This window comes from Xenopus laevis, chromosome 1L (assembly GCF_017654675.1).
Source record: "Xenopus laevis strain J_2021 chromosome 1L, Xenopus_laevis_v10.1, whole genome shotgun sequence".
Taxonomy (NCBI): Eukaryota; Metazoa; Chordata; class Amphibia; order Anura; family Pipidae; genus Xenopus; species Xenopus laevis.
In genome coordinates, this window is record NC_054371.1 from 72,174,133 (window position 1) to 72,236,892 (window position 62,760).

At 38.6% G+C, this 62,760-nt stretch overlaps 1 protein-coding gene across 1 annotated transcript; it reads right to left on the minus strand.

The window, feature by feature from the left end:
• Positions 1-20,036: 20,036 nt before the first annotated feature.
• On the minus strand, positions 20,037-55,029 carry enpep.L (glutamyl aminopeptidase L homeolog). Its single transcript, XM_018251315.2, has 20 exons — positions 54,228-55,029; positions 52,445-52,586; positions 49,379-49,510; positions 47,742-47,862; positions 47,218-47,372; positions 45,814-45,927; positions 44,810-44,944; positions 44,021-44,086; positions 43,508-43,573; positions 43,277-43,428; positions 40,294-40,382; positions 38,642-38,784; positions 34,451-34,506; positions 30,784-30,934; positions 27,822-27,895; positions 26,471-26,572; positions 24,141-24,311; positions 23,664-23,807; positions 22,179-22,260; positions 20,037-20,492 (listed from the first exon to the last, which is right to left on the minus strand). Exons 1-20 carry the CDS (start codon positions 54,911-54,913, stop codon positions 20,352-20,354), a joined length of 2,922 nt encoding a protein of 973 aa, XP_018106804.1. The 5' UTR covers positions 54,914-55,029; the 3' UTR covers positions 20,037-20,351.
• Between the last annotated feature and the right edge of the window lie 7,731 nt (positions 55,030-62,760).

The following is a 62,760-nucleotide window of genomic DNA, read 5'->3' on the forward strand; positions in this document are numbered from 1 at the left end:
GAAGTTGCATACCCAGAGAGAAATAATGGGTTGTGATGTATGGGAATAAGTAAACTATGGCACAGAGTCAATTGGAAGTTCTTGAGAATGTTATGACATGTGTGTATAGTACTGTATGAGCTAGTACTGTATGAGCTAGCACAGAGTTAGTGGCAGATAGTTGCATCTTATCCATCCACAGATAGGCTGTAAAATCCATAGGATGTGCTAGAAGAGTTTCGAAATGGACCAGGCGGGTTACTGTATAAGGCAGATGCCATTGAGTGGTTTTGGAGAGTCGTGCTGCCTTATAATAAGTATTTAAGCCACCATTGATTTGGGTCTGTGCATAGTAAGTTTATTGATGAGAGGAGGCTTATTAGACCAAACAAATTTGTTCAGTTTGTTTTGGAGATATGTAATTACTTTAACACTAACTGTAACTGGTAGAGTGCGGAATTTGTATAGTAGCCTTGGTAGTAATGTCATTTTAGTGGCGTTGATTCTTTCAACCACAGTGCTCCTCTTTCCCCCTCCTCTCCTGTTAAAATTGCCATTTTAAAAAATAAGGGCTGCCCCTTGGGATCCTACGATTCATAGGTGCACACAAACAAACCATACATGTTAGGTCACATGAGCCAATTAACAGACAGAGTTCTGTCTTTTGCTTCCACACTTCTTCCTGTTACAGTTGTAGTTGCAGTATTTCTGGTCAGGTGATCTCTGAGGCAGCACAGAGATCATCATGAAATGGTGGTTCAAGGCAAGAGATGTAAAAGACCAAGATTTACTTAAATATATAGACAAGTTTGGTAAAATTCTTTAATATACCACTTAATATGATATAAACTATCTGTTGCTTAAGTGTTCATTTTGGGGGTATAGTTTTCCTTTAAGTTTGCCCGGTGCTGTTTGGTATTTTTCCTGAAAACAAGTCAATTCTTCCAAACCATGAGATGGAGTATCTTGACGATTCTTTTAAGTCCTTTGTTAATTTTCTAATAAGTGTAGCATAATTGGCCTTATAGATTGTAGAATAGGAGGGTGTTACATTAACCCAACAAATATTCCACGGAAGAATGTCTCCAAAGAAATGGAAAGTTAAGTTGGAGGAGTAAACAAAACAAAAAACCTGTGGCACAACTGATGCGATTGAATCAGTCATCAGTGTTTATTTAGCTCACAAACAAAGTGGCAATGTTTCGGGCCTCTACAGGGCCCTTTGTCAAGCCTTGCCAAGGGACCAGTAGAGGCCCAAAACTTGCCACTTTGAGATTTTGGAATATTTAGCTCTAGACCAGAAACATAAGAACAAACAAGTTGAGTAATGAGGTTTGAAGTCTAGTGAGAGTTAAGCAAATGTTGTCAGCATAAAATCTGACTTTAAATTCAGTGCCTTTAAGTTTCCCCCCCAGAAATATTATGGTCCTGTCTGAATAGTTGAGTGAGGAGTTCCACTGCCAGCGCTTTCTATTGATATTTGATTTATGGTGATGTTATTACAGGGACAGAAGGAAGATAAGAGATGTGTGAGATCAAAATGGCAGCTCTCCAGAAAGTAAAGCATTCATTCGATTACTATTAACAGAGTACAGGAGCATGCCCTGTATGGTATACTGCTTTCACATATACGGCCAGTGGTAACAATAAGTATAGAAATCATGCAGAAAAAACAAGCCAGAAGCAATTTAAATGGACAGTGACAAAGACAGAATTTGCTATTATCTGAAAGATTATATTGGAACATATTAAAAAAGAGTTAGAGCAGAAGGCACTCCAACAATACAGGAAGCCTGGGGCCACTATAGGAAGTGGAAGAAATACATAAACCTATGATATCCAACTTGTGGCCCTTCACCTGATGCTGAACTCTGCATTCATCAACAGCTTCCAATACAAAGCAAAGGTAGTTGTGTGATGAGTACAGTTTGTACACATAGTGTTGCCACCTGGCCGGTATTTTACCATCCTGGCCGGTAAAAATGATGGTTGATCCCAATGTCATTAATACAGAAAAAAGTTAAATATATAGGAAGGCCAGTATTTTTTTCTGGAAAAAGTGGAAACCCTAGCTGCACATGCAAGTGAAGGTGGTCAAACATGGGCAGGTTTGCTACAATAAACCGTTTCCTTGAGGACCCCATCATACTCTGCTTCTCTTCCTCATTCCCAAAGTTCAGCTTATTTCTTTCAACATAAGCATGAATGTATTTCTAAAGGTATTAGAGGCGACCGTTTTACTGAAATAGGTTGCACAAACTCTTCCAGATTATATTTGAAGAGAAGCAGGATATTCAACGTTTAAATTAATGTTTAGGCTGGAGAAATATGTATCCCCAGTGGAATATTTCCATTCACTAATGTTTTCCATCAGTCCTGCCATTTACTAATCTTTGCACCCAACAGAAAACTGTTTTCCCTGCCTAATAAGCTATTAGAAGATATACAGTGACCTTGGGCACAAGTGTATTAAAGATGCACTTGCATCTGAGGTCTCGCTGTGCTCTGCATCACAATGTTGATGGTGCAACTTAGCCTTTAATGATGTGCAAGGTAAGAAATGGGTAGGGGCAAGAAGAGGTTTGCCTACATGGCTCCTCCCACGCACCCTGTATAAATGCAATGCTGCCTGTATTTATGGGGCACACACAGGGGGAAGAGTGGAAACACACATGTCTGTCTAGTGATGGAGCAGAAAGGGCAGGTCCCCTAAAAATCTGAAGCCCCCCATTTCCAAATAATGGCATTTAATCACATCTGGTTCACCAGTGAAAGGCTGATGTGGTCATTTACTGAACAGAGTCATTCAACTCAATAATTACCACTTATTTCATTTTTTAAATTAACCTCATGTCCATTCTTTATTCTAATACAGTAAATCCTGACAACAACACACACACCTCTCCCCTATAGAGAACATTACCGTGAAACTTGAAATACTGCTTTAATCTGTCATGTTGAAATCATTCTCCATAGAGATTTCCGACACATAGCTTGTTTGGCTTTTTGTTTCTAAAGAGGCACATACACAAATATGGATTTTCAGCAGAACTTCCCCTTGCATTTGAAATGTTAATGTACTTAACTCTTTGGAACAAATACTTAGGATAAGCTAACCATTTGACCAGACAAGGATTATACTGATTTAGGGGAAGGTGACATTTTTATCGTCAGATTATATATTTATGACCATATTTTTACAAACTGTATTCAACATGTGCACTAAACAACTAAAATCGACTCTCCCAATGAATATATCAATTAGACAGCAGCACTTTGGCAATCTATTCTGCTTTGCTTAGCCCTAAAAGGTTTCTATGAGTTACACTGCATTACATCCAAATATTTCATAGCTGTCTCCTTTTCAACTAGAAATGCAATTTAAATCATCCTGACCAAAGCATACTTTTCCAATCAGTATTATGTCACCAAGTGCACCAACAACACAGTAACAATCATATAATCCTATAATTATTTTTTCAGCAGGATGAAGATTCCTGTCATAACAATTGTGGGCTCTGATGATCCAGTTTAGGTAACATGAAAAGAATTTTGGGAATTAACTAGATATAATTGCAAGCTTAGCCAGATCAATTGCAAGCTTAGCCAGATCCTGATATGTCCCTGTAATTAAACTGAGACAATGGGGTAAATTTGCTAACCTACGAAAACTCGCCAGTGATGGCTTTACACCCATTCACTCAGATAACACTAGTTTACTAATATGCAAAGTTGCATCCAGGGCGCGGAACGTTGGCGAATTTTCACTAGAGTTTCTTCGGCAATCAAAGCGAAGATGCGCTAGCGTTCAATTATGCCTAGCGCAACTTCGTTAGAGGTCTTCGCTCAGGCTAATTTGCATACGTCAGGAAATTATAAAGTTGAATGGACGTATATGTTGCAGCAAATACATTACATTACACAAGTCCAGGGAACCTTAATAAAGAAAATATAGTTGTTATAATGCCCTACACATGAGCCCAGTGTATAGTTTATGTTCCATATGTTAGAAAATGTATGGGGGAACCCAGTTACCTAAAAAAAACTTTGAAGGACTTTTGCAGACTATCTCTCTGAAAAAATGAAAAGACACCAGCGTTTTTTGGGACTTAAAAAACGTTTCCATTAAAAATATGATGTAAGTAACAGAAGAATGAGGAAGATCTATGCACTCCAATGCACTACGCCTGGTCTGAGCTGGCGAAGGCAAGCCTGGCAAAAGAGGTAATGTTCAGTAAAATCCGCATCTTAGTGAATTTGGGTAACGTCCATTCGCCAGAGAGAAAATTTACCTGGCGATAGAGTGCGAATGACCGCTAGCGTCTGTCTCTTTCACTAGCGAAGTTACACCTGCGCCCGTTAGTAAATCATATAAGTGCCTGAAAGCCGTAGCACTGGCGAATCGTCGTCAGCGTTACTCACTTCACCCTTTAGTAAATCTGCCCCAATATCTACTTGAGATCTCATGCTGCATTACTGTATGTGTTACATCTATATACTGTTACTTAACCAAGCATGAGTAGACACGATCTTTCTCTTAACCAAATCCAAAGCTGATTGTCCAGGGCAGGGCGTAATGATATCATTTTAATGGAATCCAGTCCTAAAACCTGCTGCATGACAAAATAATCAGATTTATACATTTAAACGGTTAGAGATCAAATGCAAGACATGACAAGAACCCCTGAGATGGATGTGGTTTGGGATCAACCATTCTGTACAAGCTGATCATGTATGTACACAGTTTTCATAGTTATACTTCTCCCATTAACCTTGTGGCAATTTTCTGTCAGATTCTATCCAATGTTGTCAGGTTTTCCTCTGGGGAACACAGACTATTTTTGGGGTTATGCACAGTTTAAAGGGGTAGTTCACATGTAATTTTTTTTCAACCCAAAGTACTTATGTGGCTATATAGTGGTATGAACAAATGCTGAAAGGGCCAGCATCAATCACTTCTGGTGTCTTTGCAGCAATGTCATTCTGCAAGGATAGAAGTAAAGATTAGTCTCTGCTGATGGGTTTTTCTGCATGCACCATCTAGTGGCAGAATGGCAGTATTAAATTATATTTATAATTCATGATTTGGATTAAAATGTATAAATACAAATCGCGCTAGAAGAAACTAGAGTCAAAATGACTCAAAAGAGATTGCTGTATGCTTCCCAAAGAACATTTGATAAAGGGGAGAAGAATGGGAAAATTCTAGCATATCTCTCTAAATCCCAAACTCCATCCAACACTATCCCCAAAATCATCTCCCCTTCAGGCAACATAGTAACAAACCCCTCTCAGATAGCTGATGCTTTTGAAACTTACTACCAAACTTTGTATGCCACCAAAGTCAACTACTCATCAGAACAATTAACAAACTATCTTGATGATATCCGATTCCCCCAACTGTCACCACATGCAAATGCCCTCCTTAATGCCCCTATTACCTTAGTAGAAGTGCAAGATGCAATAGCCTCCCTTCAATCCAACAAAACACCCGGTCCTGATGGCCTTCCATCGGACTGGTACAAATCCTCCAGTGAAATCCTCTCCCCCTGGTTACACAAGACTATAATACATGCCACTGAGGAAGACAACCTCCCTCCCTCCTTCAATGAGGCAGTGATCGTGGTCATCCCGAAAGAAGGGAAGGACCCTCTTAAATGCGAGTCCTATCGACCTATCTCCCTGCTGAACACAGATGCCAAGGTGTTTGCTAAAGTCCTGGCCAACAGACTAAAGCAAACTATAGAGGAAATAGTGGAACCAGACCAAACTGGATTTATGCCCAATAGATCTACCAATGTAAATATCCGAAGGCTATTTACAAATTTGCATGCAACTCATGGTAATCATGGCTCACGTGTAGTAGTGTCACTGGATGCGGCTAAGGCGTTTGACTCTATAGAATGGCCATAGCTTTGGGAAATCTTGAGGAGATTTGGCTTGGGGGACCAATTCATTAAATGGGTGAAACTATTATACCAACAACCGGTAGCGAGATCTTTAAGGTTGAAAAAGCGAACACTTGAAAAAGAGCCACTAGCTCGAAACATGTTGTGAATAAAAAAACCTTGCAGCACAGTTTCTGCGGTTTTATGTTCCTGTTTGTCCACAACCTTAAAGATTTGGCATTTGCATTGCTTCTTATTTGGGACAGAAGCTGTGGCGCAGGAGCTTTATCGTGACACTGGTACAAAATTTTTCTTCTTTCAACCGGTAGCGAGAGTCAGCGCCAATGGCTACCTGGTCCGCCAGGCAAACAACATCACAGGACTCCGCCTGGGGAGAGTGGAAGAACGAATCTCTCTCTATGCGGACGACATACTGTTGTATCTGGATAACCCAGGTGACTCCCTTCAGGCGGTCCTGAGTATGGTGGATCACTTTGGACAATTTTCAGGGCTAAAAATCAATTGGGAAAAATCAAGCATACTCCCTATCGATGCCAACATCGACCCTGACTTATTCCCTCCCACGCCTCTGGTCTGGGTGGACTCGTTCAAATACCTTGGCATTGTGGTACATAGGAAGTTAGACGCCTTTATACCTTCTAATCTTGAGCCAATCCTCTCCACTATGAAAGACAAACTGAAAGTATGGGCTAATCTACCCATTTCCATCTGGGGCAGGATCAATCTTCTAAAAATGATATTTCCAAGTTCCTTTACATATTCCACAATTCCCCTGTTCCCATCCCCCGTTCCTTCTTTACCTCTATTGATATGGCCCAAACAGCGTTTCTCTAGGCTAACAAGCCTCCCAGGTTTGCTAGAGCCAAACTGCGGGCTCCTGTTAGCGAAGGGGGATTGGGCCTCCCACATTGGTACTTTTACTCACTGGCAGCCCAGATTTACTATATACATTGGTGGCTTAATCCGGATCCATATAATCCGAACTTCCCACTACAGGCCACTTTGGCAAGCTCAATAGAGTCACTCTCTTATATCCCATTTCGCAAATCCTCCGATTTTTACACAACCCACCCAGTTATACTCACTCCATACAAAGCGTGGGTGGCAGCGCTTAAAGTTTGTGATCTAGCACTACCCCTCCTGTCGCCTCATCTACCCCTATGGGGAAATTCCTTCTTCCCACATCTGCAACATATAGCAGAGTACAAAATATGGCCACAATGGGGCCTACGTACACTAGGGGACTTGGTTAAGGATGGAATGATATGCCCCAGGACCGAAATTAAACATGTCCAAACCCAGGAATCTCTCCCCTGGTTCTCCGATTTCCAGCTTAGACAGGCCACCAATGCTCAATTTCAAGGGAACGCTATGAACCTTACAACATCCAAGATAGAATCAGCCCTGAGAGCCCCTACCACCAAGAAACTTGTTACCAGGCTGTACTCGCTTCTCCTAGCTACTATTAAGCCTCCATTTAACGCAGCGGGTGCAGCCTGAAGCAGAGACATCCCAGGGTTGGAGGATGGGGACTGGGAGGAGGCAACTGATAGGGCCTATGACTATCTCGTCTCGACCAGAGATAGATTGATTCAGTTCAAGATCCTACATAGACTCCACTTAACTCCAAATAGGCTGTTTCGTATGAACAGACTCGACTCACCACAGTGTCCTAAGTGTAGGGCCTCAGAGGCGTCTTACCTACACCTCATCTGGTCATGCCCCCGAATCCAAGCCTTCTGGTCTCAGGTTCTCAACTATATTCAGGATAAAACGTCACTACCCAACCTGATAACTCCTCAGGTGTGTATTCTTGGTGTAGTAGAGAGGTAACCCCAAGGGCGGCCATGAGAATTCTTTTTCGTACATTACTGTTCTATGCCAGGAAATGTATTCTCCTGAATTGGATGTCCCCCCAACCACCCACATTTAATGGCTGGTTGAACTTGCTAAAAACAACACTCCCCCTAATACAACTCACTTATACTGCAAGAGGATGCCCTCAGAAATATGATCTAGTGTGGCGGGACTGGCTGGAGGCCACTGAGGAGCCTTAATGTTAGAGATGGCAAGATGTCAATGGCATTTATATCTATATCACCTACTTAAGTGCCCTAGGGGCAATAAATCCAGAATTATTCCCGAATTAAAGTATATACAAATGTACAGGATTCAAATATTTCAAATGCTGATATACTGTGTGATATGTTTACAATAAGATGGAACCATGCATAATACAATATTTGTTTGTTTGTTTACTGTTTGAAAATGCAAAATAAAAACCTTTTAAAATGTATAAATAAATAAATATAAAAAAAGAAAAAGGAAGTATAAGAAGTAAAACGGAGGGTGTGGTGGGAGTTGCCTGGGAAAGTTGATGTAACATCTTTTAAAATAATAAAATCATTTGTAAACTAGCACTCTGCCTTGCAAAATATTTGAGCTGTTGAATTCTCCAATGCTGTGGATTGTCATTGGTCAGACAGGTTGGAGGGCTGTACCTAGCATCATAGCTGTTCCCAGACACAATGTGCTGCTGAGTAGTTCTACAATAAAATGGAATAGCGCAATAAGATTAATGGCTGGAAGATTAAGGTCAGCACCATTGCATTTGGTTGCGCCCTATGGAATGCCAACATCTCATAGGTCATATAGATTGGTCGGCTGTTCTGGAAGGGGGTGACAGAACATTTGCAAGCAAAAAGTAGCCCCGAAACCAAAGGGGAGGGATCCCTCCTGCACCTTAGCTGGGTACCCAGGTGGGTCGCCCATGGACTACCCACGTGGCCATGGACCCGACCTCAGGTATTCCACAGGTACCCAATCTGGTGCAGGACTCCAATCTGCAAAGCCTTTGCCCTGCATCAGGGTTCAAGAAACATTTTTAACCAAAAGTACTTATTGATATCCTAGTGGATGAGTAAATAGTCCCTGATAGGTTGCAATATTGATCTCATTTAGAGACAATTGTCATTTAGTGAGAAATAGGTGCCATGACATGCTATGGACCAGACATCAGCCCCTATCAGCTGTTGAACAGGTCTGCTACACAAAGGCTGAAAGGGGACCTTCATCCCTCAATGATTTTGCCGTGGAGCCCTGTAACATTTAGTCACACCACTGTCCCTTCATAGAGCGAGTGACACAGAAATCCCATTGTATAATACATTTAAATATCAAGGATGTGCAGCCTGAGAACTTGATTCCTCCAGCTGTTATTAAACCTTTCATTATAGTAAAAGAGGAAAGAGGGAATGCTCCAGTAAATACCTGACTGACAGCAGGCTGCCCTTGTACTAAGCTTCGTGTTAGGCCTGGCGCGTGCATACTTTACATTAATTAATCAACCCTACTGACACACAAGAAGCACTTGAAAATGAGAGAACGCGTTTATTCCAGCAAATTACGTGGCCCATATGTGTGTGGAGGCTGAAGTGAATTAGGTGAATTACTGTAACGTTTGTTTCTTAAGCAATAAAGTGACATCCTGATCCTTCACCCACGCGCCGTGAGCAATGCAATGAGGTACTTCACATCAGGGGAATGAAAAGAGAAATTAGCTGCTTGACATTACATACAAACTGCTGATGCTTATATTCTTGTGGAACAAAAAGGTTTCCATGATATCCATTTCAAAGGGCAATGCTCACAAATCCAATAACACAAAAGCAATAATACTGGTTGAAAAATCAGAATACAATTTGTAAAGTCCCAGTACAGTAAATCTTAAGGCCTATGGCACATGCAGTGATCTGACCACCATAGCAAGCATTCCCATATGAACACCACCTAGTGGTGCTGCTACAGGCACAGTTTTTTTAAGAGCAGTGACCATAACAGCTAGGGATGGACCGAATCCACTGTTTTGGGAATTGCCTGAATCCTGAACCAAACCCGAACCTTAGTTTGCATATGCTAAAATAACCTGAAAATAACCATAGCATGCAGGAAAAAAACACAATCCCCTTGTTCATGTGACAATCTCCTTGATTCGGATTTGGATTGGTCTAGCATTTAAGATTTGTTTCAATCCTGCAGAAAAAGGCCAACTCTTGTATGAATCACAACTAAACCCTAAATTTAGTGCATGCCTAACAAAAACCACATATGTTTTAAAATTACAAACATGCAGAGTGCACCATAGAAAGATTACAAGAATAAATAAATAAATACAATATATTTTAGAATTCCTTTGTCTATAATAATGGCTAATCTTCACAGTGGGCAATTTATGTGTTGTTGAAACTTTTGACCCAGAATGCTTTGCCGAAAATCTACTTAAGTGGTCCCCAAACTATGGGGCTGGGTTCCCACCTGCAGGACATGAGGCAATGCTGGGGTAGGGGATCATCCTGAAGGCCAGTAGGATGCACATTGGGGAGAATGGGCGTTTGCTCTCCTAGATACACCTGAAAGCCCAGGTTAGATACACATTCGCTGTCCTAGATCGTTTCCAAGAAAGATCATAATTGTTACGTCTATGGCCACTTTTAGAACTATGGCTGAATGGCTGATACAGCAATATTTTCCTATATCTCTATAACACTAGGGTTGCCATCTCTCCAGTTAACTATCATAACTAGATATGCCCTGTAATGGCATAATCCTGCCCCCTCCATGTCAACCTCCTGCTCCCCAACATCCTCTACCCACACCCTTTGTCTGCTTTCACTGTGGGGAAAGGTGGCAACCCAAATAGAGGAACAGACCAGTGTGGCTTGAACTGGAAAGGTTTGACAACCAATGTATACATTGTTATGTATATAACAATAACTAATGTGTATACAGTATATATACACACATATATATATATACACACACATATATATTATCCAGAAGGCTCTAAATAATTGGAAGCCAATTAAATAATTTACATTTTTAAAATGATTTCCTTTTTCTCTTTAATAATAAAACAGTAGCTTGTACTTGATCAACCAAGATATAGTTAATCTTTATTTAAAGCAAAACAATCTTATTGGGTTTATTTAATGTTTAAATAATTTTGTGGAAGACATTAAGTATATGGAAAAGACCCCTTATCCAGTAAACCCAGGTCGTGAGCATCATCCAGAAACAGGGCAGCCATTGTATGGAGCCCCAGAGAAAAGATATTCAGTCCAGAAAGGGTCTGTCTGCACAATCCTTTACCCTGTATGTATGAAGGAATGCAAGTAGATCTTTATTTATATTACTATACACAGCGCTGTACATTAAACTTTGCAATAAATATGTACAGTAGGACCTTGCTTCTACATTTTCCCAGGGGCAAGAAAAAAAACGACATAAAACCCCTATAAAATGTAAAATCGCCAAACAAAAGAATGTGGCCTTACCAGAACCAAACCATCACTTCGGGGAATACACACAATGCGGGTACATGAAAGATGGGTGCTACTGTAATGAATATAAACATGTACAGTTGACAACACTAAGTGCTTTATTATATAGACGTAAATGCTTCCTACTGCAAGAGCTTACCATCAAAATAGGCTGGTAATAAGTGCTGTCATTTAAAATGATTGTGGATTTTGGCCCATAAATGCCATGGCTGAATTAGATGCACGAGAGCTAGGAGTGTTTATGTTTTAATGTTTTTAGTTGTCTAAAAATGGTGCTCCACATTACAAAAATACCCCTAAACTGACAAATTCAAGGTCTCATACATTCAGGATAATAGATCCTATATCTTCTTTGGGTTATTGCATTTTGTTTTGTTCATTACTGGGAGTCTTTTGTTTCTCATGTCTGAATAAATTCCCTTTGCTTATTTTCTCTAAAGGGGGAATGTAATAAAAATCGCAAGTGTTATTTAAAATAGCGTTTTTGCTAATGTTCAGCGCTGCTCCTTAGTGTAAAATAATTTGCTCGTGAATATTACATTGCACATTATTGCTAAGCAAAGGTTTAGTGCTAACACCAGCTCAGGAATTTCGTTAAATATTTTGTTGCAAAAAATGGTTTTGTAAAGTTTTTATTATTTCGCGCTAACAAAATATATTACATTCCCCCATAATTTTGATACACAAAGTGCAGAGTAACCATACCACCAGCAGAGGGCTCATCATGCTCATTTTTCACTGTGTGATTCACTGTAACACTGTAAATATTCTGTATGTAGTGAAGATACAAGTTTGGATCAAAGATTGCATTTTGGGCAAATTTAAATATATATACATTCCAACTTTTTTGGTATAACCATTGCTGTGAATTCAGGTGACATATGCATTGGAGGAAGTTGCCAACATGTGTCCACTCATAAAAGAAAAAACAAATCTGGTCTACAGGCATCTAGCACTCAATTTACCAATGCAGTTTTTTGTGCATGCATTGATAAAGTGTGATTGCTGCTATTTTTGCTATTATGCTGTTGTTCTGCATTGTGGATTAATATAATGGTATTATTGGCAGATATTTTGCTCTTGAAACTCCTTTCGTAAAAACATTTTTCATGTAGAAATAATAAGCTTGTTTGGGATGCCCTATAATAACATGGTATGTCCAGCAGGTGGCAGTACAGAACAATACTTCTGCAGCTCTAATAAAGCAACAGGCATTAGATTACTGACTGTATCTTTCACTAGTTCCAGGTATTTTCACCATTAATTTATAACTGTGTTTGTTGGTTTATTTATTTTCCTAATTTTCATCAGATGCATGAAAGTCATTATCAGCGTAATACACAAAAGGAGAAACACAAAAATATTTCTATTGATTTCTCAGTAATGTTAGTAAATGTTTGGTGGATTTTCTGACAGTTGTGTATATAATCTTATTTCTACCTATTATATGCAATTCAACTCCTCAAGATGCACATACTCCATACCTGGACCAGACTGAGTATGTACTGTATATATAAACTGGATCCTACTATTTATAAATGTAAACATTAATATAAACAAGAACACTTCTGACTGCTGAGAGAAAGAAATGTAAATGCACAATAAAATATTGTTTCTAAAGAAACACATGGATAATGCTGTAAAGGACTGCTTTTGGGTTAATAACCGATAACTTGTGCACTGCTAGGTCCGATTAACCACTTATAGTGTTCCTAGAATTCAGTGTCATTGTCAGGCCCGGATTTGTGGAGAGGCCACCAAGGCTCGGGCCTAGGGTGGCAGGATTTTAGGGGGCAGCATGCTGCCCAACCACACCCACATTGGTTCAGAAACACTGGGGATTCGCAGGAGATGCGGCAGTTTTTTAAATTTACCATACACCAATCCCCATTGCTTCAGTCCCTATGAAGAAAATAAAAGGGAGGGGATGGGGGCAACGAACGGCAGTGGGCCTAAGGGCACCCGCTAAGTAAATCCAGCCCTGGTCATTGTGCTTGACACAATTGTGCCGATGCATCAGAATTAACTGAATTGGACTCACCTTGTATATCAGACATGCATGGAAGCCTTTTTTCCTATGAAGAATTGTTGTAGCAAAGTGGTAAACAGCTTCCCAAATAATGTAGAGAAAGTATATATGTATTTGTATAATTTTGTCCGCCCGTTGACTCATTTTGGCTGTTTTCGTTTTGCGAAACGTTTTGCGAAACTTTCCACATTTTTGCAAGACTTTCAGCAATTTCCCCAAATTTTCAGCAAAGCAAAATGTCACAAGTTTGCTAATGACTATTTATTGGCCTTCCAATTCTGGCTTCCTCCAACCTGCAACTGAATATTCTATCTTTATGTTAGGATTCATGTTAGGATTCACAGACCCCACAAATTGACTGTCAGACTTAATTTATTGATATTTTTTATTTAGTTATTGTTTATTATATCAGTTCTTCCTATCGTCATCTTTCTTTCGGACTTCCTAGCTGCATACAGGTTGATATGGTAGTAACTACATCAGTCTGATTTCCAGCCTTGAGAGCTGCAGAACGAAAAATTTAAATGACTCAAAAAAACACAATAAAATGAAGACAAACTGTTTTGGAGTACTATTGACATTATATCCATTTTAAGGGGAACTAAGCCTGTAAAGTTCAATAATTGCAGGCAGGACTTGATGATGGATGTACTGGTAAATACATGAGTGTGCAAATGCTTCTTACATTTCAGCTATAAACTGAGCTCTATAAACCAACAGATAAGGCAAAGTTGCCGCAGAGAGGAAAAGCTGTATCTGGAATCTGGTACATCATTAACTTTCTTGTACTGGGATAAACAAGGGAAAGGAGGAAGCACGGGCACGTGTTTTACTAAATATCAGTTATCCATAAGATGACTATGTACATTCATGGAGTTAAAGGATTAAACAAATGCATTGGAATGAAGTAAATCTCAGCAGACTAGATAAACGAATGGCTAAACAAAGCATTATGTTCCTTTTTTTCCTTATCTGCTGCTTTATGGAGTTTGTTTTAATGGCTGAAATTGTCAGAAGCCTTTTGCAGACAATGGTTTCATTGGTGATTGGCCCAAGGTCTGTGTGAATGACTTGGAGTTTGAAAGTTTCATAGTAAAGTGCTTATCCTATCTGCTGGGTTCACTGCCCACTAAACCAGTGTTTCAAAGAGCACTGTGACGACAAGTTCAGCCATTAAACCAAACTCCGTGAACCTGTAGATAAGGAAAAGTTACCAAGGACAAAAGAACCTGTATCCTATGTACAGTACCTCATTACTTAAGGATCAGCTGACCCTAAGGGGCAGGGCACACAGGCTGATTCAGGGAGATTAGTTGCCCGATGATAAATCTCCTCTTCTTCTGGGAGACTAATCTCCCCGAACTGCCTTCCCGTTGGCTAGAATCGAAATCACACTCAGAGTGCTTCGTTTCCGAAGTCGCCCGAGTGCCATCCCGCCGGTGATTTAGATTCTAGCTGGCAGGAAGGCAGTTCGGGGAGAATAGTCACCCGAAGAAGAGGCGATTTTTTTTCGACGGGCGACTAAATCTCCCCGAATCTCCACGTGTGTCTCTGCCCTCTGCAACTTCGCATTTTAGTGAATTAGCAAAGTGGTAACGAATTTGCACCTGATGAAGTGGTACAAAGTGTGACGCTTTAGTGAATTTGCCCCATGGTTTTTACTTTGCATACTGTGGCGTCAAAGTGGTGATCTTTACTGTAGTAAAATCATTTTTTTACACACTTTTATAAACATGCCACTTTGCTGATGCACTCAAGCATTTCTCAGTACGGAAGCTCTGAGCCAAGTAATTTAAATGATAATATACAGAGCCTTCTAAACTTTTCACACCTTTGATCAATTCTCTCAGCTCCTGGAATAACAAATCCTACACTGACATTTTATTGTATGCGATAAATTCTTATAAAGCAGTGACACCTAAAATCCATTTTTTATGTGAAACAAAACCTTAAGGAAACAAAGAACACACTGTTTGCATAAGAATTCATCCAAACTGTATTTTGCAGAGCCAACTATTGCATTAATTACAGCTTTAAATCTTATGGGGTTATATGTAGCAGTAGCAGTGTGTGCACTAGTAAGGTGTCACTGGCTTACTATTCCAGACCAATTTTCTCCATATTATTCAGGTTAGTAAGATAAAGCATAAGTGCCACAGACTTTCTCTTTGCAAGTAGCTCCTACGACAGGGGTCGTTCACCTTTGAGGTAAACTTTAGTATGTTATAGAATGGCCAATTCGAAGCAACTTTTCAATTGGATTTCATTGTTTTTTTTTTATATTTTTATAATTATTTGCCTTTTTCTTCTGACTCTTTGCAACTTACAAATGGGTGTCGCTGACCCCTTCTAATAAGAACATGCTCTGTAAGGCTTCAAATGTATTGTTATTGCTATTTTTTATTCCACATCTTTCAATTCAGACCCTCTCCTATTCATATTCCAGTCTCTTATTCAGAACACTGCATGGTTGCTAGGTTAACTTGGACCCTAGCAACCCTAGCAATCAGATGGAGAGCGAGGAAAGAGGTGAGAGCGACTGAAGGGAGGGGATGCAGGGGAGGAGAGCGATGGAGGGTTGGAGAGCGATGGAGGGGAAGGGGGAAAGCAACAGAGGGGAGGGGGGAAACCAAACAGGGCTGTAAAAATTGATTAGGGGTAGGCAGAATACAATTTAATAGAAACCTGCTATCATTGTGTCCTAGGCAGGTGCCTCTTCTGCCTACCCTTATTTCCGGCCCTGTGCACAGGTATGGGATTTGTTATCCAGAATGCTTATGACCTGGGGTTTTCCAGATAAGGAACCTTTCCTTAATTTGGGTTACCATACCTTAAATCTACTGAAAAATATCTAAAACATTAAATAAAACCAGTAAGATTGTTTTGCCCCCAATAAGGATAAATTATAACTTTGTTGGGATCAAGTAAAAGTTACTGTTTATTATTACAGGGAAAAAGGAAATCATTTTTAAAAATGTAAATGATTTACTTAAAATGAAATCTGTGGATGATGGCCTTTCCGTAATTCAGAGCTTTCTGGATCACGGGTTTCTGGATAACGGATCCCATATCTGTATATGTTTTTCCAGTATGAGAGGTTAATAGGCAAATACTGTCAGTTATACAGTCTCAACATATTATGCATAGGTACGATCTTTTGAATCTATATTGATAACATAATAAGGTTACATTAAAGTAAATAACAGCTGATAAAGAACATTAGTGATTATATATGTGTTGCCCCATTTTATACAAAATGTTACTGATTATCATTAACTGTGTGCCTAATTTTGGCCCCAGGGCCCCTGACATGCTAATCCATTCTATTAGTTTTCCTCTGCCCACAGCACTCAACACAAGACACATGTGGAGTATTATCTGCTGGAAGAATCCCACTGAAAAGTGTGTAAGTGGGTGAGAAAGGTATAAAAGGGGGCATTGGGTGCAATTTGCAGGGCCGGATTTACATAGTGGGCACCCCTTGGCCCACTGCTGTTCGTCGCCCCTGTCCCCTCCCCTTTATCCATGCACATGGGAAATTTAAAAAATTATTGTATCCAGCGCATCCCCAGTGTTTTTGAACCAATGTGGGTGTGGTTGGGCAGCATGCCGCCCCCTAAAATCCTGTCGCCCTACGCCCGGGCCTAGGTGGCCATTCCACAAATCCGGGCCTGGCAATTTGTGCTTCTAGCTACACTCCTCACTGTCACTTGGTGGAGGCACATCTCACCCAAAACCATTGCATAGAAGCTTTGTCTTATACTGCGCTGAACTCAAATCCAAATGGATTGTATCCCAGTGAGCTCCACTGTAAAGTACACAAACATATCCATGAATTATAAATCTGCATGTCTTTTCTAAATGTGTTTTAGTATATGATGAATTATATCATATATGTATATATTTTATGCTAAGGCTGAATTAGATGCAACAGATGGATATAGTTAGTATTTTCATCTTCACTTGCCACATTGTGGGCTGATAAACTTGTGTGTATATCATATAACAATTACAGTTCATTAGTAAAGCATCTGGTCTTGATAACTGTAATCTTAAATTAACTCTTTATCCAAACATTTCATATTTTTATCATTCTTGTGGGGTGTTCACAGTGGGTTGTTTATTGGCCCAGGATACACATGGAACTCAGCTCAACCTTCCACTGGATTAGACTGGATTGCTTTTTGTTTTTGATTTTTAATAGAGTCTTTTTTTTTATTTTATCTTCCCTAACTATGATTTAGAGTAATGATGAGTAAATACTGTTTTGAGATCAGCCTAAAGTAATTTTAATATATGTATGCCATATGTAACTGATCTCTTATTATAGTGTAAATGTCTTAGTTATTCTCGATGTGTTTTATATTCAGCACGTTTGTTATCCATTATGGCAATTTTTTGGAACACCAGGGGACATTTGTGCTACTAAGTGACTGAATAGCAAATAAAAGTGTTAAATGGCCAGTATACCCCCTTCAGCATGAGTTTAATGAATACGCCTTGTGCTGATCATATTATGGCCTATTGTTTTAATTCTGAAAAATCAGATTTTTCTTATTTTTGAGCTAAACACGGCTAACAGACTAAATTAAGCCACTCTATAATTGGTCCTTGGGATAATTAAATAATAGACTCAGTAAACAGCACCCCTCACTTCACCCTTAGTTATGACTGTACTGTTAGCAGAAGTCTATTATAAAGGGGGATTATCTGTGCACTGTAAATTTAATTATCTACACGGTAAGGACCAAGTGTTTATGTATCCTTTTTACATAAGCCCAACTGAATCCTCATGTCAAAAAGGGAGGATTTTTTTAATTTTAAACAAAACTCAATAACACCTAATAGAACACAGGTCATCTATGCTGGTATTAATCCCAATATTGTTCTTCACTTGGTGCTACATCTTTTGTTTGAAGTTAAGGGGGAAAAAACAAATCAAAACAGTGTTTAAATATTTTATTCAGCCAATGTTTACATTTTATGTAGGAACGTTTAATTTAATAATAATAATTAACATTTAATTCAATTAAAATCAGAATCTGCAGAATAGAAACTAAGATTTGGTGTTTACAGGAGTATCACGTGAGAAATCAAAGTATAAAAGTATAAATGTCCATTAGGCTATTTATTGTTCTCAGTCAACAATTGATTCATTGAACATGTATAAATGAACAGGGCTGCTGTACCACTTTGTCATAGACTACATCCAGTGCAGCAGAAACCCATGGGTCAGGCAGATTTGGATTTGGGCTGCAAATTGCCATCCACTTAAAGGTGATAGGGTTCAATTTTCTAATAATGAATACATATAGAACCTTTTCTATCAAAGGTCATGTTACACTTTTGTACTGTGTTACCAGACATAATACTGGAATATGTATCACTCTAATACAGGCATACTAGAGAGCAGGGCAACTGAACGGCAGTGTATGCTACCGAAAAATCTCATGTTTCCAGCAAACTAAAGATTTTGAGGCACATGCAGGGTTGTACTGCACCGGTGGGACACCGGGAAAAAAAAAGTAAAGTAGAAATTATTGCTGGTGTAAGAACTAAAAAAGTATTACAAAGAAACTTCGGTCTCATATGTGAGAACTGATATGCCTCATACAAACAGAAACCAGGTACAAGTCGTGTAATGCATTTGTAAAAATAGTTCAAGACAGAGCACATCCCAAGAAAGCCCTTAAATCAACTTGGAAGTTTTCTGCACTTCCTGCAACAAAGGCACAACATTTGGCATTTTGAAAACATTATAGTACCAAGATATAGACAGCTGGACAGATATGACTGTAATTACAAATGAAATTCTCAAAAATTATATAGAAACATTTTTAGAGACATTAATACATAATTATAAATTACCTTGACATGGAAGAGATCTGCATTATTTACATATATTTACAGCTGATGATGAAAACATTGAAGATAAGGGACATTATACATGCAGTTTTTTGACAAATGAAGGAGTCATCCATGCCAGCACAAAAAGCCAAGGCCACCATCAGGGGGTGGGGAGAAAAAAAACTTATGGTCCAATTCATGGGTTGAGAAAGAAACAGGGCTTGCAAGTGGAGAGGTGTGGTTTGAGCAGAATGGATTTAGGCAGGTGTTGGCTAAAGAGAGCACTAAAAATGGCTTCCCTAAGCCTGAAATCAACACATCAAATATAAAAATTTTCAATGTAGTGAACTCTTAAACTCTCTAAGATAATATTAGTGAATATTAGCTTCCCTTTACTACAGTGTCTTCCCTTTACTACAGTGGTAGGAACCTACAGTGCTTCAGTGTCTGAGACACTGAGAAGTCTTAAACTCTGCCCTCCCCTCCCCGTGACTGGAGTTTAGTGTAGTGCGGGGGGTGTGGGTAAACAAGTGGAAGCATGGCTCCATCCCCCTTCTACGCTGCTGCCAAACCTGGGCTGGATCCCGGTGCTGTTCATCAAGGCGGTGGCCTGCCTGTTACATGCTGTTTGCGCTGGAACTGTGTGTGCATCTGATGATTTATGAGTAAGTTCGTGCTTGGCTTGGGGGGAGGGGTGGATTTAGGGAGGCTGCAGCCAGGCAAGGGAGACCTTACTGTGTCAGTTACATCGAGAGTAGGAGTTACTATGTGTGTGTGTGTATCTGTCTGTATGTGTGTGTGTATCTGCCTGTATGTGTGTCACTGTGTGTGTGTGTGTGTATCTGTCTGTATGTGTGTGTGTATCTGCCTGTATGTGTGTCACCGTGTGTGTGTGTATGTATCTGTCTGTCTGTGTGTCTCTATGTGTGTATGTGTGAGTCAGCATGTGTGTGTTACTTATTTACAATTTGTAAAATGAACATGTAATCAGGGGGTGTGGCCAAAAAAATGCCGCCCTACACAGCACAATTAAAGATGGAGAGGACCTGCACAGCGTACCTACGTACTTTACATCAAGTGAGTGGCCCGGGTGATTGTGTATTTTACCGCATATGGCCCTTGGTGAAAAAAGTTTGGACACCCCTGCTTTACTACAATTCACACAATTAAAAAAAAAAATAAGAGAATTCATTGCTAATCCTTTGGTATTGGCCAGTAGGAGTTTTCCCATCCCTCTCCATTGGCAGTTCAGAGACTGTTCAGCCAGGACTTGATTCCTTCTTTATTTGCTGCCACCCATTCAATATTATTTCTCACAGTCTCAAGGGCTTGTTTTCTTGGTGTCTCTCCTGCCCCGGCATTTGGGTATTTCTCAAAGAAATTTTCCATCTGATACAAATAAACACATCAAATAAAACAGACCTTAAAGGGATACTGTCATGGGAAAAAAAAATTTTTTCAAAATGAATCAGTTAATAGTGCTGTTCCAGCAGAATTCTGCACTGAAATCCATTTCTCAAAAGAGCAAACAGATTTTTTTATATTTAATTTTAAAATCTGACATGGGGCTAGACATTTTGTTAATTTCCCAGCTGCCCCAAGTCATGTGACGTGTGCCTGCACTTCAGGAGAGAAATGCTTTCTGGCAGGCTGCTGTTTTTCCTTCTCAATGTAACTGAATGTGTCTCAGTGAGACATGGGTTTTTACTATTGAGTGTTGTTCTTAAATCTACCAGGCAGCTGTTATCTTGTGTTAGGGAGCTGTTATCTGTTTACCTTCCCATTGTTCTTTTGTTTGGCTGCTTGGGGGAAAAAGGGAGGGGGTGATATCACTCTAACTTGCAGTACAGCAGTAAAGAGTGATTGAAGTTTATCAGAGCACAAGTCACATGACTTGGGGCAGCTGGGAAATTGACAAAATGTCTAGCCCCATGTCAGATTTCAAAATTGAATATAAAAACATCTGTTTGCTCTTTTGAGAAATGGATTTCAGTGCTGAATTCTGCTGGAGCATCACTATTAACTGATTCATTTTGAAAAAAATTTTTTCCCCATGACAGTATCCCTTTAAGCATAAAATCTCTGAATTTTATGGAAAATCATTTTGTTCAGAACATCATGAATATATTACTAAACATAAAAAATGGAATCTAGCTTAATAGTGCCAATATTTTTTTATTCAAGCTATAAGGAAGTGCATAAAAATGAAAAACAGTGCAATATCTTATTGAAAGTTGTTATAACAGCCTTTTCAAACGTCTGTCTCAATATTCTCAACACAATTACATTTAAAGTTTTAACACCAATCAAAGCAGTGCCCAGTAGGACCACATCAAGCAATGATTATATTTTCCACTTTTTCAATAGTTTGGCCTATTTTAATGTGACCATTTTACACTCAGTTTATACATTTTGGACGATGCATGGATGGGAAGCCTATGACATGACCCTGCCATGGAATTAGTCCTTTTTCCACTCTCTTTTAAAGAAAAAGGAAAATCATCCTGCACTTGGAGGTGCCAAATGTTAGGCCAAGTGATTGTATTGACTTACCTGAAACCCCGGGTCGGTGCTCGTATCAGCAGAAAACTGCACCGTCCTGGGGTTATTCCAGTGAGCACCACGTAGCAATCCTCTTCTGGCTTATTTTTCCTTCGAATTTCCCAAAGGCAAACGCATGTGCAGTTGAATGAAAGAGCCGACTTTAGTTCAGCTTTTTGTTTTACTGCGCATGTGCAGCCGTTCAAAGAAATCAAAAGACGGAAGAGAAGTGCTCTGTGGTGTTCACTGGTATAGTCCCGGGCCGGTGCAGTTTTCTGCTGATAGGAGTACCAACCTGGGGTTTCAGGTAAGTCAATACAATCACTTGGTGGTGCCTAACATTTGGCACCCCCAAGTGCAGGATGACTTTCTTTCTCCTTTAATACTAAACGGTACGTGACCACTGGACTTTGCCCAAATAATTTCCTCCCAGCAATGAGCAATCCTACACATTTTGGGTTATGTTGGTTCATCGATCCACTGTGATATTTTTAATACATTAGTAGTTAATTGTTTAGGATGTATTTATCTTACCTGCCACAGTTGCGTAGGTGTATTAAATGTTCCAGATATTCGTGTGACAATACGGCCGAGGTTTCTATCAGTTATAGTATATCTAGAGAAGATAAAGATTAGCTCATATCAGAATACATTGGCAGAAAGTGTTGGAAACGTTTGTGAAATGTTTTGAATGTTAGTGGGCCAGTGGATGTTAAATGCAGATCTATAGATCCACAAAATGCTCTGGTGGGTTGTACAGAACATGAGAAATCTTCTTAAAGATTAGGACCTTATCTAAACTATGTGATTTAAAATGTATGATTTAAAATTTATTGCAGAGAAGCATAATTCATGAGCTCAAATGCATTTTTTTGTTTAACTGGCAACAATATCAGTTTCAATTTTTTAAGTGCTACATAGGCTTTTAAATAATTAAACTTTTAGGTTTTCTGTTAGATCCTACACATTAGGCACTTTTAACATCAATGAGAAGCTGCACTGCAGGCTGTGTCCTTTCTCTACAGATGAGTGCTGTGAATCTCATGTCCAATGGGATTTCAGTTTTGATCAATGCACAGAGAAGTTTCACAATTTTTGCCCTACCTTGTTACCTCCCCAAAAATATGCCATACTGCCCATTACACTCTATATGAATTGCATCACACTGTTCATACATATGGTAAGTGACTAAAAACACACTTGTGCTCAGATCACATGCAATGTAATTGGTAGTGAATAAAGACGTTATTTAGAATTTAGAGAATTTTTTCTCTAAATGAAAAAAAGGGACATTAATGTTTGAAATCACTGCCATTGCCTCAAAACATAAAAGTGTCACTGTAACTTTGGCCAATGGCTAATAGCAATATAACCATTCCTCTTGTCATTGACATGAATGTGCATTTTGTGAATTGCATCAGTCAGTTTCTATTTATCTAAGTGACAGAAGCCATGGGGTGGGATATTAAGAGTTACTCCACTGCCATTAGCGTTAAGGGCTATGGCAAAAGGGACCCTACTAATTTAAGCAAAGAGATTAGCTACTATATATCCATATATAATTACTGTATATGTTCTCTAGTTGAAAGCCTTCAAAACAAAAAAAATCCACCATCCTTCCCTATACCGGATAGTTCTAGTTCTGTCAATTTCATTGTTCAGTAGCATTCTTCTTCACTAGGGATGAGAGAAATATTTTGCCATGTTTTGCAGAGAAAAAAATGCCCATATACTCTAATGGATAGTAAAAAAAATTGTAACTCAGTTTAAAAAATGTTACATGAAAATCTACCCATTTACTTCAATGTGTTTGGCAAATTTTTTGGCCAAGTGGAATGGGTCGGATACACCCATAACTACTCTTCACATGAGAACACATTTATAAACATGCACACATACATCTCATCAAATCCAAACAGAAAGAAATGGAATGTGCTGTACATCCAACCTATGTCTTTTTAACCACATCTGTCTCTCCAATAAAGCAATCATAGAAACATATTTAAAATATCAACATACCTGTCTACTAAATAGTCCCAGTTAATCCGGACCCAGTCCCAAGCCATTTGCTTTCCGTTTTGGCTATATACAGATATAAAGTATATCACATTCAGGGTATCCTGACTTTTGATAAGGCTGGTGTTGTAAATTAATTTGAGGTACCTAGCAAAAAAAAAATTACATTTGGGTAAATAATTTCACAGTTTTACATACAGTATTTACTATATGTAAATATATTCTCTTTTGGAATAGCAAAAACGTTGTATTAATAGTTTTGTTTTTTTTAATTCCAAAACATATCTATAATTTGGCGAATGTTTTTAAGGTATGAGAAATATTTCTCCCTATATAAAAACCCAGGAATAAGAATAACTGGATTCATGATGTCATCAATATGTCACACACAGTAGAGTGACAGATACATATGTATTTTCTGATTTATTATGCATTTGTGAAGCCAAAGTGACACAGAGTTATAACAAAGTGCAACCAAACCTGTCTATAAGTTCAATGCTGTTGGCCGAGGCCAGACCTTGTAGCAGTTTTTCCTTTTCTTGTGCTAATGAAGTAGCAAGGTATTTCTCAAACATATAATTCCATGATTCCACGGTCCCAGACTGCTGCATACCATAGCGATACACCAGCTGCCGGAGGTTCACTGGAATGCTGAAACAAATAAAAAAAAACCCAACATAGAATCCCACATACACATTAAACAATTTGCTGACTGCAACCGAGAACCAGGAACACAGTTGAAATAATAAGCTCTGTAGAAAATAAATGCTTTGTATTCCTGTTTTGCAAACAATGTTTGGAAAATGATGTCTAGAAGAAAACGTCACATTAATGAACACACGGAATGGGCTTTGGCATGAAAATGGCAAGGTAGCAATGCAAAACCCTGTACCAGCATTAGGGATGTAGCGAACGTCGGAAAAAAAGTTCGCGAACATATTCGCGAACTTGCGTCAAAAATGCGAACGGTTCGCGAACGTCGCGAACCCCATAGACTTCAATGGGAAGGCGAATTTTAAAAGCTAGAAAAGACATTTCTGGCCAGAAAAATGATTTTAAAGTTGTTTAAAGGGTGCAACGACCTGGACAGTGCCATGCCAGAGGGGGATCAAGGGCAAAAATGTTTCTAAAAAATCCATTGTTGACACAGCGCTGCGTTTTGTGCTGTAAAGGGCAGAAATCACACTACGTCACTCAGGTGGTGTTTCTGGAGACGGTATTATTATTGATATTTAGACAGAATGTGAAAAAGCTCACACAGCTAAGTGGCAGTGGTTTGAAAATGAAGAACACACTGGGCAAATAATGCCTGCAAGGTCAACGTATACACTACAGCAGTGGTGGATACGGAATATATTATTGCTGCTTGAAAAACGTCACTCAGGTGGTGTTTCTGGAGACGGTATTATTATTGATATTTAGACAGAATGTGAACAAGCTCACACAGCTAGATGGCAGTGGTTTGAAAATGAAGAACACACTGGGCAAATAATGCCTACAAGGTCAACGTATACACTACAGCAGTGGTGGATACGGAATATATTATTGCTGCTTGAAAAACGTCACTCAGGTGGTGTTTCTGGAGACGGTATTATTATTGATATTTAGACAGAATGTGAAAAAGCTCACACAGCTAAGTGGCAGTGGTTTGAAAATGAAGAACACACTGGGCAAATAATGCCTGCAAGGTCAACGTATACACTACAGCAGTGGTGGATACGGAATATATTATTGCTGCTTGAAAAACGTCACTCAGGTGGTGTTTCTGGAGACGGTATTATTATTGATATTTAGACAGAATGTGAACAAGCTCACACAGCTAGATGGCCACTGGGCAAATAATGCCTGCAAGTGCACTACTATTGGTGCACTACTATGAAGAACAGCAAACAGCACTGGACACCTTAAAGAACAGTAAGATAAGTAAAATAAAAAAAAATTATATGTATATTAAAAAAAAATTCTCGGGTTGGTGCTGCTGAACTACTAGGAGCAGCACAGTAGCACACCAGTCCCACTCCCCAACACTGCTAGACTAATAGCACTTGGCTGTTAAAGTAGCAAAGTAAAACAACAAAAAAGAAAATAAAAGCAGTCCTTACAAGGACTATTGGGTTATTACAGCAGTCAGCAGATGAGATCAGAAGAGATCAGTGCCCACAGCAGGCAGCTACATACAGAGCACTGCAGTAGAAGGTAGATTACTAGCCAGCAAAGCTACCCTAAAATGTCCCTCAAATCCCTGCAGACTTCTGTCCCTCCAATACAGAGCAGTATCAAGTAGATTACTAGCCAGCAAACTTACTATCAACTGTCCCTCAAAGAAATCAGTGAAATCAGTAACAGCTCTCTCCCTACACTAGCTCTTGCAAGCACACACAGGCAGAATGAAAAAACGCTGCAGGGCTTCAGTTTATATATGGAAGGGGAGTGGTCCAGGGGGTGTGGGGGTGGTCCAGGAGGGAGAGCTTCCTGATTGGCTGCCATGTATCTGCTGGTCTGGGGTGAGAGGTCAAAAAAAAGCGCCAGGTAAGGCGAACCCAAAATGGCGAACGTTGCGCGACGTTCGCGAACATTCGGCGAGCGCGAACAAGTTCGCCGGCGAACAGTCCGCGACATCCCTAACCAGCATAATACTTTTGCTAGTTTTAAGTGAGAAAATAATCTTCACATTTTAACACATTATTTCATAAATAATCAACTTTCCATTTGAAATTGCATGCAGTATTTAAACAACCAAACAATACGATCTGTGGTAGACTGACCATGCAAATCAGCCACAATGAAGGTAGAAAGAGATAGACATTTACCTTTTTCCACCAATCCAATCTGTAAATAAACTAGATGCAGTTTTTAGGGCGTCTGGGTCTCCCATTTTGCATGCAAGTGCCAGAACTGAAGCTCGGAGGAGCCTAATGTAAAAATAACATGTTTAGGTGGATAGACTAATAAAAGTAAAGCAGGTTGTCAATGTATTTGATATAAACTTAACTGGGGTATTTTTGTATGTCTAAATAACATTCTGTACTCCAGTGTTTCTGAAATCAACCTTTCTATCTAGCATATTGTTACAATATGTAAAGTTAACTTTTAGTATGTTATAGGATAGCAACTTTTCAATTGGCCATTATTTATTTTTTTATAGATTTTTTTATTTATCTGCCTTAATCTTCTGACTCTTTCCAGCTTTCAAATAGGGGTCACTGACCCCCATCGAAAAAACAAATGCTCTATAAGGCTAAAAATGTCTCTGGTTCTTTGGGTCCGTTCGCGTCTTCAGAGTTTCAGGTCTTCTGCATTTTGGTGCTTCGGCTCTTTGGGACTTCATCGATTCTGCGCTGTCAAGCGGATCCCGGGTAATTTGAAAAGTGCAGCAGAGCCTGAGCCCAGGCACGGTACGGTAGAAGTGCAGCAGAGCCCGAGCCCAGGCACGGTACAAATGTCCCCTGTGCCCCCCTGATGGCGGCCCTGTTTTAATACATATTACTGTACTATACATTTAGCAAATAACAAGAGTCACCTTAAGAGTTTATGGTGGTTCTATAATAAAACCCACTAAGTTTGCACAAGAGCAGTAACCCATAGCAACCATTCAGCAGGTAGGATTCACCAGTCCCCTGCTTAAAAGCAAACATCTTATTTGTTTCTATAGGTAACTGCTCCTGGGCCTTTTATTACATTTGGGGGTATGTGTGTCATCATGAAACTGTTTGATGAGTATCCATAACCTGTACATGCTACATTATTTATTATTCTTTACATTGCATAGAATTTTACAATCTACATTCTACATTCTCATACATTCTACATTCTCCGTCTGGTACAGTAGTGCCAGCGCTGCTGACCGGAAAAGTCTACAGCGGACTGTCAAAGCAGCTGCTGGCAACATCATTGGAGCAGCTCTTCCATCACTGCAGGACATCTTCCCGCTGTGCAAGAAAGGCCTCCTGCATTTCACTGGACTCCACACACCCCTCACACGGACAGTTCACGCTGCTCCCATCCGGCAGACGCTTTCACAGCCTTGTATTGTGTATTTTAAGTGCCTTTTTGGGATATATACTAGCTGGAGCCACGTTTTCTCGTTTTACTGTGTATTCGTATACTGCTGAGATGACAATAAAGTTTATTTTGACTTTGACTTTGACATCATCCACTTACTTGTTAACATCAGTGCCATTGTCCTCCCACCCCAGCTTTTGTGTGATGGGCTTGACTTGCTTACTTAAATATTCCTAAAATAAGATGTAGAAAAAGATTTAAAATAAGATAAGCAGTATATTTTTGTTTTATTACTATTACTATTAGTGACTTTTGGATATAAAGCAAATAGCAAAACGCAAGTAAAAATTACACTTAATAATGGGTTGTCATTATAAAATGCAACTTGTTTGAAATTTTATTCTGAGGCTGACATTGTAAATGTTTTCTCTACTTAGGGGTGCTAAATTCTATCATTCTTTTCTTAGTATAAATATGTCACGACCGGCACCCAATACCAGAACAAGTGCCAAGCACCCTGGTCTCGGCTCGGCTTCACCAGTAGTGTGACCACCGTTGAGCTTCATGAGGAGCCCTCAGCTTACTTGGGTGCCACCTGGACTTTACGAGGGATACAAGGCAAGATGTTCTGGCTGACAAAGGGGCACGGCTGTTAGCAGAGTCTTTTGGGCTGAAGGTCAAGATACAAATGGAGAAGGCAAGAGAATCATCAGATAGGCTGGGTCAAGGCAGGCAGATATCAAGAATCGTTAGGCAGGCAAGGGTCAAAACCGGGTAATCAAACAGATGGGATCAGGCAAGAGAGTGGTCAAAGTTCAGGCTGGGTCAGGATACAGAGTTCAGGGTAGTCAGGATCAAACATGGATAATCAAGATAATCAGAATAACAAGATCAGACGCACTAGGCTTAGAAACCACTAAAAACAGAGTTCTATCACGGGCACTGGTTGGGAGTCAGAATGGGCCTTATATACAGACAAAGTTCGCGTCAAAAACGTGCCCAATGCGCGCTGGCGCAATCACGCCAGAGCGCCTGTACCTTTAAGAGGCGCGCGCGCGCCCTAATAATCCAGGAACCACGCGGTGGGCGTCCCCGCCGCACAGGTAATCTTATAACAAAATAAAGTCAGAGGTTACCTAAAGCACAAATGCCCTGACACTGCAGATTTGTCGCCCCCTGCTCTATCACGGGTCACTAATCTCCTCCAACAACAGGAGATTTAATCAGGAGATTTATATTATTGCCGGTGGGAAAGCATTTGAAGAAGGGAACCAACATTAGAGGCGGGGTGACTTATCTCCTCCTGTGTCAGGTCCATAACTGTCCTGAAGGAACAATGAGGCATTCATCACTACTCTCGATCTCTGGATTCCGGCTAGTGATGGGCGAATTTGTCCCGTTTTGCTTCGCTGAAAAAATTGTGAATATCCTGCGAAATTCATGAAATGGCGAAACATTTTTGAAACACGAATTCTGACGCCCGTGTCAATTTTGACGCTTGTGCCAATTCTGATGCTTGTGTAAATTTTGGCGCCAGTGTTAAAGTCAAAGGGCGTCCAAATAATGTGACGGTTTTGATGCAAGCGATTTTTCCGACGTGTGTCCAAAATATTTTGACGCCGACTCATTATTGTGGAAGTTTCGCTAATTTAATCGACGGCAGCGAAACACGGAAATTCAACGCAAATTCACCCCTGCCGAATTTAATCGCCCACCACTAATTCTGCCAAAGAGCAGAGAGGCTGTTGTAAGATGCCATAGACAGTCACTATTTAGTGGGCTGATGTGGGACTGTTTGGGTGTCTGTGTACTTGAAATGCCAGGGCCTATTTTGAAGGGCTGACTGAGGGTTAGGACACACCCAGTGGTAAAGAACGCCAATGCTGTCCTTCCTGATTCGTCTTACCCTCTGCCAATCGTTGCACTTTTGGTGAAGGAAGGAGTCGACAACACTCTTTTCCAGATGGAGGCGTATGAGTGCTGACTTTAATTATTTATTTAAAAAAAAGTTCTGCTCAATAAACGCATTTGGAAATATGCTTCCCTTTAAGTAAATCAGCATTCTTCCTTTAGATTAACAATCACATAATGGAAATCTTGTTCAAATATAGGATTGCACCAAAAAAAAAAAAAAACACTATATCACAAAATCTAACATTTTTCGTACATTGAAACTAGACTATTCATCCAAGAATTAACTCTTATAGCTAAATAGAGGCCAGCATAATGTAGCATAGGGTTACATTATTTCCTGGCCCTGTGCAACACACAGGGTTTTCATCATTTATTACCCTGCATTTAACCCCATTCTGTAATACCTGAAAAATTGTTACATTGCTACTTAGCAGTTAGTAGTTGGAAAATGTATCAAGAGGATTACTAGCCAGTAAGTAGAGCCAGGGCAGCTTTAATAAATGGGCAAAAGGGGTATTTGCCCAGGGCCCACCAGTGGCGGAACTACCTTGAGTGAGACTGCACCAGCATCCGCACCCCCTCTAGGCCCATCACTGTTGAGTGAATCTGCTGCGAAAATTGCTTTTGGAGGGGGGCCCAGCTGAATGGCCTGCAACCGGCCCCGCAGGGGGTTGTTATACGTTACTGGGGCCCACCATCATACCTTTCATCTGCTGTAACTTTTGACTCCAAAAATGGCAAGCCCTTATTTTTAATTGGTTGGAAGTGCTCATAATAACCATTTCTTGTTATTTACATGAACTTTTATCTTGTAAAAAAGTTGCAGAGGGGGGCGATTAGAAAATGCTGATTTAGGGTTGATTAGTAAATAATTCATATCACTGGTACGTGGCAGCTCTGAAATCAACACAATTAGCATCATAATTTAATAAACAGCCCTGTAGAATCAGCTTATATGACAGAGAACCCTTAACAGCTGCTCAAAGCACAATGAGCAAAATCCAGTACGGAAAACTCAATTGAAGGCCTGGACCATTACTACTATAGAGATGCGGAATGTTTAGTCTGGTTCAGTAAGCTCAATATATAAAACATGGCATTTCTAGCAATATTCATATTTAGGGTTTAGTTCTTTTTTAATGAGGGGACATTTCATAGGGATATTGACATGTCATAATTGCACAAAGGTTAATGGAAACAGCCAAACCTTAAATTTTGGATAGATGGTGTCATCATCTTCGAGCATGTCACTTAGATACGCTAACGATGAGATCACTCTACTCCAAGTCAAATAACCAGCCTCCTTCTCAAGATATTTAGTCATATCAAGGGAGATGTTGTAGTCCAACTTCTCTGCCCTATATATATAACAAAGAACATATATAATAAAATATACAGCAACAGACAGTATTTATTTATATTAGTGTATCAACGTATAGACCCTTTATAGCTTCCATCAGTCATGCTGTTGCCAATAGGTTAAATTGATTGTTGTGACCATCATCGTCATTTATTTATATAGTGCCAACAAGTTACGCAGTGCTTTACATTAGAGCCCAGCAGAGCCCAAGCCCAGGCACGGTACAAATGTATCCCCTGTGCCCCCCTGATGGCGGCCCTGTTTTAATACATATTACTATACATTTAGCAAATAACAGGAGTCACCTTAGAGTTTATAGTGGTTCTATAATAAAAGTCACTACGTTTGCACAAGAGCAGTAACCCATAGCAACCATTCAGCAGGTAGAATTTTGCCCCCTGTGTAAAAGAAAACATCTTATTTGTTGCTATAGGCAGGGCCGGATATACACAGAGGGCACCCCTAGGCCCGCTGTCGTTCGTTGCCCCCCGTCGCCATTAAATAACAAAAAGGGTTTATGGGGTACAATAGGATTAGAAGCCCCTACTCGCAAGAGTTTACAAACTAAACGGTTAGGGTACAATTGAGACATAGGGATTTTGGAAACAAATTTATGATTTATAATACCTTAATTACCAGATTAACTAAGATACGTTGAACAAGCTTCCCAAAATGGGTGGGTCTTTAGGGAGCGTTTGAAAGTTTGGAAAGAAGGAGAAAGTCTGATAGCTTGAGGCAGAGTGTGTACAAGTGCAAAAAAATTGCTGCCATTGCCATTGTTTTGTACATTTGCAGCGACTTGTATATTCAGTAGAAGTCTTCTGCATGATTCAGAGAATTATCATATATTGAAAACACATTAAAAGATAAAATACAGGCATGGGATCTCTTTTCTGCAAATTCAGTATCCAACAACTCTGAATTATAGGAAGGCTATCTCCTACAGAGTCCATTTTAAGCAAATCATTCTCGTTTTTTAAAAACAATTTCCTTTTTTCTCTGTAATAATAAAACAGTACCTTGTACTTGACAGTAACTAAGCTGCATCAATCCATAGTGGTGGCAAAACAATCCTATTGGGTTTATTTAATGTTTACGTGATTATTAGCAGACTTAAGATACGGTGATCCCAAACATTCCAGATAACAGATCCCATACCTGTAGTGAAACTTGCCACTGAATCTTATGTTTTTCCTATTGTTCTCTCTCAAATATATAAAAGAGAAAATACTTTAACTCTATTCCACCAATTATTCTTAAAAATAAAAAAATGATTACATATCACGTAGAGACGGCAAAACAGACAAAGCTGTGGCTCAATTGCCAAATTTTGCTTTGGGAAAAACATGAATTATATTTGCCCCTTGACAAATCTGCACACATTCCATCAGTGTTAAGCCTTGATAGTTGCTGGCAGATGCAGACTATTATATCAGCCACAGTGTAAGCATGTAGCTCCTATTCAGTACAATAACAGTAAATCACAGGGGATTTGATAAAGCTAAGCAAACTTTACAGGAAAGTCTGCCCATAAACAAAGGTCCACTGAGAAGCCATCCAGCTTATTCTGCTACTCCACCATATCTACTTCTGCCAGATAAGGCTCTAAATAAAATTTTATTTTATTTAAAAGGAGCTAATTTATTCTAGAGGGTCTGTGCAATTTGTTAGATAACTCTACTGACTGCAGACAGCATAAAAAATGGCTTTACTTAATACGTGTCTGGAGGATGTAGTTCATTTACTGAAGTGCTGAGAGTGCCAGGCAGTGCTCTCAGATGCCAGCCTTCTATACCACATATACAGTCATAATGATTTTACTGATAATCCCCTACAATCGGGTGGTAAACATAAGCTGTTTTCAAGCAGACTGCTTCCTTGTCTGTCTCGCTAATGAATTATCAAATGTAAGAGAAAGAAATTCCATGTCAGACTCTGCACTTTGTAACTTCTGACACGCCACTGTGAGGTTAATCTGTCATCCATGACTCCTTAAGGCCCTTATCCAAACTGTGCCTTTGGCAGCCAGAAATTCTACCCTCCCCTTAATACACAATCTCTGTCTCTTTGAAGGATACAAGTATATTTGCTGTGAGGAATAGTGGCAGTTGCCAGATGTTTTAACCCATTTCTCTTGTGTCACAAAGCATTTTATAATCGTGTAAAAAAAAAAACTGTATATAATGTAATAAAAATTTCAAAATGAAGACACTAAATTAATATTTCACAAATTGATATTATTTTTTTTAGTTGTTAGTACATTGCACACTTTAGCTGGTTATGGCACATTTTGTAGGCCTGATTAAAGTTTATTTTTATTGACACAAAAATATTACTATTCAGTTGATTTATTTCACATGTGCAAGTGATAAAACATGCAATCTCTTTTTCCACTGGAGCATGGCGTGGTACGTATTTGCAAAAATGTAGATAGAGGAAAAATGATTAACATTGAGCGTATTTTTTCCACTGATGACATTTACTACATTCCCCTATTTAAAAACTATTTGACTACTTCCCCTTCACATAAACAGTTAAGTATTGGAAAGATTGACGTTTATTAAAGATGGTAATACTGAGGAGTTACTGAGCCATGAACAGATTAAGTTATAAGGTAATAACAGAAACTTTTGTGTTAACTATCTACTAAACATTTACACTGTATTTAGCATATACTGTATACTGTTATGGCTAATAGAAAAAATATTGTATCACTGTAATTTGCAGTTAGCAGCAGGCCCAGTTTGTCAATCTGTAGATATCACAGAAAGTCAGAGTTCACTGGTGGAGGCTGTTTGGGTCTCATTGTACTTGGAATGCCAGGGCCTAGTAACTGCAAGACAGTTATTATTTATTAGGCCTATGGGGCTGATTAGAGCTCTGTGTATTTTAATTACCAGGGCCTATGTTAATCAGAACCTGGTTGGTAGATTTGTTGTTGGGACCAGCAAAAGTTTTGTCAGTGTTTCAGAATACATTGAATGGATACTGTCATGGGGAAACCTGATTTTTCAAAACACATCAGGCAAAGCCGTATGGACAACCCGTACCTTGTACAATTACATGCATTGGAACACACAGGTAAGATATTTGTAGGTGTTTTTGATACATGAGGGGAGTCAGATTTCCCACAGGTGAATTCCATATTTCACTGCTCTCAGGGATCTTTACTTTCATTTAATCAGGTGTAGCAGACAAAACCCCCAGTATGCCACAGCCCTAATGGAGTCTGCCTAACACTACTAGTATGAGTGATTATTAAAAATAAATGCTATACTGTGCATTTTTGGGGAAAAACTGACTGTACTTGCTTTATCAGGTAGTTTCAATTTACATATATGGGTGGTTTCAGGAGTTTCAGGAGTTTCTAACAATTTCTTAAAAACTGGCCCCATGTACCCTTAGCTTCATACTTTCTGAATTAGCTTGTACAGGTGACCTCTGTGAGCATAAGTCATTCTTATTGACATAGGAGGTTAATACAAAACTCTCTAATCAAATAAGAAAAACTCACCTTGCCAACGCAAATGCATCATCAATTATGCCTGCTCGATCTGCATCACTAAATATCTTTAAGACAAAATAAAAATCACACACTGAAGAATACAGCAATACCATTTTTGTATTATATTGATATACATTATGAAGTGTCTTCACAGATGTATTTAGGGTTAAATGCTATTACAGGTATGGGACCTGTTATCCAGAATGTCTGTCTGGATAACTTACCTATTCATAATTTGGATCTACGTACCTTAAGTCTACTAGACAATTATGTGAATATCAAATTAACTTTATAGGCTTGTTTTGCTTCCAATAAGGAGTAATTATATCTTAGTTTGGATCAAGTACAAGGTACAGCTGTATTATTACACCAAGAAAGTGATTATTAAAAATGTGGATTATTTGGATAAAATGGAGTCTATGGAACATGGCCTTTCCTTTCTGGATAATGGGTTTCAGGATAACGGATCCCATACCTGTATTAGCTAAATTTCAATTAAAGAGATGGTTCACCTTTAATTTCATTTTATGTATGTTATAGAATGGCTAATTCTAAGCAAATTTTCAATTGCCTTTATTTTATTCTTTTGTATAGTTTTTGTACAATTATATTGTTATTGCTACTTTTTAATACTCATCTTTCTCGTCAGACCCTCTCCTATTCATATTTCCTTATTCAAATCAATACATGGTTGCTAGGGTCATTTGGATCCTATCAACCTGACTGCTGTAATTGCAAACTGGAGAGCTGCTGAATAAAAAAGCTAAATAACTCAAAACCCACAAATAGTATAAAATTAAAAACAATTGCAAATCGTTTTAAAATTTCACACTCTACGTCATACTAACAGTTAGAGGCCGATTCACTAACTTCGAGTGAAGGATTCGAAGTAAAAAAACGTAGAATTTCGAAGTATTTTTTGGGCTACTTCGACCATCGAATGGGCTACTTCGACCTTCGACTACGACTTCGAATCGAAGGATTCGAACTAAAAATCGTTCGACTATTCGACCATTCGATAGTCGAAGTACTGTCTCTTTAAAAAAAACTTCGACCCCCTAGTTCGGCAGCTAAAAGCTACCGAAGTCAATGTTAGCCTATGGGGAAGGTCCCCATAGGCTTTCCTAAGTTTTTTTGATCGAAGGATATTCCTTCGATCGTTGGATTAAAATCCTTCGAATCGTTCGATTCGAAGGATTTAATCGTTCGATCGAAGGAATAATCCTTCGATTGTACGATCGCAGTATTTGCGCTAAATCCTTCGACTTCGATATTCGAAGTCGAAGGATTTCAATTCCTAGTCGAATATCGAGGGTTAATTAACCCTCGATATTCGACCCTTAGAGAATCAGCCCCTTAATTTAAAGATGAACAACCCCTTTAATTTACAGGAGTGTGTTGTTAGCAGAAGGTCCCATGGTACATAAAACATGGCAATACCATATATTTTAAATTGCCCTTTTATTGGCAAGAATATACCCTAAATTATTCCATTCTTGTGAAAGATGTGGCACATGGGTACTCTATCTATAAATATAAGGTTAGCATATGCTTCCTGTCTTTGAATGATATGCCACTCACTTCAGGAAAATTTCCATAACACACTTGGGGGCCGATTCACTAAGGGTCGAATATCGAGGGATAATTAACCCTCGATATTCGACTAGGAATTAAAATCCTTCGACTTCGAATATCGAAGTCGAAGGATTTAGCGCAGATAGTTCGATGGAACGATCGAAGGATAATTCCTTCGATCGAACGATAAAATCCTTCGAATCGAGCGATTCTAAGGATTTTAATCCAACGATCGAAGGAATATCCTTCGATCAAAAAAAGTTAGCCAAGCCTATGGGGACCTTCCCCATAGGCTAACATTGACTTCGGTAGCTTTTAGATGGCGAACTAGGGGGTCAAAGTTTTTATTTAAAGAGACAGTACTTCGACTATCGAATGGTCGAATAGTCGAACGATTTTTACTTCGAATCCTTCGATTCGAAGTCGTAGTCGTAGTCGAAGGTCGAAGTAGCCCATTCGATGGTCAAAGTAGCCCAAAAAAAACTTCGAAATTCTAAGTTTTTTACCTTCTAATCCTTCACTCGAAGTTAGTGAATCGCCCCTTGGTGGCTATGATATAAGAGTAGCAGAAGGTGTTGGAATAATCAAAGAAGAGCAGAGCAACAGCAGAAAATCCCCAAAAAACTCAGTGCACACGGCATTCCTCTCTGTGAAAGGATTATACTGAGGTATGATCACTATGATGTGGCGACACTGGCATATGTCAGGCAATGGTTGCTTTGAAAAAGGAAATTCAAGTTAATGCAGTCAGTTTTGAGCTACTTGACAATGTGTGCCTTTATATACCTTGGGTGCCATTACCCCTAGGTTATATCTGTTTGTCCCAAACCCTCCAATAAACATTTCTTGGCAACAGTAGTCCCACAGTGCAGAAATTATTACAGGACGGCCATCTTAAATAGTTTTTAAAACTGATTTCCTTTAACTATGTGATAATAAAACAGAACCTTGTACTTGATCCAAACCAAGATAATTAATTCAAAATTATTTCCTTTTTCTGTGTAATAATAAAACAGTACCTTGTACTTGATCCAATCTAAGCTATCATTAACCCTTTGTGGAGGCAAAACAATCTTATTGGGTTTAATGAATGTTAAAATGATTTTTAGTAGATTTAAGTTAAGGAGATTCAAATTACGTAAATGCTACTTATCCAGAAAACCCTAGCTCTGAGCATTCTGGATAACAAGTCCCATGCTTGTATTTTAAATAGCTTACACCCTTCCTAAAACTTGAATAGCAATTCCATGGCCAAACAGTAGCATCGTTTTATACTGTATATTTATATTAATATCATTGTATTAGCAAACACACATTTTTGTTACCAGTGCAGGGTTATAGTACATTAAATATAAATGCTAATATACCCCTTTCATTTCTTGGCGTTATTGACTCTTAGGGGCCCATTTACTTAGCTCGAGTGAAGGAATAGAACTAGAAAAAAAACTTCGAATTTCGAATGTTTTTTTTGGCTACTTCGACCATCGAATTGGCTACTTCGACCTGTTTTTTTTCTTTTATAACTACAGTCTCTGGTGTTAACGAAAGGATTCTTGTTATTTCATATTTATTCATGTGTTTGTAATGATACAGACATAAATCACTGCAATTCATTAAACAATAGACCTTGTTTTGTATGTTTGCCTCACTTCCGTAGCTATTAAAATGAGTTTTTAATCTAAACAACACCATTGGCATTTTTTGAGATTAAGAAGCATATTGGCACATGAAAACAAACGTATCTCTGTTAGACTCTTCAATATGGAAAGGGTAAATAAATAAGCTATTTAATCAAGGCATTGTTGGTAACCAACAAATATATCTAGTTATAAATTCTCAAGGAAGTTATGAAAACATTTCTTACCCCCAAACAAATCCTTATAAAAAGACGGAATGTTAGAAATATAAATAGGAAAAATCGAGTACAATCTGGATCAAATGGAACAAAGATCGTTTTGATGAGAATTTTCCAGACACCACAGCAACCAGTGAAACTCAGGGCAAGAACAGATACATATAGGGACTGTCCTCTAGATTTATTTAGAGCAGAGGAAAAGGAAAAGGTTTGGCTGAATGCAAAGCTATCTATTCCTATTTACATTTATGACATCGTAAATGTGAAGAGGACAGGTGCCTTTAAAATGTAATATTTGAATATTGCTAGAAGGGTGGAAGCATAACAAGACATTGTAAGAAGAACAGTTGGTGAACTTGAATGGTTCTTAAAAATTACATGAATATGCAAAATCTGAAAAAGAAATGAAGTTACATTCTACTTTTTACTATATAAGAGCACAATTAAAATAAATCCGTAGCCTACTGGGACGCCATCTGTATACTGAGGTGCTGCATATTACAAAGCCTAACAATTTCCCAGCTGGGGTTAGTTTATAAAGAGCGCTTCTCAGTGGAGAGGTAGTTTTCTATTATTGTGTCTGTAAGAACAGGATGAAGTGTAATTTTACTTTCAATGAAAGATTTTGCCCATGTATACCTTGGAACATATATGTGGGAATTAAGAATCACATAGATTCTAAGATGTAGTAATTAAAAGAAGAAAAGAACCATGCTTTCTTTCTTATCTTTCTTTAATGAGAACACTAATTCATTTTAATTGAGACATACCTCATGGTTTGCTACTAGTAATGCACTCAGTTCATTCCAAGTTGAAATTTCATAGTTTACTCGGAAATACCCAAGATGTCTGGTGTTGATTTTCAAAAAACCATCTGTAGCATCATTAAATGGAGTCAAAGTAATTCCCGTGTCTAAAAGAAATGATACAGAAATAATATTAAGCACAGAAACTACATCAGCAGCCCGAATCTATTCAAGCACTGTCTGATCCCTATTCATGCCTAGCTACACCCCTGTTTTTCAAGGGGCATTTCTGCATATTGCTTGAAAAATTTGGCAAGGCTTAACAGGAAACTCCTAGCTGAGTTTTATGAAACACTTTGATTTGCAGTTAAGTTGACCATATAGAGAATACTGTTCACTGGGATATAAGTAATTGTTATTAGCATTTAATATGGTCTAAAGTTACACCGTTTTAGGATAAAATAATGGGCTTTATGTATAGATCTGTTGTGCTGTGTGAAGTAGAAATATATGCTGCCAAAGTGGTCCTAGAAGCTCCATATCATGAAGGAGGCTTTTGTCTGGCCCCTTGGATAACATTGACTTGGATAAAAAGTCTCGTAGCAATTCAGTATGCAATGCTGCCAATAATCATGAAAGAGCCAAAGAACCAAAAGATAAAACCAATTAAAGGAAAAGAACATACTGCTACAAATTTGCTAGCCTAATCTAGTCTAATGTTTCTCAGGCTTTAGTTACATTGATATGTTATAGGGCTCACAAATGCAGTGTGGAGAATGCAATTTTAGCAGCAGGATGACATTTTTATTTACCCACATTGCAACGTTTCTTCATACAATTCCAGCATAGTTGTGACTGCGAGGTGGCGATGTCCCTCCAGTTTCAACACATTTAGGACTTATTTGCACTGACAATGTTTGGTGTTCAGATGTAGTCATTTGTGAAACTGGGCATCACCTGATTCTGTGGCCTTTGTGAGAACTCTGGAGCTACAGTCACCTTCAAGGAAATGTTAGCTCTAGGGTTCCTCTGTGTAAGCCGGGGCACTGTGCACATTTTGCAAGAGAAAGCATGATGGAACCAGCAACAGCAAGTTAAACTATATTGTTGTGTATCCCCCCAGCGACTGTGTCAAAATATCTCCTTATATGCATTTTTATTTTGAGAAAGACAAGAGGCACCCATGTATGAAAGGTGACTGTTTCAAAAGTCAAGCAAGAATGCTACAATTTTCTTACTGACTTAAAAAACAGTTTCTTATGTTAAGATTATTTAATAATTTAATAATAGTTTCTGCTCTGCTGGATTGTCAGGTTTTGAAAATGGTGTCTAGTCCATTGTAGATCCCATGTATTGTCTTCATGTACTTGAGTTATTTACTCTAATTTGTATACATTTGTCTATCTAGTGTGGTAAATAGCTGTTTCATGTGAAGGCACAGCCTTTATTTTTCACATCGCTGATGGCACATCAGTTCTTGGATGAAGTGGCCTTTGACTTACTAAGCTGAACTGAACTGAAGAACTCAAGAATATGTAAGAATAAAAATGTAAATATCATGGAAATGTTCCATATTTTATCATTTTAAACATTTTAAACAATATACTAATGACATTACTCCTGCTTATAAAACGCATGTTCATTTATGAAAATTTTTAATCATAGACATAATTTACCTGCAGGAACAGAGTTGTTGTATAACATATTGTGGTTTGTGCTATTATTGTTCGTTGCGTAGAATGTCACTGGAATGTTCCACGTGTAGCTGAAAAACATCAAGTTTTATTAGATTAGTGACACATTTTATTTTGGAGACTGCAGATAAAAATATCAGGGTATTTACTATTTCTGCATTTTTAAATGCAAATGTTATAGTCCCTTTTAGTTAGCTGGTTTTAAAGCACAACACATGTGCAATAGTACAGGATTTTTTTTCCCTCTTGAGGCATAATTGGCACTTGCTTCAGGCTGGGGTTTTTGCCTTCCTCTGGATCAAAACAGTGTATATATAATAATGTATTAAGTTTTTATTTTAAGTATTTTAAGCAGTAGCAGGACCTTGCCAGAGTACTGCATAGGAAATTTTAGAAGAGGGAGAAAGGAGGTTCTCTCCTGTGACTGCACAGTGGGTTGATTGATACAGACGCTATTACTGCTTGTGCTAGGTGACAGCCTGCTTGGATTTCCTATTATTGAGACACTACAGATTCAGGAGTGGCAGCAGGGCTGCAGAACTTCTCTCATGGTAGGAGATGCAGCTCTTGCTGGTAACAGAGTTTGGGGCCATCCTCTCTGTAGGTAGAGGCAGCCTAATACGCAGTGGTGGATATAATGACATAATACTGATCTCAAGTCTTCAGTGAGAGCATAGTAGCAATCTCTTATGGAATTCGGGTTTTAGAATATTGCCTGGTATTAGTCTGGCAAGGTCCTATTTATTTAAAAAAAAATGTGAGTAAATTCTGTGGCCATTTTACCCCATTTCTGGTTTCTGGTGTTTCATTAAGGTATGTAACAATGGGGTCCAGTGGGATAGCTGAGAGTGAAGGGTCAATTAAGCAATCCCCCTTCTTGTACAAGTCCTATTATTTAGAGATTCTGATAACTGTGCTTAGCCTGGCAATAGAAAGAAAGTTAATTACATTTTTACCAGCTGGGAAAATAAATAAAGGTGACGTTACTGATACTGAATCACTGCAAAATGTTTGGCCTCTTGTGAACCATTTTACAAATTTAGAGTCATAGAATTGTATAAATACTGGAAACAAAACAACTGATATGCAGATTAAACAACAGAGGGGATTTGTTTTGCTAGATTGGCAACTACATTGTTTACACATTGTTTGTTCGTACTGTAAATACTGTATTATACACAGCTTCTCTGTCTTTTATATTTAAAATCTTTTTCTACCCTCTCATAACTGAATGTTCATATGTTGTGTTGACAGGGAATATTATATTTAAAGGAGGGCATACTTATTATTGTGCAAAAATGTTCATATTTGCTACAAGTTTTAAAAACATTTTGCACTAGTGATAAGCAAATATTTTCTTCATGCATGGATTCACAGTGAAATTCTGCATTTCGCCCTTGTCAGATTTTTTTTCGCGAAACTGGGTCAAAAATTTGCCTTGAAAAAAATCAGCCAAGAAAAACGCTTATTCACTTCAATGCATTTGGAGTGGGAAAAAGCTTGAGAAAAATCACCCGTTGATTTTAATGCATTTGAAATGAAAAATAAAGTCACCCATATATTTGCTAAAAAAAAAAGTCACCCATATATTTGCTAAAAAAAAAGTCACTGTGACAAAAAGTCGCTTTCAAGAAAAGTCGCCAGACTGTCATGCATTTTTCTACAAAAATGTTGCCGCAGCAAAAAAGTTTAATATGTTTCACCTATTTTTCAGCAGGTTTGCAAATTTTTCAGCAAAGTGAAATGGGGCAGATTCACTTATCACTATTTGCCACTTTAGAAGGAATTCCATATTAAACATATAAAGAAGAAATTCATGCAGGCAGAAAAAGATTTCAGGAATTATTTACTATGGATACAGCGCAAGGGATCGATGCTAAGAATTGCATTGATGTGTGATGTGAATCTGGCATAACAGCAAGTCAATGAGGGGAGCTTCCCCTGCAGTTATTGTATCATAATACAACTTTTTGGGGTCTGCCAGTCTTGTGCTTTCTCAGTATTAGTGGAGGGGTGCCAAGTCCCCCAGTTGAGCATAAGGCTATGTTTGTAAGAGATTAAAGTGCGCTGCTCAGAATAACACTTTGCTTAGACACTAAGGGCACATTTACTAAGCTCGAGTGAAGGATTCGAAGTAAAAAAACTTTGAATTTCGAAGTTTTTTTTTGGGTACTTCGACCATCGAATAGGCCATTTAGACCTTCGAACTAAAAATCGTTTGATTATTTGACCATTCGATAGTACTGTCTCTTTAAAAAAAACTTCGACTACCTACTACCACTTCAAACCTACCGAGCATCAATGTTAGCCTATGGGGACCTCGAAAATCGTTCAATCGATGGATTAAAATCCTTCGAATTGTTTGATTAGAAGGATTTAATCGTTCCTTCGATCGATTTTTCCTTCGATCGATCGTTCAAAGTATTTGCGGTAAATCCTTCGACATCGATGTCAAAGGATTTTACTTCGATGGTCGAATATCGAGGGTTAATTAACCCTCGATATTCGACCCTTAGTAAATGTGCCCCTAAATGTACCATATCCATAGCTGTTTTACGCCAAACTTTACACCAGATTGAAATCTAGCATGTAGAGGGCAGCACTCACTGGTATAGGGGAGCCATAGGATTTAGGACAACTAAACCCTAAAATTGAATACAGCTTTTATTTGTTTTATCTCTGTAATAACAGAGTACTTTGCAATTGATCATAGCTAAGCTAAGTCCATGCTTATAACCAAATCTAATTTTTGACTTTTTTAACTTTTAATATGTGTACTTCTTACTTTAATGGGCAACAATCACCTATTTTTACCCATGCAATTAATTCTTCAAATTAGAAGATGAAATGAAGAATTTGATTAATTGCTGTCTGCAGTAACACTGGTGTAATTTAGAACCTATGGCAGTAAATCAGTCCCACTAAGTGTTATATACTAATTAAGAAAAGAAAATATATCACAAACTTGAATTTTGACGGTGGCTCTAATGCATTTGCACTTGGGTCCAAAAGAAACCGAGTTTGTTTGACAATATTGGTAGATTCCACGTTAAGCACTGGGTAACCCATCTGCCTTGTCCATGTGTCCATGACTTCTTTTACTGGTTTTCCACTTGCCTATAATGAAAGTATTGTGCCATCAGCAACTGAATCTAAAAGTCCTATCTGCATTTAGAAAACAATATTATTTTTTTACCTTTGCTAGAGAATTCCAAAAGTCATCTGTTTTAGCATTTTTGAAGACATAATCCTTTAAGTAATCCTACAATAAAAAGAATTGTGGTTATCAGAGAGCTAAAATAAATGTTAGGCATTTTAAGTGGCAATAGAAATTCTCAATAAAATATTCTGTTACGGCAGGTTTCGCACTCCACCTGCCAATATCCCAATAAGGTTGTGCTTTGCCAACCCAAACCCACTCGACCCATGGGTCCCACGTGTTTCAGGCTGGTCCACGTATCACTATTACAAATTTTAACTTCCTTTGAATTGTAAATCACCCTTTCCTCCAAAGTCAATTGGGAAAGGTCTTGCAGTTCTTATGCTGTGAGATTTGGCTACATTCCTATTTTGCTACCTTTCCTCTTTTTTGCTGCTCAAAGTCCTCCATAAAATATAAAACATTTTCACTGAAGGCTTTCAGGTCTAGACCAGTCAAAATAACATCCAAGTAGTATGAATGTCACAATGGACAAAAAACAAAGCATACCTGACATCCCTTTTTAAAGTTTTCAGGTGAAATCCAGTCTTCAAGCATTCTTAAAATAGATGCACCCTAGGAAAAAGTTAAAACACACATACATATAATTTTAGTATATGTTCTGCTTTTTTAAAAAACATTTAGGCTTCCCCTGTCTGTATAGGGCACCCTATACAGAGTATTTGTGTAGGTTAGAGTTACGTTAGGGGTAAATTTTTCTACAACTGACTAATGTTGCATTATAAATGTCTCTGTTGTGACGCAGTATACAGATAAACAGATAAACAAAACTCACACTGTAACAAAAGACATCACAAAGTGCAAGGCACATTGCTTACTACAGCTTCAGAAAACACTGACATATTGAGCAAATCATTATTACTAATGAAACGAGAGTACCCTATTCATTTGTGCTGTGTTTCAGGCTAGTAGAAACCTACTTCATTCTGTATATTTTTACTTAAATTTTGTACCACACTGTCTGTACCACCTCTGATGGATAAAATATCAATACAATCATTATAAAATGCCACAAATGCAGCACTAACAGGGCATATATAGTATTGTGTAGCTTCCATTCTGTTTTACACCATTCCTTATATACTTGCAGGACTATAGGGGTTGATCCAGAATATAGTGAGCATTATCACAAAGGATAGTTGGTAAAGAATAATGGTAAAAGAATAATGCAATGTATTCTACTGCCCAAAAGTGTATATTATAGTTTGGCAGACATGGTAGGATCTGAATACTAAACTAAAGAATCATACAATATGCACAATAGAGAGTATTGCAGACCTTATTGTAGGATATGGCATCAAATACTGATGTTATTTCTGCAGGAGTTGAGACTGTCACAATGATTGGGTGGGAGGAAAGCAAAGCATCATCTCTCATTACAGGCAACAGGTCATCCGTCAGAATCTGATCAAGCTGAAAATACAGTCATTTGTTAACAGGGTAAATAATGCAGTTAGAACCCATACTGATAGTAACTGATTTGGTGATGAAAAAATAATTAGCATGTAAATTTCTAAATGTTACTACTACTAAGGGGCGTATTTATTAAGTGCAAGTTAATAAACGCCATTCATTAACAGTACTTGTAGCTTGTAGCTCCTTGTACTTGCTCATTTTTAAATGTGTTACTGTATAATTAAGGTGTGTTTCCCCCTGTAATGTATTTAAGCAGTTGCAAGTAGATATCATATTTGACTCTGGTTCCTAAAAACCTGTAATATATTTTCTGTTTGACCTTGAGAACATGATTTTTTTTATTTTGAGCCTCAGACACCATAATAAGCTCTTCCCATCAGCAAAAAACAAGTTGCAGTGCTATATACCTATAAAGGTGTCATACACAATGACATTCCCTTCTAAAATACAAAGTCTACAAAAATGCCTTGTGCATAACTGTCCTGAAATCGATGTCGCTTATGGCAGAAGTCTCCCTGTTTCATGTCATACTGACTGGTTTAAAATATTTTCATGTTCCTTTCAGGATATTAAATTAGTAACCATAACCAATGTAGCAGTCCCTTTGTAAGCACCACCAGGGCCCAGGTATTGCCTTGACTGCCCAGAGGCAAGAGGAATAAAAAAAGAATATAAAAGAATAAAAAAGAAAATAATAAAAAAAGAAATAAAGGCAGAATAAGAAAAGATGCCTTTCTATCTGCGACACGCCCAACTCTAAAATTCAGAGTTTATATAAAGCAAGCTACAATACAAACAAACAGGGCAAATGTTCTGCTACACCCATTTCATACAAGGTCCCATACAAAGCAGATGTCTTGACTCACCATGTTCCATGATGGTTCGGCTGCATCTACTCCGCTGTATTCAAAGAAGCTGGCAAAGCCTTCATTTAGCCAGAGATCATCCCACCAATCCATAGTTACAATGTTTCCAAACCACTAAAAAGGACATAATGCAAGTGTGTCAACCACTAAGTCAACAGTAATCAGTTAAACTCTCGTAATAAATTAGCCATCTGTCAGGGCTGTTATCTATGAGGTTTTACCTGATGTGCATTATTATATATAGCATTTACATAACAAATATGGAGGAAAGAGAATGGGCACTCATCAGATTGCACCTGCAGTTTGAATGCAGTACCTTGGTATGCTACACTCACACCTCTCTTGGAACAACCATAGCTACAAAGCATACTAAAATAATAACAGAGATTGAACTGGACAACAAATGCAAATGCAAAAAAGTCAGGCTCCCCAATTTGAAAAACTTAGAAAGGGCATGTCCTGTCTGCATCCCTTCAGCTGTTGATGTACTATACATTCCACCTTTCTAAGGTGCTGGTGTTTGAATTAGCGATTTAGGTCATTAGCGGTTTATTTTGTGATAAGTCCATTCACCACTCCCCTACTTCTAAAGTTAGCAACAGTGCCGGAACTGGAGAGGGATGCACAGGGATACCATCCCTTCACTTCTCTATTTCTGTGAAATAACATTCCCTCATGGGGAATAAAAGAGTTTTTAATTTCCAGAACTTTTTTATTTTAATACTGAAGCTTACTTTTGCTCCTCCCCACTTCTGCTGCTAATAAGATAGAGAAGTTAAAATGCCCAAGGTAAATGAACATATAGAAGATAAAAGGAGAGAAATATTGCGGGGAGAGAAGTCAAAAAGGGTGAAGGCATCAGAGAGTTACATAGAGTATGAGAGAAGAAGAAAATAGGGGAAACAACACGAGAAAATGAAGGTAGAGAATGGTATTAGATTGAGGAATGATGACAGAATGATATATATTAAATAATATTGGGTAATATAAAATATACTTGGGTTGAGCTGTGTTACAACACACAAAATACAGACATGGCACTGTGTTTGCAGAAGCTGAATTGGCAACCAAGAAAAGTCACATTAGTGTATCAGAATGGGTGAAGTTGAGGCCCCTTTTTAATTTGAATCTGCTTGTGCCTCATACAAACCTGAGAAGAGGCACTTTTGCTATGGTACATGTTACTAACTTAAATTATTCAGTGGTAGTGTTAATAAAGTGGTGCATTACATCCAGACCGCATTAGCTGTTTGGCATTTGTTGCAGCACCTCTTTATTAGTTGAACCACAGACTAGTTTGTTGATCTCAAGCAAAATACACATGCACTGCTACACACAGGTTACTACAGGTATTACTAAGATCTTGATAACTGACAGAAAATGAACAGTAGGGAATTATTGTACCTGATGCACAAGCTCATGGGCAATCACAGCTGCCACTCTTTGTTTATTCACTGTGGCAGATTCATTAGGATCATAAAGCAGGTTTGTTTCTCTGTAAGTGATCAGTCCCCAGTTCTCCATAGCTCCAGTGCCAAAATCAGGGATGGCAATTTGGTCTAAATATGAAAAAAGGGGGAAAAGGACAATTTCAGGCAAGAACAAGTCAAGTAAATAAAACATCTGAGCTAGGATGCCAACATTTGTAGACAATTGCAGATGTGGATCCCCCCACCCTCCCCTTTGGGACTTTCCATTTTTATATTTAATTATATATCAAATATCACTCCAGTGGTCTCAGTTTTTATGATTTTATATATGTTTGTTTGAGGCAGAATTGAAAAGAATTTTAAAAACATTTAAAAACCACAAACAAGCCTGAAAATGAAGATGATTATAAAGCAGCTTAGATTACTTACATGGAGGTAATTTAAAAGTTAACTTCTCAGTGAACAGAGATTGGTGTGATTAAAAGTGAAATGACGTACCTAATTTTGGCAAGGAATAATTCATGTTGAAATACTCTTCAAAGAAGTCAAACACAATCTTGGTTGTGTCCGCTGCATACTCTGCTGTTGCGATTTGTAAGGGCTGTACATAAATTCTCAGCTGGAATCAGAAGGAACAGATCAGTTTCTGGCCTCTTTACCCATTTCATAAACAATGTTCTGTCTCACTCCCAAACAGCTAATGCTAAGAGCAAATTTAATGATAGGACACAGCCCTGTTGTTAACTTATAAAGAACAAAGCCTATTCATTGCTATATTATATTTTTACTCGTATAAAAACAGCAGAGGGTGCCTAGAATAGATTTTTGTATTTTAGAGCAGTGGAACATGGTAAATCTATTGCCTGCTGTTAACATGCCATTGAATAACATTACGAATAATATTACAAAGTATATTTTGTATAATCCAGTTTAATTGGGTCAGCAGAGCATAATGGTCCTGCAATGCAGCCATAGAGGTTGCTAAAACAGAATTATATGAGCAAAGCATATTTCATACATACCATTATTTTCCTTACAAATCAAGGAAGAATTTAGAATATATTTATACAGCATAAAAAAAAGTTTAGGGCATTATTTAACCCTTTTCCTGCCACGGAAGTATCAGCTAACGAAGCACATACTGTAAGCATCCGGATCTAAGGTTGTGGTAGGGAAAACATATTTCCTATGCAACATGAATTTCCTGAAGTGCCCTTAACCTTCAGAAATTGTTGACAGGCAAAGGGTTAGAGAGTAAGTCCAGCATTTCAAATATTTTTTTACAAACAGCACATTACGATATTCTGGTTTTATAATAGTGTTTATTTGTACTTTTTCTTATTAGGAGCTCAGTATGACTAAGCTGATATTATTTGATACCATACTTGGCATTAACAGCTTCCACCCCTACTGAGCATGGTCCTCGAGTTCCTATAGCCAGAGACACTGTTACCATTCAATACAATGGTCACTGGCATTTCTAATGCTGGATAGAAAAGTAAAATAAAAGTTAATGTAACATATTACCAATTTAGAATAGTGCAAAATGTTGCCCCCTTGAATGTCGCTCTCATTGGTCTCCAAGCAGATGCTTCTTTTTGCATAAAAATATGCAAGTCCACATAGGGGCTGCCAAATAGCCAATCACAGCCCTTATTTCACATCCCTGGGGACATTCTCATGCTTGTGTTGCTCCCCAACTCTTTTACATTTGAATGTGGCTCACAGGTAAAAAAAGGTTGGGGACCTTTGCTTTAGAATATCACTGACCTGACTTATTGAACCTCTATGAGGGGAAAAATATTTAAATGTATTTTTAATACCCACATTTTATAAAAATAGTAAAGAATAGAAAATAAAACTCAAATGGCAAAAGACATTTAGTGGCACACTTTTAGAACAGCATAAGGTTTGCGAAGGTGATAGTAAAAATGTTTAAAAAACATTTTCACCATGTACAGCCCAGGCACCACTGACTTCAGATTTTAAAAAAGTTGGGTTGCACCTTGCATTCTTGAGTAAAATCATATCACTCATTATAACATGAATTTTCCTTTTATGGGCCACTCAGGTGAAATCAGTGGTTAATGATTAAGATGTAAAGAGGACAAACTAAAGATGAATCAGATACTTACTGGAACGCCACGTTTTGATAGTCTTTCTACAAATGTGAACTGGTGGACTGCAAAACACACCAAATACGTACTCATAGGAACTGACTTCTCAAACAGAGTTTTCTTCCACCCATTTCCAAGGCTGACTGATTCCTAAGAACAAACATATGTTATAAGAATGGATTTAATAAAAAGGGCAGAATACAAATGTAGCCCACAAGAAATCGCTTAGTGAACCAATCAGCCAGCTGCAAGTAGGACAATGAAAGTAAAGATCTGATTGGTTGCTCAGGTGCAAATTTGCCCAGTGTTTATAAATGAACCCCACTATCTACTGTTCTGCCTGCATTTCATGTTTTATAGTGTAGACAGTGAAGTAGTGAATACTCTTTACTGGGAGTGTATGGGCCAGAATCTACTATATCTGATGTCCCTAGCAGGCTTTGGCTAGTGTTACTCTTGGCATTTTCTCTACTAGCCAAAGCAGGCATTAAGTTTGCGGCTCACTTTGGCTCAAGATCCCTGCACTTTGCACCAACAAACAAAAGCAAGGGCAAAGAGCCATTTGCAATGTGCAGATGGCACAAAGTGTAGGGCTATCTAATAGGCACAATTTTATGCTTTTTTGTGCTTGCATCTACAGTTCACAAAACTAAATTGTGTAAAAACTGAAATACTACTGCTAAAAACATAGCAATAGTATCTTGACAGTAGATACAAGAGCACACAAAAAGTATCTGTTACAAAAGACTTGGATTGAAAAACAATTGGAGTGAAAAATATTATTTAGACCTCCTTCATCAAACTATACACATGGTAGTTACCCAGTAAAACCAGTGTTCAGATCCATGCACAGTAATGATGTTCGGGTTGACCCGAAACCCACTGTGACCCAAGGGCTGAAATTTGGCCGATCGTTGTGGTTTAGGGTTGGGTGCGGGTCAGACTGGGCACGTACACTCCTCCTCTGCTCCCAAAGAATCCATGTCTTGAAATCAGAGGCACACACAGAAGTAGTGCACAGAGATATAAGATTTGGGTATTGGTCGGGTGTGCGTCCTACAATGGCAACAGTTTGTGGGTTAGGGTCGGTGCGGGTTAAATTTTGTGGCTTAGGGCAGGTAGGAAACTCTTGCAAAGTTTTCATTTCAACTGTAGTAAATACTTATTCTGGTAAATGAATGAGTTTTAAAAAAAAATATTTGGGAGATCACCATCAGTTTCCAGTTTCAAAGACAGAAAAGCAATTTGGTAAAACAGTTTTTTATTACTGCTTACCCTTTATTAACAGCATGAACCATTTTAATTATCTCAGCCCTTCCTGTCAGCCACTTAACAAGACTTACTCTTTAAAGACGACATAATCCACTGTAATTATCTTAACCTTTCCTGGTGTCAACTTAAAGAGACATGGTCAATCATACAGTATACACAGAGGATATACACAGAGGTTAATGTTCTATGCTTAGACATAAAAGGAAAATTTAGGGAGGTTATCTTGATCGGGAAAAATCCGGTTCCTGGACCGATTATGCAGAATGCTCAGGACCTGGGGTTTTCCAGATTTCCAGATTGGTGGATTTCTAAATGCCCTTTCATTTAGTGGGCCTTATGTTTTCATTAAATATTCCTTTTGAATATACCATTTATTGACAGAATGGGCAAAAAGGAGCTGCTGTTCATTTTGTGGACATGGAGGTTGTGCAGTGTTGTTTCACAGGAATTGCAATAGTAAAGGTTTATAAATTGCTCCATTCACTCAAAGGTAAATACAGACTGTAGGAGAAAAGAGCACCAAGGGATAATGACAAAAGCTCAGATTCAAAAGACAAACTATGCCTTAACTTTTCAATTATGCTTATGGATCTGAGCCAAAAAATAAGAAAAACTTTCAGAAGGAAAGCAGGGGAACAGCATGTCCATTGAGTTCTGGCACAAGCCTTGGATCTAATAAGGGCTCCACGAGGGCACACAGGCTGTTCCTGCTGACACAAGCTGCACATTCACCTAGAGAGCATGTAAACAGTCAAATAGGCCTTTTGGGAATACAGGTGTGATTACATTCCCAGTAATGCTTTCCTCAGCTTTTTTCCACACCACAATGCTTTCATGGCAAGTAAGCATGTTGCATTTTATGTAAGGAATTATTGTACACTCATATAATATTTAATAATGGTCTCTTCACCAGTTATCTATTTTATATTTCTAACTATTCATGTTTTGCTCTTCAAAACAATGCCTTCTCCTGGTCAGACTTCCCAGACTGCTTTCCCAGACTGGAGAGGAATATAATACTAAGTGGCAAATAAAAGTAACTCACAGCTATCCAGCTGATGTAGAGTAGCTGCAATAATGGGAGTTACCATATGTAAAAGCAGGTCTGTAAAAGCTTTTTAAAAACTGGAACAATATTCTTAATGGAAAAGTAAATATAGTAGATCCATTTTATGTGGATAAAATCCAAAAGTCATATCAAACCATAAGGGCTTCTTGTTCTTCATGCCTGTTCCTCAAGCAAGCATATTTATATAAATAAATGTTAGCTTGTCAAGACTATGTAGGGAATATAGTAGAAGTCACAAGGAGTTCCAGGAGTTCACAAGGCCTAAGGTCACTTGCTATTAAACATGTTATGGAACTCAAAAGTGACATCACTAAGCTCCATTTATAACCAATGACGTTACTACATATAAGCATATATTTTACAAGATGTTAATGGGTGTTGTGTATTATAACACAACTGGACATGCTTTAGCAATGTATCTTTCATGCAATATTCAGCATGGTAAGACATAAAATGCGATGGCAGACTTCAACTGGTCATCCTTAGTTGGAAATACTGGAAGTGGGCTTTATTCTCAACCTGCTAGTATGGATGAATTTGTTATGCCTACACTTGGGAACAAAGTTCTTAAAAATAAGAAATGTGCTCTCTCAGCACAGCTTCCCTTTAAATATCAACCGAAATCAAAAAGCTCTAGAAGATATCTGGAAAAGGGTAAATAGTAAATTTTCATAAGAAATCAAAGTTCCCCTTTGATGATCCCTTAATTTATACAAGCCCATCCGGTGCTTTCCAATACATACCTGCACAGGCATGTTTGATATGGCATTATACTCCTCCCTATGGATAATGCTAATCGTATAGGTTGCTTTTTTATTGGGTTCATCAAAACAAGGGAAGGATTTGCGTGCATCTGTTGGTTCATGATCGGCAGCCGCAATGCTCCTGTGAAAAAGAAACAGATGGATTTTACAGTTTCTCAACACACATTTTACTTTTTGTTCATTGCTTTATCCGAACCCAATGGATAGGACAGAGAGTGTAAAAGTAACAAAGTGCAATTCTTGAGCAGGATTTATGCTATATGACAGTGTGAAAGGTGAAGTCATTCATGGGATTCAAAATGATTCAGCCTGATAACACCAGAAACTTTTTTAGGACAGGGGAATAACAGTAATTTGATGTGCTATGTATCATTTAAGATCTCAGCAACTGCTGATCCTCTGCCTCTCTATCATTGCAGGTGTCTCTGGCAGCTGCTGCAGACTCTAAAGCTGGCCATACACATGAAGATCTGCTTATTTAGTAAGGTTGCCAAACGAGCATCCTTTCCCCAATATGTCCACCTAGGGCCCAACAACAGGATCACCATGAACGAGATACCTGCAATTGATGTGGTCCTTTCCCCAACAGGATTTTTAAACCTGTCCTATCAATATCTGCCTAATTTTTGGCCAGATATTGGTTGGAGGGCTCCATGCAAATAAGCTGCTGACTCAACTTTTATCACCCTGTATATGGCCATTTTTCTTGTTATTTTTCAGAGCCTCAGACTCGTCACATGGTTGGAGAATAACTCTACTTAAGTGTGGGAAAAAAGGAATCTTGTTCACGTGTGTGTGTGTGTGTATGTGTGTGTGTGAGAGCATTGCTGTGTGTTTGTTTGCATGGCTACTTGTGGCTACTGCACCAAGGAAACCCACCAAATCACAGCCAAATCTCTTGTATTTATTCTCTCAGGAGAAGATAGGTTTTATTCTTTGTATATCACTTCCCTAACATCTCTTGAGTTTTGACTCTGTCTCCCCATTTATTTGCAGCCCTGTTCCTGTTTGCCAGTCCTGCTTCTAAACTATCCCAATATTTCTCTCAATGTAAAATATTTATTAATATAAGATAGTGGCTGGCCAGCCTTCTAAATAAATGTCTTCGTATAACCCATATAGTGATCTTTTTGGACTTGTCTGGCTTCTGCTTTGTTTCTTCCCAAATTATATCAATTATTGTGTTATGTAAAGTGCAACAAATTTTTAACCTAACCAGCCAGTACGTTTCGATTTTTTGAGCTGTGGATCACCTGATATTGTATACAGGTTTAGTCCAGGAAACTAACTTTGCCCCTCAACCTAGAAAGTTTCCTGTAGTTGCCCATTGTCATTACCACTGAAAATATTTATTTGACCTGGGATTGAGAGTTTCCCCCAGGGTGTTTGCACAATAGGGAGCAATGATGCCCAAACTGCTGTGCAGCTGTAATGGCATGTTACCAGGTTATTACATAGTAACATAGTTAATTTGGGTTGAAGAAAGCCAAAGTTCATCAAGTTGAACCCCTCCTAATGAAACCCAGTGTCCATACATAGACTCACTCATACCAATTCCTCCATACACTGACATAAATTATATATACCGTTATTTTAACTAATGGTAGATTTTAGTATCAGTATAGCCTTGGATATTTTGCTTGTCCAAGAAATCATCCAAGCCCCTCTTATTGTTTGATTGTTATGCTACACCCCCCCCCTCCAAGGGAGACTTCAGATATGGCCTTGTGTAAAATAAAAAGGACAAAAAATTATACATTACTTGATCACCCCATTCTCTTGGTACGTTGTCCTGTAGAACCCCACCAGCGAGCCATCCAATCTCCCAGTAAACTGTAGGGTCAGGCAATAGGTGTCGCTCTCATCAGTGGGTGAGTTGGGATCCAAATCTTGCTGTGCCTCCAGCACCAGGTATTCATTGGGTTTGTACTGGAAGCACTGATGTATGGGGATCTGGACTGAGCCTCTTGTCAGTCTGGGCTGCCCAATAATCTTGGACTCTCTGATATGGAGCCACAGATGTTTGCTCTTCTTGTCGCTGAGCTTCAGCCAGATGCTCACTGTCCCGTTATAAGTGTCCTGTTCCATTACAGGGTGCAGCTCCACATCATAGTGAACTGGGTTAATGTAGGTGGGCAACCTGAATTTATTCCATTCTCCACTACTATCATCCTGTTCCGGACAAACCTCCTGTTCTGGTGGCACTGGGGTGGTAGCAGGGGAAGGGGCAGTGGTGGTCCTATGCGTGGTGGTAGCGGTGTTGGCAGTGGTTACATCTCCGTTGTTGCTTTTACAGGGATCAGGGCGAGTTAGACCTACCCCTAGCCCTACAGCTACTCCGACCACTACCACTGCACCTACAATGATAGCCACATGCATGCCACGAATGCAGTACTTTTTAGATTGCATTCCATCGTACAGGTCCATATCTTGCATATCCTTCCCCATTCTGCCAATTAGAAAAAGACAGTAGCAGCTAATCTATGCAAGGGGTTGTAATGCACAAAATGTGCACAGTCCTGCTGCCTGTCAGTGTGCTCTGCTGTGTGAGTAACTCTGTGCTAACTCCAGCTTCTTTTAACATTTTTCTCTCATTCCCCCTCCCTCCCCTCCCAGGGCATAGTGTAGCTGAAATTGCTTGTTAATGATCAGCAACAGATAATTGAAGGGCTATCTTACCAGACTCTTATCAGCAATTTGCAGATTACCCCCGAACCCAAGGACTCCTCTCTGTGTTAGCAACTGTATAATCCAAGTTTGTCAGATGTTGAACTTCAATTCGTTGCATCCCGTGGCAGCCACCCCATAACTCTCCTGGATTTACTAAAGGCTCAAATGTTTTAGTTCAGAGCTGGTAGGGTGTTGGATATCCACAAATAACTCCAGCTTATTCTCCATTAAGTGCCAGAAATGAATGTAATCATGCATGGGCATCTGCAGTAAATTTTCCAGAGAAGGAGGGGGAAAAAGTATTTAACCACATACTTAAAGTGGTAGTTCACTTTCAGGTAATCTTTAAGTATGTGCTTAAAAACCTTTCAGATTGCCTTCATTTTTTATTCTTTTTTAATTATTTGCCTTCTGACTTTTGTAAGCTTTCAAATGGGGGTCACTGACCCCAGCAGCCTATACACTATTGCTCTGTGAGGCTACAATTTTATTGTTATTGTCATTTTTTTATTCCTTCCCCTAAAAAATCTACCTCCCTGCATTACTATACGTTTTAAAAGGGCGAGAGGGAGCAGTGTGTGGGTGAGTTGCGAGAGCACTGGGGTGGTGAGAAGGGGCTCCAGTTGTAGTGAGCAGCGAGTGGGCAGAAAGAAGTTAATTTTAGGGAGTACTTCTCAGGTCTAGACTGGGTTTGAAAATAGGCCCTGCCATTTTAACTTCACAGAAGCCCCACCAGACCCCCACTGGCACAATAATAGTGACTGTCAACGGCACCTTACAGCAGCCCCTCTAGCATTTGCCAGAATCTTCAGATTGCCAGTCCAGGACTGGACTTCCTGATTAACAGGAAATCAGAATACATATCCTTACATTGCATGCAGCCCAACTGCACCTCACTGTTCAACTTGGGTGCCAGATGGCACCAAATCAGCACAAATACATTGTGCCTAAAAACAATAGTCCCGTCTGTATCCCTCACGCCACTGTTGAACTACAACTCTAAACCTCTCCTTACTTCAAAATAAAACAGGTAAAGGTCTACCAAAAACAAACAATTCAAACCAAAAAGGCCACTACATGGGTTATATGAAAAGAAGTGTATCTAAACATTCTGTAAGACATGCCGAGAGAGTTCAGCGCTCTCTTAACTCCAGGTGCGCACTTCCACATATTTTGACGCCAAGCGTCATGACACATACGTCACTGCACCAAGTGCCGCAACGTCATGGATTTAGCGCCGGATTAGAATTTGGGGCCAAAACTCCTTTAAAGCTCCAGTCCTCCATTTTGTGAGTGCCCAAGCTAAGCTTCAGATTACTGTTCCTGCTCTGATTATCTGTTTTTTTTACTTCTGCCTGACTCTCATTTACGATTCCTGCCTCCTGCCTCTAATTCTTCACTTGTTTTACTACGTCTATTCTAAATCCTTGCCTGTACCTCGTTTTTCCGCAGCAGAAAGCCCGGGCCCCAAAAGGTCGTTGGAGAACACCGGAGACCACAGGGTTATGCTGTGCAACCGAGTGTACTAATCATCACGCAAGGTTCTGATAACGAGATTGTTACACATTCTATGTGAAAGACTTATTGGGGTATTTTAGAAGCAGGACTGGCAAACAGGGAAAAAACTCCAGATCAATGGGCAGAGCTGCCAGGCAATGAGGAGACTGGCCTAAAACATAACAGTCTTTAGGGGTCATTTACCTTCTGTATTGCAGTGAGAAAAGTGCAATTGTGGATGCAAATGCCTTAATTTTTACCAACATTGCAGTGTTTTCCCCATAATTCAAGTCTCATTGTGGTCACCGGGTTATTACATTTTATATATCTAGTTGGGGTAATTTCCAATGTGAGGTTGATGCGTGTACCCTATTCTTTCAGCACACCTGCAAAGAGAAGATCAGACTAGGTTTCTTTGGTGCCAAAGCCACAGGGAGCCATACCCCCAACTTTCTGCACAATAATGCACATAAACAGTAACAAGATCACTTCCAAGACCGCCGTTCTTACTATTCCTATGCCATATGCTGGGGATGTTGGATATTTTGGAAGCTGTTCCTGTACACTGATCAACCTAGAATATCCATCAAATATCTATTGCAACCTTTGGAATATGAGAATAATATCACTATCTCTTTTATCTTATAGATATCTGATAATTTTTATAGCAAGCTGCTGTAAATAATCATGCAGTAAATCGCTATTGCAATGATTGAAATAGTATTGTCTTTTAGATAAGTGACATAAATAAGTATGTTCTAGTTGAAACATAAACAAAATAATCATTCATAAATTTTCTTTTTATTTGTTCCTTTAAGGTAATAAGTGCATGAAACACCCTAACATCTCTGCCTGATATTAAAAATATTAAAGCATTAAATTTAGACTGTAAAGGGGCATTGTCGTCTAAACGGTGCCAAAGTTTGTTGCAGGTATAATAAGGTATAATAAGGTATAATAAGCTACAGTAACTAGTTATTCAGATATATCAGATATTTGCTGATCATTTGATCAGTAAACACTAACTACCGATTTGTTGCTGTGGTTACTAGAACTAGAGCCAACTTTGCACTTGTTATTATATTGTCATGGGGTCATTCGCTGTGACATTACTGTTTAATTGAAGCAACGTAGGTGGTTCTTCACAGTGAGGACAGTGAGGTTGTGGAATGCCCTGCAGGATGATATTGTGATGTCTAATTCTGTTAATGCCTTGGATGATTTCTTGGAAAGACATAATATCAAAGGCTATTGTGATACTAAACTCTATAGTTAGTATAGATATGGGTATATATAATTTATGTGAAGGTATGGAGGGGTGTGTGTATAGATGCTGGGTTTTCATTTGGAGGGGTTGAACTTGATGGACTTTGTCTTTTTTCAACCCGATTTAACTACGTAACTATGTAATTGTCCCCAAATGTTCCAATTAGTGAGAATCAATATAAATGACTCAGGGTTTGAACTGATAAGAAGTGTAACTAGCCTTTGCTTCCCTCCCCCTTCCCCCAGCAACCCTGACCCCCCCTCCCCACCCAAAACATTTTACCATAACAATGTGACAGGGAGCACAGATTTTAGTGCTGTTGACTTGCTCCCACTATAGTTATGTACCCGCTGATAAGTATTGCTTCTCTACCATTGGACTGATATACCTGCTCTGATCATTGTTACATATTGCATGATGCTTCAGAAACGGCCAAGTAGCCTCTTTCTTTCTCCTGACAACTTCCTTGACTACTTGGTGGTCAGACTGGTCAGAAACTGGCTAGCAGGTGGTGCTATTGGAACAAAATTAATTCATATTAACAGCATGTGTATCTCTTAATATCTTGGAATAAAAAGAAAATAAATAATGAATGTAAATGACAAAAGTGCCTACAATAGCACTGTCATCAATTTGGCATTCACTTAATTTAAAGGTTTACTTATCCTTTAAAGTAATAAAAATATAATGCAGTGTTTCCCTGCACTGGTAAAACTGCTGTGTTTGTTTCAGAAACACTACTATTGTTTATATAAATAAGCTGCTGTGTAGCCATTGGGGCAGCTAGTCAAAAGAGGAAAGGCTCAAGTTACACAGAAGATAGAAGATAAGCTCTGTAGAACATAATGGTGTTATCTGTTATCCACAATTTAACCTGTGCCATATAGCCTTTTTTCAATTTCCTCCATTGTTACACAGCAGCTTGTTTATATAAACTATAGTAGTGTTTCTGAAGCAAATAGATCAGTTTTACCAGTGCAGAGCAACACTACATGATATTTTCATTACTTTTAAACACTTTTCTTTTATGGTGTTACTGTTCATTGAATGAGAGCAATGCAGAGACAAGACTGCTTTACATGTACACATGGGGGCCAGGCGCAACTTCGCCGCACTTCGCCAGGCGTATTTTCGCCAGCGCTCCGCAAATTCACTAAAATACGAAGTTGCGCACAGGGGTAGCGTAAGTTTTTGAAGTTGCGCTAGCGTTAATTCACCAAGCGAAGCGAAGTTGCGCTAGCGATGGTTCATTTGCATACGGCGCCAAATTCAAATTTCAATGGAGGAATACGTATCACCACTACAAATGCCTAGAAAACCTTCAAAACATCAAATAAAAATTTTATTTTGCCCTACACATGTGCCCACTGTCTAGGTAAGTTGCCATGAGTCAGGAAATGTAGAGGGGAAGGAGGGGAGCCCCAAAAAATGTTTCAATCTTTTTCAGCCTATCACCCATAATGTAGAAAACACGCCAGCGTTTTTTGGGACTTAGAAAAAATGTTGACTTTTTTTGAAGCAATCCCTATCTATTCTATTGCGCTTCGCCTGGTCTGAGGTGGCAAAGGAAGTCTAGCGTAAAAGGTAGCGTTAAGAACAATGCGCAAGTTAGTGAATTTGCGTAGTTACGTCCCTAGCGAAAATTCGCCTGGCGTAAGGGTGCGAAGTAACGCTAGCGAAGTTACGCCAGCGTTCCTTAGTGAATTTGCACAGTAACGAAAATGCCAAACGCTAGCAAATTAACGCTAGCGTTCGGCGCTTCGGCGCTTAGTGAATTTGCCCCATGGAGTTTGCACAATAACTTGCATATATAGAGGATACAAGAGGCTAATTTATGGCTATATGCACAAGCTATAAAATAGGCACAGAGTTGTTCCCAACCTCTTCACTTCCAAATTGCAACAGGTAATGTCTTCCAATATCTTCCACTGCACTGGCCGACCCAAAATATAAAATATACGGGCAGATTGGTTGAATCCTGATAGGGACATTAGATTGTAAGCATGACAGGTACAGGGACTAAAGTAAAGGATGAACAAGCTCTGTAAATGTATCAGCACTATATAAATAACAGATGATTAAAAATACAGCGCACAGCACTGCATTAGGGAAAGGTACACGTGCTAAATGTTTGGCACGCTAAAGATTTTAGCGAAATCCTTCCAATCCGTCAAATTATCATGAAGTTAGTGGGAATCGAAAGATAGTACATCTTATGTTTTTTTGTCCGACATCTGTCAGAAAATTGATCGGCCAGGTTAAAAATTTTTTATCATTCCCGGTGCAATCTATCTATGTTTGCAGGGCCAAGCAGGCAGCTACCCTCCCTGCATAGTGCATTAGTGAAAAATGTATCACTAATTGTGAATCTCACGTTTCCATGCAGATACATGAGATAATCTGCACAGATATGAGAGAGTCACAATCAGGGACACATTTTTCACTAATGCACTATGCGGAGAGGAAGCAGGGAGGGGGCACTGTGGAGTGTAGTGGATGGGGCTTTTCCCATTAGTGGGGTTTAGTTCTCCTTTAAGTTTAAGAAATAACATACATAGATCTGATCTTAATTAAAACAATTAAAACATTAAAGAATGAAGCAGAGTTCTAGAAATGTGTAGTTATAATTAAATGTTTCTGTAATCAGAGTTCATTATTACTGTTTAGATATCTAGCCTCTTCCAACTCATACTAATATGCTTCTTGACAAAATAAGTTTTTCCTGGTAAACCTGATATGAGTACACATACTGTAAATCAGGATTGCACTAGGTTGCTAGGCAGTAAAATCATATTAATTTCCTTTTAACAAAGTTCACTTTTAGATAAAGAAGAACATATCAGTGTTATCACAATCACATGTTAACTAGATTAGCAATGTCATGGCGTATGATAATCTGAATTCTACAAGACCTCTAGCTGAGTGCAATAGTTTATTACAAGTGTTGGCCATCATATGGTATAAGAGCTGGTTACGCTTTGTAGAGGGTACAAATGCTAAAAACACATGTTTTGGTATAATGCAAATATGTAAAGGGGAAATGGAAATTTAAATGAATTGTTCAGTGTAAAAATAAAAACTAGATAAACAGATGCTGTGCAGAATAAAAAATGTTTCCAATTTAGTTAGTTAGCCAGAAATGTAATGTATAAAGGCTGGAATGACTGGATGCCTAACATAACAGAACAGAACACTACTTCCTTCTTTGCAGTTCTCTTGGTTTCAACTGATTGGTTACCAGGCAGTAACCAATCAGTGACTTGAGGGGGGAGGGCCACATGGGCCATAACTGTTTGCTTTTGAATCTGACCTGCATGCTGAGGATCAATTGCAAACTCACCGAATAGTTATGTCCTATGTGGCCCCCCTTCAAGTCATTGACTAACATTTTTTATTTTGCTCAGCCTATCTATTTACTCGGTTTTTATTTTTACACTGAACTGTTCCCTTAATATAAGCTTCCTTGTACTGAAGTAATAAACTTTCTAAATACAATAAATTAAAAATTCTGCATTGTTTCTGAAATAATCAAGTTTATATTTACTATTCCTCTCTCAGCATCTATTTCTCTTCATTCTGTCTTCATACAGCAGTTGGGTGTCAGATGAATGATCCAATATATCTTATAGGGGGGCTCCCTTTCCTAGCAAATGTATTAGAGCTCACTCAAATAACTTATACCAGTACAAATATAATCTAACAAAATAACTGCCTTTTGCACAAATTCTGCATGTAGAGAGACAGGATTTCTGGTAATACATCTTCTAGGCAAAAGGAGCACCCCTGTAAGATATATTGGATCATTCCCCTGACCTGAGAGGAATAGTGAATATAAACTTGATTATTTCAGAAACCGAATTCCGGTACCAAATTTTTAATTGATTGTATTGATAGTTTCTTTTTTCAGTATGATGAAGCTAACATTAAATTTTCATTTAAGTCAAAGTAGGTTATTAATGTAAGCTTTCCCATGTTTTACCAAAATAAAGTTTGTTGCTGCAATAATGAGGTTTCTCTGACATGCTGACTTTTATTTTTCTTGCTGGGGTGTTCTTATCTTAGAGTAATCAGGGAGGATTGTGAGAGCCAATGTCTGTTTTTTGCTTGTACAAGGAGGATCTCCCCCAGAATACTCACATAATAACATCTCCCACAGACTATGCAATGTGCTGGTAATTAATATAAACAAAATTAACACAAATCATGTTTTCTTCTTTAACAGGAAATATAACCATAATATGCTTAGTAGTGGGAGTTTAGGGGAACTGTTGGATGATGCCAACACAGATATTAGAACTCACTGATTCCATGTTTCTCTTTGATTGTGATCTTCTCATACTGTTGTCATCTTGCCCTACTATTCCTCAATCTTCCTTCCTCAAGCTACTGGTCTGTAGGGCTACCTTATATTCATGTCCCTAGGTGAATACCCAGTAAAGATAGCTCTGCCCATAATAACTAACTGAAAATATCAGGGTCAAACTCTGCAAACAGCATGCAGAGCAGGATTTAGAATTTTAAAGATTTTAAAACAACACTCCAGAATTTAGGAATTGCTTACTAATGTAGGTGTGTCCAAACGCTATACGTTTATAATAAAAATCAATTCTCAGGGTCTTTTAAAATTTCACACAATATCCTCTGGGTGAACAGTACTATCAGACATTACAATGAAACAGTTACTCTGTGCCAGCATTTCTCTTAAAATGATCAGGAAAGAATAAAACAATTACACAATCACAGCTCTTACAATGTGGATTTCCTGCAAATAGAACTTAGTGACATACAACACCTTTTAAATCTATATAGGGACAGTTTCTCAAAGTTCCCCTTATAAAATCCTCCACTTTGCATTTTAATA

Bases quoted from the DNA above. Each gene is read 5' to 3' on its own strand.
- enpep.L (XM_018251315.2), bottom strand. From the start codon at position 54,913: ATGGGGAAGGATATGCAAGATATGGACCTGTACGATGGAATGCAATCT. The intron at 44,945-45,813 runs GTGAGTCAAGAC...CTGTATTTTCAG, and splicing joins CCGAACCATCATGGAACATG to CTTGATCAGATTCTGACGGA. The intron at 24,312-26,470 runs GTAAATGTCTAT...TATTTGTTTCAG, and splicing joins GATTGGATTGGTGGAAAAAG to CATTCCAGTGAACCTCCGGC.